Consider the following 72,089-nt stretch of genomic DNA (forward strand, 5'->3'; position numbering starts at 1 on the left):
TACAGGACTCCCAGGATCTAGATACTTTGGGCAGATGACTTGTCCTAACATAAGGTCAGACAGTTGTCCTAAGACATTGATGGTTGAAGCATCTCTCTTTCGCCTGCCTGGGTGTTTAAAACACTTTTCCTTAACCAGTTTGTTGTATATTGGCACATCCTTGATGGCTTGGAGAAGTGGTATTTTCACACACAACTGCTTGAGCTCTCCCAGAAGCTCATCCTCCTCTGGGTTGGGTTGTGTGGTGGCTGTTAGTCTCTCAGGAAAGGGTGGAATAGCCTTTGGTTCACTTTCCTGTTTGTCCTCCTCGTCCTCTCGGGGAGGAGGTTGGTGATCCGGAAGAGTCTTTTCAGATCGAAGATTGATCTCCTGGATCTCCACAACATAGGTAGGACATGATGTTTCCCCAGTGTATACCTGCTGGGCCTGTCTATTGTTGGGGTTCGGGTTCGATTGAGCAGGCATTTGAGGTTGCCTTGGAGGAGCAGGAGGTAATGGTTGAGGTTGAACTGGTGGTGGAGGCAAAATGGCGGGAGGAGTGTTGTACTGGGGCCTCCACCCCGACTGAGGTGCATTCCACTGAGGCTGTGGCTGGGCATGTGAATGATATGAATGAGTAGTGGGTTGAGTAGGGTACTGAGGTGGATAAGACCATGGAGGAGGCATAGACCAGGAAGGATGAGCAGGGGGACCCCAGGAAGGCATAGGAGTCGATTGGTTGGGGCTGTAATAAGCTTGAGGTGCCCCTTGCATCCCCTGCTGGTAAGGTCTAGGTCCTTGTGGCCTCCTTTGGTTGAGGAAATAGAGAGGTTCAGTGGGAGCTTCTGTCCCTTGGTACATAGCTTTAAGTCCAGGTAAGGTTGGGCATTGATTTGTGGGATGGTCCTCCTCACAAACGAAGCACACTTCGACCGAATGCAATGGGCATTCATTCTTAGGGTGTCTCCTTGTACATCTAGGGCAGAAGATAGCCAAGGCCCTCTCAGCTTCTTCCTTCTTATGCTGGATCCTGAATGTGTCCAGTTGCATGGCGATGGTCTGTCTCACCTCACTCTTAAGATCTTCTAATTGATTTGCAAACTCATGCTTGGAGAAAGGAATACCAGCTGAGAGAAGGTTTCCTCTACCTTGTTTCCGGGCTGCCCTAGAGTGGTTTCTGAACACAGTCTTGATGTCCTCATAAGGCAGATGGTAAATATCTCCCCCAGCTAACATGTGAAGGGTATCTAAAAGGTCTTCAGGGACTCCTCAGAGCAGGACCAACTTGAGGGATTCAGGGTCAAGTGTGCACCTGGCCCGCTTATAGCTAAGTTGGAACCTCTCCTCATAATCCTCTAAGGACTCATCATTTCCCATGGTCATCCGAAAGATTTCTCCCTTGGTTTCCTTGGACCTACAGTAGTCCCGGTACTTGGTATTGAAAACTTGCTGCATCTAAGCCCAAGTGGTGATACTATTCCCAGGTAAGCCCATGAACCAGCATAATGCTGCATCCTTAAGAGTTGAAGGGAAGAGTTTCAGCTTCTGCTCATCTTCAGTATAGTCATAGGTTCTACAAAGGACAGCAAACTCAAACAGGAAGGTATCAGGGTCTTCAGTAGTCAGTCCATGGAATTGAGGCAGAGCAGAGGGGCTAATGTTTTTCATTTTCATGTCTCCATTGGTTTCTCGGATGGGGAAGGCACCTTCTATTCTCTCATCTTCTCCTCTATTGTCAGCCATAGCTTCAGATGGGATGGTTTCTAATTCTTCTTCTACTATAGGATCTTCGTATATCTCAGGAGGTTCACCTATAGGTTCTTCTGGATCACTGTCACCGAAGAAGAGAGAAGGGTGACTCAGTGATGTGGTGGGGGTGTTGGGTAGGAATTTGCCTGTTTTATCTCGATTCCTATGAGGCATGAAATGGAAAGACTTTTTGATTGCTTTTGTTTTTTTCTTTGGTACCTGCAAAACTGAAATAGATTGATCTACAACTAACTATCTTGCTGGAATAAAAATGCAGAATTGAAATGAAAGCAGGAAAGGACTAATCTACTTTGCTCGAATGGAATTGCGGGAATGGAAATGCTAGTCTACGCTTGTAGAATTGAAATGCTAATCTATGCTTGCAAAATTGAAATTGCGGAATTGAAATGCTAATCTATGAAAGCAGGAAATGTCTATGCTACTTTTGCAGAATGGAAATGAAATAAACTACTTGGCAGAAGGCAAGAGTAAGAAAATAGAAGAAAAGCAACAATTACTAATACTCTGACGCTTCCCCAACAACAGCGCCAAAATGATGGTGGGCTCCAGTATTGTAGCAATAATGCTACAACTCCGGGAGCTTCCTTCTCTAATTTTATCAACCCGGTAGTTCGTAACAAACTTGGAAGCGACGGTGCTGTATGCACAAGTACTAGCTCTTGTCGCAGCTGTCACTTGGTCAGCTGGCACAAGTCCGCTAGGGCTCAAGCCAACTTCTATATGTTCTCAGAAGAAGCTTTCTAAACGATGAACGAAGGCTATCTCAAAGGAAATTAACCTACTTTGCAAGAATGAACTGAAAGCCAACCAAACATGGAAACCCTAGTAAACCCTAATCTGACTAGCTTAATCTCTATGATGCAATGGTGGGAATGCAACTTCTAGAAATGTTGCCATTACTTCTAGTGAGATGAGATGCATGAATTTAAACTACTTTCATTGAAGAGAACACGTTTTTGTATTTTTGCTCAAGTGGGTGGAGTCATTGTGATTGTGCTTCTTACTGGGTCTTGACTGCGCAGGGGTAGTTCAAAGGGAGGAAGGCTTGGGAAAGGTCAGGAGGACTCTGAGAGGTTCCAGGGGATCCCTCACATCATTCCACAAAAGTCCACAATGTTCAGGTGCTTGGCAACCGTGTTTGCAGGCTTCTACAGGATGTCTGCAGGGGATCCTACAGGAAACTCGGGATTTCTACAGGAAGTCTGCTAACTTCTACAGGATGTTCTGCAGTCGGAGTTTTGGCTGATGGAGGAGTGAAGGAGCTGTATGGATGGATGGGTAAGATGAAAGAGGAGCTTGAGATGACCTATGGACAGAGAGATGAGATGGAGAGAGAGTGGATAGAGCTGGTTGGTCGATAGAAGGGTAGAGGCAATGGAAGGTCAAAAAGATTGAGAAACGTGGACAGTAGAAGGGTTGGAAGGCAAATGAGCGGAACAAAGGATGAGTAGGTGGCTTAGGCACGGTTCAGAAGGATAAGAACACGATGAAGTGGTGCTGCACAGTGTAAATGAAACAAATCACCCTTATCTTGCATGTAAACGAAAGTTCACCAACCTATTCTAACTGTTTTATTAGGAATCAATGAACAACAATGTAAGTTGAAGGGAAACCGTGCATGATGCTGAACCAAAGAGTCATTACTCAAGATATAATCGTATGAACAATTCTCCAATCGAAAACATTACATCAATACTTGCATGCATATGTTAAAACAGTGTTTTTGGCAGTTGGCACGGTCTACACTTCCGGTCCCCAAACAGAGGTGAAAGTGAGCATGCATTCAACCTTTTTGAACTCAACGTAACTTCAATCTCCCTACGCTAGTTCTGAACTACTGAAACAACTGCATTCATGAAACTAACCTACATAACCAAACCGAAACAGTCAACTCAGCAAACTGTATTTTTCAAGTGCATGTAAAGGAAAGAAATGCAATGATAAAAGAAAGACAAGTAACAATACAAAAAGAAGGAGGTCTATTGCTCTCAGGTTGGGCCCTAACCTGAGAGCTATAGCTCCTCTAAGAACTCAGAATTGAATCCAAATCTGACTGCCTTTATTAAAAGATCATAATCATGAGTCTAACAACATGCCAAAATTGGCTTACAAAGAGCAAAAACAGAGCTACAGCTCGTAATCCAAAATCTACAACAAAAGTTCAAGAGTCTCATCGAAGGCTACAACCTTAATATTTATACATGATGAGGGCCAAGCTGGCCTCCTCAATTAGTGGGGCTTGGCTGTCCAACTAAAAGTAAACTGCTGTTCCTGTAGAATCCGTTGGCTGCCTTCTAGCTCGGTGGTGATAGCTGTTGGAGCTCGGAGTTGGGGTGGAGATCACGAGGGAGGTCATTCAAGGCTGTGGACAACCTCCCTATAAACCCGCAATTCCACCTTGGCTGTCTCCTTGTCTCCATTTGCGTGGTCTTTGCTCCATTTAATGTCAAAAAACCTGAAATCATCATGTATTAGCCACATATGCATAATGACTGCCCTTCTTCCTACAAATAACACGAATATACTAAGAAATGATGCATAAGTGATAAAAAATGAAGGGTTGAGCAAGGTAAGTAGGCCAAATGAGCCCAAATTGTTACCAAAATTTGGGGCTCATCAGAATCCACCACATCTTGTATCCTCTTGTCTTGGCGTGTCTTCTGCACATATTTTTATGTTCTATCTACATTTAATGTCAATGTATTTTAAGTGAATGTGATTGTTGCTGAATAGAATTGGAAATTGTCATTGGGCTGCTAAAGGAACATTGAAGTAAATTGTGCTAAAGCATAGAACATACCATTGTAATATAAAATTAACAAGGTATTATTGATTTTTGTTTGTTTGTTTAATAATATCTCTACTTATTTATAGTATTTAAGGAAAAAATATTTAAAATATGCAAATTCTACAACTTCTATTAAATATCAAAGATATTTACATATCTGTATCTTACCGTCGCGGTTTGCCACTTGGGAAACTAGACCAATGGCAAATGAGTGGACCAAATTTTGATTAAAAAACAACATTGGCTATATCAACTATATCTGAGTATGCTAGCATCTTTAACATTGATGACATAAACATAGGTTCTCATAGAAATAGTAAACTAAAGATTAAAAATCTAAACATAGAAAACATATTATCTCGAGAATGGGAGATCAAACCATAGCTTTTCCAAGTGTCTTGAAATCTATCTTTTGGCTCCATTGTGCTCTAAGTGCACTTTTCTAAGTAGGGACTTAATATCCCATAATAGTTCAATAATGAAAAGGTATTGGTTTTGGTGTCCCTAGGTGTGCCTCTTATCGGGGATCCATTCTACCATTGAAGCTAGTACATTTCCATCTAAGAATTCATTTATGCCTGCATGGTACTAGAAGCATCAACATAAATAAGAGGACCTTTTTTGTATGCATAAATTTGATCTTATAAAGGCAACTCAACTTGGTTGTGCAACAAAAGAGGATGAGGGTTATCCTATTGTTAATGACAAAAGGGATTACTGCTATAGGTCATAATCATTATATGGTTGTTAAAAAAGAGTATCCTCCCTAAGTGTAAATCTGGAGTTAAATTAGCATAGATCTTCCGCTATAATTATTTTTCAAGGGTCGTATACATGTTATTTAGACTGAGGTAAAAAACATTTAGATGAAGGGTTTGAGGTTGATGAATTAGATTCCTAGAAAAGAAGATGAATATAGTTTTTTTTTTTTTTCCTTATATGTGACATTTTGGGGTTTCCCTTTTCCTTAGCCTTCCTGTCATATGCATAAACCTTTTTATTAGAACCAATTACCTTTTACTTTATAGCTTTAATATGACTCCTTGCTTTTCTAGCTAAAATAATGGCTTTCTCCAACAAAACCAAGTCCCTACATTATTATCTTAGTCCAATTTTGTTATCATATATTTAAGATGCAGGTATTTTGAACAATATAAGTAAAGAGTTTAGACTTAACTTAAAATTTCATTGTATTCTTACACCAACATGTGGTTTTGAAATATGTACATAATTGAACATTCTACAATTAATCATAGTTATAATATTCTCTATAAGTTAATACATTTACAAAATCACTAAAGTCCCCTCTAAGATTTTTATTGTAGAAATCCATCTCTTATTCCAAGTATGGGTAACCCCTTCTAACTGTTGTATAAAAAATATTATAATATCATTCATAAGCCATTGTTGTCATTTTTATTTGCAATGTCATATTCATTATATATGAAAGCATCAACAAAATCATTCAACTCTCGGACGTTACTGAAGAATCATATATTTTCACATGTGATGAAAATACCTCACTCAATGAACAATTGCACAATACAAGAATACCATACTACCATCACATGACACTCAAATAATTGCAATGCTTAGGCAATGATTTGACACATAATTTGAACACCTCACTAGCTACTAATTGATCATATGGATACCTTCTTCTTTGACCAGTCTTAGGTAAGGGGGTTGCATTTTAGGATATCAATACATGTTGGAAGACCACTAGATATTTGTGTAGTGATCTAATAAGTCCATCAACATCTTGGTCTCTCGCACAAGATTCTGTTTTCATACTCTTGTCCTAGATTTCACCTTACCCAAGTATAATCTCGTAACCACTTGAACATACCATTTTATCTGCTTAAATTGACATAAGTTTTTATAAAAAATTCTAGCAACAACCTACGTGCAAGATATCATGTCCTTACCATACCACATTAACTCATACATAGCAACATATCAACATATGCACTCAAAATACATATCTAAACACACATGCATACTCATTTTCATTGCACATGCATTCTAATATATATTCTCTTGTACACATTATGTTCATGTGTCTTAATTGTTCACAAATATGTAACATTATCAACTAGAAACATGTCAATAACATTGTGAAACATTATAAGAGATTGGGTAAGGAGTTCTCCCACCCAATTTTGATGCATGGAAATAATTTTTCAAAGTTTTCTACTTGGTGGATGTGACCTCGAAAACATTTTTATGTTCTCAAAGGATCTTGGAGCAAAATGTGGATGGAGACTTTTATCCACTCACAACCTATGGACTATGGTATTATTTCATAAGTATATTCACCCTTTCTCACTAGAACACTAGATTGGCTAAGAGATAAGTCATGTTTCAATATCTTTATCATTTGGCGAGTAGTTTTCAACTCCTTTGATCTTATTCTCTTAGGTCTAGCGTGGAAGGTGGGAAATGGTCTGAAGGTGAGTCGGGTCAGGATCCTTGGCTAAGTAGTAGTTAAAGTCATCGCCTACCTCAAGATCTTATTGATCAACTCAGATATAGAGGTATCTCTTGGATTGCCCAAATTGATAACCTAGCTCACACTTCTATCTAGCGTCAAGGATGGTTATCAGCTGAAGCCTTGCAAATTGATCAAGAATATCGTGAAATATGGAAGGGTTTCTTAGATTCCCTTGTGACAGGTCACATTAGACTCTCCCAATATTAGGATGAGTTAGTATAGGCTCATTCCCTAGTGGGATTATATACTTCTAAGATGGGGTATCTTATTCTGATTATGGTTTCTATTGAAGAGGAGGGGGAGTGGTGGTGGAAAGGTGAATGGAAGATAAAGAGATCAACCAAATCCTTCCTTTTTATGTGGTTTTTACTTGATAAGAAAGTTCCTACTTGGGAAAACTTGCAGAAGTGTCATAAGATTGGATTTGGCTAGTGTCTGTTGGGTTGAGGGGGCCTGACCTAGGTTCAGAGTTATTTAGCCAAACAAATCCCTGTACTACTGGCCCTTTCGGCAACAGCCTGCGGAGCGCGGACTAAGGTCTCACTCAAAGCAGTATGGGGGGGATGTTGGAACCAAGTTTCTGCACCCTTGAGATATCTGAGGGGTTGATTTAGTACAACTGTGAATACTTATTTTTAGGTCACTTCGTGCACTTTCCTGACCTGCGACGTCTTCGTGCCCTATTATACTCGACTTTGCGCATCCCTAACCAGGGGCTGAGAAGCTTTTGCGTTGCTAAAGCAACGATCTGCGTTATTTCCCCAAGTTACACCGCAGATCTTACTTATCTTCTTATAAAAATTAGTTATCTTCGCGTAAACAGATAATTTATATTATATTCACTTATTCAACACATTCATATAAGTTCGTGTAACAAATAAACAGTAAACTTGCAATTCATACCCAATATAATTCAATGCATAAAACAGGAAAAGATACACATAAATATTGTCAAACTTTTCTTTATTAATGCTTCAATCGGTTACAGCCTCAACCTGCCCTACGCACTCAGTTGCAAGGGTCTGCGCACTCAGCTGCGGACTACTAGACCTTTGCGCATTCAGTTGCAAAGCCTTCTCCTACTCTATGACCCAAAGACACGACTTTACACTTTAGACTCAATGCTTCCTCATTAGATCTTCTCTCTTCGATTCCTTCCATTCCTCTTTACACTTAGAGCCTCGCTCTATTTATACAATCCCATGGTCCGCGGACCATGGATAGAACTTTCAAGCCGACATTACATTACAAAAGTAAGGGTGGACAACCCTATGACTTAATTACAACTGCGCGCTCCGCGCCCACAAATCGTGGAGTCTTTACATCAGACTTAGTCAAAACTTGGGCTTTAAGCCCCAAAAATTGCCTTGGGTGATCCCGCGCTCAACAGGCCCCTAACAAAAACATCGTGACTTGCCCTCAAGTCACTCCGTCAGTACGGAGATCTTCGCGTGGAGACCTCCCAACTCTGCTCAGACTACTGCAAGGTCAGCAACGCACTTAGCGGCTGCCTGTTGTATCTCCTAGATGCGATGTTCGAAGATCGTGGTATCTAAACTACTTCCCTGTATCTGCTCTTGCATCCCTTTCATCTTTTTATAGTCCCACACCTCCTTTCAGCTACCTGGAGTGCTAAGATTGTGCTTCTGTCGGCTAGTCAAATATCTGGGCCACCCGTGTATGGCTTCAACCAACTACCATTCACTTTACCTGGAAAAAATCTGCCTTTTAACTTTACTGTCTGCGTCATGCACTTCACCATCTGTATCGCGCCACCATCGATGATCCCTCTAGTAATATACGTTTCAATCCAAGGCATCAAGCTGATCAACTCTTGGCGGTAGTCCCCAAATTTGTCAATGTAATCGTGCACACCCTGTTTTATCACCACAATTTTCTTATTGAGAAAATCCTTCTTTATTTCTTCCTCAAGCTTCTTGACTTCCGCTTTCATCAAAGTGCTTTTCTCCCTTAACCGCACTCTTTCTTTCATGAGTTCTTGGAGCATAAGATCACCTTGATGGATCTCTTCATTAGGTTCCAAACATTTTTCTTCATTCAACTGCGCAATCCCTTCTTCCAAGGCTCCGCGACTAGGCATAATATACTCCATTGGTATTAAAATGTTCGCTCCATAGGCCAACCTAGAAGGATTTTGTCCTATTAGTTTCTTGTACATTTTCCTATAAGCCCATAATGCTGCAGGTACGTGCAGGTCCCAATCACTTCGTTGCGAATTATATACCCTGTTCAGTGCTTCGCACACTTCGTTAAATGCTTTTTCATGGGTAACCTTCTGCATAGTTGTTCTTTCCACACTCTGTCGTTCCAACTGGAGGGATTGTTCGCGCAATTTCCTCCCTAGAACATGCTTATTGACTAGGTTCCCCAACGCGAAGTCCATGTGCATCCGTGCAGGTTGTTTACCATATGCCTATACCCACCTAGACAGATGCATGTGTGGACCATACCGTACATTGCATTTATCTGTTAGTTGCATCTAAGGCTTCCAAAAATGCATGTGTATCATTCTCTTGCATTCGCGCCAATCCTCAAATATTCCTTGGTGTGTACCGCACCACCTCACGGGCGTAGCATGCAGTACCCACTTCAAATCCTGGAAATGTTGCTTTTTTGGCACCTCCCTTTCAAATTTGTCTAAGAAAGAATCTACCTCACCTAATCCATCATAAGTAGGCAATTCTCTCACTTCTATTGATACATAGCGCAACGATCTTGTCTTCATGTTACAGTGTAGCGTGGTTACCTCGCGTAACTGGTTTTTCCATCGCGCTATCTATTCATCTGAATCTGACGTGCAGGAGCTTTCGCGCTCCCATGAGATTCATCCATCCACAGTGGGATTTACCTAGTCTTGCTCTCACATGGTTATTTTTTAGATGCAGTCCAAATCATCGTCGCTTTCATAGTCACGCACCCACTCTGTGTAGCGTGCTCCTTCCGCAGGGTCCAAAGGTACAACTACACACAGAGACTTTTTCTCAAAAATCATCTCACGCTTCTTTAGATTAATCACCCTTTTCATGTTAGTGGCCCAATCGATTCCTAAGAGCGCGGGGTAGGGATTGTTGTCATCAACAATCTCTATCACTTCAAAGTCTACTACCGCGCTTGCCCCTTCAATATCCATGGTGATTCCTTGCAATATCCCCATAGGTATTATCTTTTTCTGGTTCTCCATTCGTAGCTAGATAGGATACCACTGCAGTGTAGGCCTTCCCATGTGCTCCCATGTCTGCTTTGGCAGAATGTTCACGTTCGATCCTAAATCCAGAATTACCCGGTCCATCTCATATTCTCCAATCTGTGCGGTCAACCTCATTTCTCTTCTCGTCCTCGTCACATGCTTTCCAATCTTCCGGACTACGCACGGCTCCCCTGGTGTGGTCCCAACGCATCTGTTAATGAGTTCCTGTAATCCCTTTACAGCCTTACTGTCACACAGTCGCTTCATGCATGTTTCTAGGAATGACGTAAGCATAGATGGGTCCATTTCTGGCTCTGATCTATCTTTGCTTCTTGAAGTGGAGGCATCAACGAAGCTCTTCTTAACTTCCATGAAGGTTTCCTTAGCATGCTCCAAATCAAACTCTGCTTCTTTCGTTGAAGCCTTGCGAACCCAAGTACTATCTTGTGGATGTTTGCCTTTATCATCTCCCATCGTAATTCCACTTCAGAGCATAATGTTCACATTTGGATCTTCCTCACGTAGCTCAGACCTCATCATCTACAGGTTCTGAGTCGGGGGAGGTTGGAGCGCTCCCTTGTCATGCAACCTAGCTATCAAGGTAGGACAATTCTCCGTCTCATGATCAAACAAGGTACAATACAAACATGATGGATGCATTTGATTCATACAATCACGAGCATAATGTCTTGGCCCTCCGCAATTGTAACATATCAACTATCCGCGACCTCTTCCAGGTCCTCCTCCACCTTGGCCTTGTCTGCGCCCCTAAAATCCAGTTCACGCCACTATTGAATTCTAGTGAAGGGGTCACGTTTCGGCCTAAACCCTGTAGGTGGGAGTTCTATCCATCATCAGCTCATAGCTTCTACAAGTGCGCTCATTGTGTCCAATTGATCTGCAAAAATTACAGAACATCTGTTGAAAATTTTGTGTGTACTTCTGTAACAAATGGCAGTTATTCATAGCATGCTTTCCTCTTATTTAACAAATCACGAACAACAAAGCAGGCACCATGCTAGGTCCTGCTTGTGTCTCCGTCTTAACGGCATCGGCCCTCCTCTCACGAGGTAATTTGCAAACACATGGCAATGTTCCTTATCATGACCCCGACCCTTGCATTTTATGCACCATACTTCTTCTCGCACTTCCAGGCGAGCTGTCCTGTCTTGTTTCAAATTCTGCATCTCAAGGCATAATTTTTTCAACTACGCTTGGATTTGTTGAACTCCCAGGTTAGGATCTTGTATCAGGGTCTCATGCAGCCTCATCGCGATATCCAAGGCCTTTGCTTGGGTTGTTAACCTCTGTTGCGATAGCGCGTTCTTCAAATGCGGCGTTAGTGATGTTACAAACCATTCGCGGTGTTGCTCATCCGTCGAAGTCATATTAGCTTCGTGAATTGTGCACTTCAGTCTCTAATCCAATTCCCAATGCGTCTTGCCTGGTAGCATTCTGATCTCTTTGAATCCAATGATCAACTGCGCCTCTGGCTTCGGCCTGCTAAATTACTTGTTCAGTGCAATTTGGATATCCGTGATCCTCGCATTTAGATTGTCATTAGAATTCTTAATATACCATGTCAGCGCACGATCCTGCAGAGTGCTGACCAGCATCACTTTTTTTATATTATCATCTGTAACTCCCTGCGCTTCCCATACGGCTCTTATCACGAACCAAAACTAGTTCGGATCTTCATTTCTTACTCCCTTGAACACAGGCAACTTTATCGCGCTTGCCATATCAACTCGTGGTGGTGGAGGAGGTGGTACGGGCGAAGATGGAGGTGAAGGCGTGAAGCTGCTAGTGGTGTGGGTGGGGGTGGTATGCATGGAATCCTTTGCCTTATCAAATTGATCACACTTCGTGGCGAGACCTTCGCGAGCTCTTCCTCGTCCCCTCGCAGAGGTGAAATCAAAGGTCTATTCTCTGGTCCCTTACTTCCTTCATTTCTGTAGGTTTTTCCACTTCACGTGGCTCCGAACATCAAGGTAATCACATAACCCTCTTTTCACACAATAACATTTTAATCCATGTATTCAAAGACTTTACGTACTTACCTCACGGTCCTTTGAGAAAGCGTCGCTCAGCCTCGCTATAGCTAACTGAAGTATCTACCGCGAACTTAGTAATGAATCCTCCTATAATCTGATCGAGCTAGTGATCAACAGTGCGCATGATCTTATCCTCTGATGCTTACAATATGCACACCAACTCTGGGGTCAACACAATAGGATTATCGAGCTTCCACCTTCCTTGTCAATCTGCTAGCTTCGCGATCCACGCGTATAGCTAAGTAGGGAAATATGCGAATAAAATTTTGTGGATATTTGTGTGCAGGTAGTAGTCTAACCACTCTTCTTTTTATAGTCGCGGATTCCTGTTCTCCTACGCCGCGAACTAGTGAATTTTCCTATCCAACCAACCTTCAATTTCCTTCTTAGTTGGATTCTAGTGATACGACTTTAGACATCTCTATGCAGATTCTGGTCCTGAAAATGGAACCATTTTTTGGCTTGAGGGGCCTAACCCAGGTTCAAAGTTATTTAGCCAAACAAATCCCTGTACTACTACCCCTTTCGGCAAAAACCCGCAAATCACGGATTGAGGTCTCACCCGAAGCAGTATGGGGGGGATGCTGGAACCAAGTTTCCACACCCTTGAGATGTCTGAGGGGTTGATTTAGTCCAACTGTGAATACCTACGTGCATGTTACTTCGTGCAGTTTCCTGACCCGTGAGGCCTTCACGCCTTGTTATACTCAACTTTGCGTAGCCCTAACCAGGGGCTTAGGAGCTTTCGCGCCGCAAAAGCAGCGATCCGTGCTATTTCCCAAAGTTACATTGCGGATCTTACTTATCTTCTTATAACAGTTAGTTATCTTCACGTAAACAGATATTTTTTATTATATTCACTTATTTAGCACATTCATATAAGTTCGCGCAACAAATAAACAATAAAATTGCAATTCATACCCAATATACTTCAATGCATAAAACAGGAAAAGATACACATAAATATTTTCAAACTTCTCTTTATTAATGCTTCAATCGGTTACAACCTCAACCTACCCTATGCACTTAGCTGCAGGGGCCTGTGCACTCAGCTGCGGACTACTAGGCCTCTGTGCACTCAGCTGCAAAACCTTCTCCTACTCTATGACCCAAAGACACAACTTTACACTTTAGACTCAATGCTTCCTCATTAGATCTTCTATCTTCGATTCCTTCCATTCCTCTTTACACTTAGAGCCTCGCTCTATTTATACAATCCCATGGTCCGTAGACCATGGGTAGAACTCTCAAGCCGACACTACATCACAAAAGTAAGGGTGGACAACCCTATGATGTAATTACAACTTCGTGCTCCACACCCACAAATCATGGAGTCTTTACCTCAGACTTAGTCAAAACTTGGGTTTTAAGCCCCAAAACTTGCCTTGGGGGGATCCTGCGCCCAACAATGTCTGTTATGCCAATCAAATGATGAATCCATTGAGCATTTTTTTTTATTATCAAATGCCCTTTATTTTGCCGATACTAGTATATGTGTAGCTTTGTTCTTGACCGAGATTGTGTGTGGCAAGGGCCTAACTTGGAGGAGAGGTGGAGATTTTGTATACAAAATAAGAATACCAAACCATTTTGGCCTCTATCCCTACTCACATGTTGGGGTGTCTACTTGACACAAAATAAAGAAATATTTCAAAATAAGCCTTATTTTCTAGATAAAGTGGTTTCTAAAGTATTGGCTATTTTGTCTCATTTTCCTTAGCCCAAGTTTTCTCCCCATAATATACTTGTGATTCCAGAACAACCTGACAAATCCTACCCTTGAGGTTACTTTGATGGGGCTAAAAAGGGGGATGATCACTTGTGGAGGTGGTTTTATATTACATCTAATTGAATGACATTGTTACAAAATCAACATGGGGATTAGGAGGGGAACAAACAATTTGGCTGAAATATTATCTTGTTGTTCTTTATTGGCTTTTGCTAGAGAAAAGGGATGAGATCAACTTCAAGTGTTTGAAGATTCTTTATTGGTCATTAATTAGGTTAATGAGATTCAACAATGTCATAGTACATACCTAGCTCATATTATGGTGGATTTGTAGAGGATCGAGCATACTTATGTTTCTTTTTTGCATTCACATCTACAAGGAACAAAAGAGGAAGCAAATAGGCTTTATAAGGAGGGCCTCCAACTGGATCGAGGGATATGGCACATCGAGGAAGCCATAAATGATGAACACTTCAGATTTTATCACAAACCTTACATGGATGAAAATAATTTTCAATTTTAATCACATGTTTTTTACAGTTATTTATTTTTCGTAGATAATGTTATCAGACATATTATGATACTCTTTTTGGAGTCTTTTAGGTTGTTTCTCTTGGATTTTTACTTTATCCATATATTTTATGGACTATTGTAGAGTCTCGTGGTCAAATAGTATACAATTGTTTGTTTATTGGTCAATTTTGCTCTCTTTAGCCATTGAATGGTTATGGACAGATCCTGTAGAATACACAACTAGTTGCGTATATGCAAAATGTAATTTTGTTTACCATATAAATGAAATTACAGTTTTTTCCTTGAAAAGGAAAACAATAAAATAAAAATTAAATACATATATACATATGTGTGTGTGAGAGAGATTTGCGTATATTGTTAATCACATAAAATCATCAACTATAAAATTCTTGTTTGAGAAATAATTATGCAAAATGTAATTTTGTTTACTACATAAATGAAATTATAGTGTTTTTCTTGGAAAGGAAAACAATAAAATAAAATAAAATCATACATACATACATACATATGTGTATGTACGTATGTATAAATTGTTAATCACATAAAATCATCAACTATAAAATTATTGTTTGAGAAGTATATATATATATATATATATATATATATATATATATATATATATATATATATATATATATATATATATATATATATCCAAAAGCAAGACGTAGAGGTGAAACAACTCTCCAATTTTACAACTACATGGATGTCATATCGAGCATCTAACATTACACTTGTATCCAATAATTTGTAGCTTAATTCTTCTCATGTTTCTTTTAGATTCTACCTAAGCATGATAACTTTTCATTTCCAAGCAAATACACCCTTTCTACTTCCATTTTGGAAACAATGTGTTTGAATTATCAATGGAAAATACTATGTTCTACTTTGACTTGCTGCCCTTCTAGATACATAAAATACACTTAATGCTATCTATCTTCATATTCTACTAAAAATACACATTTACTACAAAATTCATATTCTTAGTGCTATAATATACTTAATTGGAAAATTATCATATGAAATCTCACACCCTTCCTTTACTTTAAGACTTAAGAATATACATTCTACTTATTTACATGAGAGTGCAGCCCTTTATCCATTTGATGGTATTTTTTGTGTAACTTCAAAATTTTAAATTAAACATAAACATAAAATACATGTAGGCGAGTCAGAGCCAATTTGCTTAAATGGAGATTAGATTGGCTTTGCGCCCTTGGAAAGTTTATCCACATGGAATTCAAATGATACAAATGTGTTGTTATATTGACAAGGCTTTCCGAGTGGGAAACCAAGCCTTGCTTAGCCCAAAATATAATGAACTTTCTATGAAAATCCCCAAAATTTGTTTTACTAATCTTGAAGATTGAATTGTACTTATCACAAATATCATAAATTAATTTATTACATGCCAAGACATTAAGAGCTATACTGCAGAGCATCCAATACCTGACCATTTGAGACTATATGTGCTCACGATGGATGAGAATCTTGTTCAGTTAGTGTTTTGCAGTCATTGGGTAGAGAGGTATCAGTGTTCCTGTCTAGGAGATGCTAAGGTTATTATAAGGTCCTTTTGTGCCATGATTTGCTAGTTTGTCCACCACTCTATTTGCAATTCTTTTGACATGAGAATTTAAGACAATTGAAATCTTTCCCGGTAGGCTTGGTAACCTATTCAAATAAGTAGTTAATCTCCATTGCTTAAAGAATTTGGTAGGATGTACCTTGGATTATCTCCTGGCATAATGAGAGGATGATGAAAGAGTCTCCTTTGATCACAATTCTTGCTAATCCCGAGCTTGCTCTGAGCATGAGGCCTTAAATTAAGCATGATAGTTCTGCTCCATTGTTGGTGATCTAAATTTGAAACTGCTTGAAATTTGTTTGCAAGGTATTCAATTTAGAATTAAACATGTTTAAAAGATTTCCATGTCTTGCAAAAAGAAAACACATGAAATTTTCAGCTGTTCATGACCCATTTAAGCATAGCAGAGTTATTTCCTTTTACTGTTTAACACATTAAAACGAATTTTTTCTGCAAAATAAATCAACCACAAATGCAAAAGAAGTTGATAAAGCAGTTCACCCCCTCCAGGGCTACGTCTGCTGGGTCCAAAGCTCCCAAATGGGCTTGTCCTTGTTTCAATTAAATGCTCAAATTGAATATACAGCTAAATAGAAGCATCTACGGGTGAAATAGATGGTAAAAATGGATTTAGAACACTTGAATCCTTCAGGATTGACTATTGGATCACCTCCAATGGATACCTGCAACCCTATACAGTCTTCACAAAATTGGGCCCTAGTGGCTCTTAGAACTTTCACGGCTCCAAAACCTATGAAAATGACCTCAGATGGCTATAATACCTGCACCAATGGCTTTAGAAGGTCGAAAATACCCAAAATAAAAAAAAAAATTCGTCCAAAACCGCCTTTCCTAGCCAAAGTTATGGCCATTTAATGATCTCCTCCAGTTTTGCCTAAAAGAACTCCAGCTAACTTTAGTTAATGTCCAGTTAGCTCCGCCAATTATGGCGGGTCTGCCAAATTCGCCATGTCCGCCAAAATTTCTGCCAAATCCTTCAGTTACATTTAATGTTGTGGGTTGCCTCAGATTTCGTGCTGGCAGTTTGGCTGGCGGTTGGGGCTTAAGCCCCTGGTTCCTGGGTCGTGGTCATATGAAAGGGGGGCTGGCCCCCTTTGGTTTCCGCCCCATGCAATTTTAAAGCTTTTAAATACATTAATCCACCTCATAACCAACAGCGCCTCCATAGCCTAATGGTAAGGCAGAGGGTTTGTGGCAGGCAGGTCTCGAGTTCAAACCTTGCCCATGCCAACCAAAATTTTTTAACAACGCGCCCAATGCTTGCTGACGTCATCTGGGGGCCACGTGGCGGCCTCCGAGCCTGCCATGTGGTGGCCTGTGATTGGATGCCAAAAAGGGAATATTCCTTGGAATATTCCAAGGAATATTCTGCGGAATATTCTTTTTTAATTTTTTTTTGAAAAATTAAAATTTCTAATGTTATGGACAAATTCTTCTTTTTGCCATAACTTCTTCATACGACGACCGTTTTTTGAACCGTTTGTGGTGCCGGAATTGGGAAGACGAGAAATTTCCAGTCGTTCAACTTTGAACCAGTTCTGAGCACTTTAAATTTTGAGCATTTTACGACACTTAGGACATGAGCACCTGATCACGCCTCCCCATTGGGAAGCTTTTGGACCCCAAAAGCCTTCAACTACCTGTTAAAGAGGTGAGGGTACAACTCCCTCACTCTATCCACCTCCATCCACTTTTCCTTGTTCGGTTTGCTGCCTTTGAAACCAACCCGAACATAATCTACATTGCCCCTTCTTGAAGTGCGTGTCCTTCTGTCAAGGATTGTATCTTCTTTCAGCTCATCTAAGAATTCTGGCGAGAAATCTTCTATAGATGGAAGCTGAACAACACTTTCATGATCAGCAATCAAAGGAGGTTCATACAAACGTAAGTTCTCCACATTGACAACAGAATACATTTGCATGTAGGAAGGCAAATCTAATTGAAAAGCATTATTTCCAACCTTCTTGAGGATTTTGAATGGACCATAACGAATAGGCTTCAGCTTTTTACCTTCTCCTTGCATCCTTTCCTTACTAATGTACAGCCATACCTCATCCCCTTCTTGAAACTTGTGATCGACTCTATGCTTGTCGTGTCTTTCCTTGTACTTGCCTTGACTCTTCTCAAGCTGTTCTTGAATTTGTTGATGTATTTGCTGAATTCTTTCAATGAATGAACGAGCTTTGTCAATATCACTATGTCCCTCAATGGCGACATCTTTCTCAAGAATGAAATCAAGAGTTGATTTTGGCAAGTAACCAAAACAAGCTTCAAACGGTGAGGTGTTTGTGGAAGAGTGCTTGGCACGATTGTAAGCATGCTGTATGTAGTGAAAATGTTCATCCCAAAGCTTGGGATGCTTGCTGCAATAACCTCTCAAGAGGTGCACAATGGTTCTGTTCACAACTTCGGTTTGTCCATCTGTTTGCGGATGGAAAGCAGTACTTTTCTTCAACTTTGTGTCCATCATCTCCCATAGGTTGGACCAAAAATTCCCCACAAATCTGGAATCCCTGTCACTAATAATGGAAGTAGGCAAACCAAAGTGAATCCATACATGATTAAAAAATAATTCAGCAGTTTGTTCAGCAGTTATAGTTTTCTTACAAGGCATAAGTATACACATTTTGCTGAAACGATCAACTACTACATATAAATAATCATGCTGCTTTCGAGATTTAGGAAAACCTCCTACAAAATCCATAGAGATGCTCTCCCATGGTCTAGAAGGTACCGGTAAAGGAGTATACAAACCAAGCTTCCTATTGCTAGGCTTTCTTGTAGCACATAATGAACAACCTCTTATGAACCTTGAAACAGAATCTACCATGCGAGGCCAATAGCAATACCTCTGTAGATGTGCAACTGTTTTGCTCACACCAAAATGGCCAGCAATAAGAGAAGAATGAGCTTCTTTTATGACATTTATCCTATCCCCCTATGGTATACACAACTTGCCCAAATGAAACAGCAAATTGTTATGCATGTGATAGTCATTTTCCTCTACATGATTCCCTTTACTCAAGTTAGCATACACATCTTTAAAGTCATCATCAGATGCATATTGTTCTATGTAACTATCATGTACAATGGAAGCATTCTTAAGTAAAGTAACAACACCAATAATAGGCCTTGAAAGCATATCAACAACCTTATTCAAAGTACCTTTCTTGTACCTTATTACCAAATGGAACTGTTGCAAGAAGCCCATCCATCTGAAGTGTCGTGACTGTTGTAACTTTCTTTGTGATTGCAAGTACTGTAAGGGCTGATGGTCGTTATGTATAACAGTTTCTTTGCCCATCAAGTAGTGTTTCCACTTTTTGACGCTTTGTACCAACGCATACAACTCCTTATCATATGTAGGATAATTTACAACAACACCATTAAAAGTTCAGAATGAAAAGCAATAGGCTTACCATGTTGTAGAAGAACTGCACCCATAGCATAATCACTAGCATCAGTTTGTATCTCAAATGGTTGTCTCAAATCCAGTAATGCAAGGACAGGGGCTGAACTAATCTTCTCTTTCAAAGATTCGAAAGCTTTTTGCTGCTTGCCTCCCCATTGGAAAACATGCTTCACACTTGTCACTGCATGCATAGGAGCTGCTATAGAAGAGAAGTTAGAGATGAACTTCCTCCAATATTGAGCTGCACCCAGAAAACTTCTTACCTCTGTTATGGATTTGGGAGTAGGCCACTTCTCAATAGCATCAATCTTAGCAGGATCGATTCTCAAAGCACCTCCTCCTACTATGTGTCTCAAATAAACCAAAGAAGTCTTTCCAAATTCACACTTTGACATTTTAAGAAATAACTGATTCTTCTTCAAAACATCAAGTACTTTCCTAACATGCATGACATGATCTTCTCTAGACTTGCTGAAAATTAAGATGTCATCTAAGTAGACAATAATGAAATCATCAAGAAAAGGACGCAAGACATCATCCATTACCCGCATGAAAGTTGCAGGTGCATTGCACAAACCAAACGGCATCACAAGCCACTCAAAGAGTCCTTGTTTGGTTTTAAAGGATGTCTTCCAAATGTCACTTTCTTCAATTCTTACTTGATGATATCCACTGCGCAAGTCTAGCTTAGTGAAATATCGAGCATCTTTCAGCTGGTCTAGCAAATCATCTATCTTTGGGAGTGGGTAACGATTCTTTACCGTTACCTTGTTCAAGGCCCTGAAATCAACACACATACGCCAAGTGCCATCTTTCTTTGGAATCAATCCAATCGGTGACCCACATGGCGAAGTACTTGGCCTTATGAAACCCTTGTCCAACAAGTCCTTGATTTGCTTCTTTATTTCAACATTCTCCATAATAGACATGCGGTACATGCCTATGTTTGGAAGAGGACAATCTGGATGCAAATGGATTTCATGCTGAATCTCCCTCTTAGGAGGCAAACATGTTGGCTCCTGAAACATCTCATGATATGCATCAACTACATCATACAAATCTGATTTAAGTTTTGGATCACAATTGTCAAATGACTCATGATTCACATCAACCTTGGGCTTAATCATAAGAAGAACAAAATTCTTACTTGAATTGACCAGCCTTTTTGCCTGTCCTGTATTCACTATCGCTATATTTGTCTTCTTGCGATGAGCTCTAACAATGAACTCCTTGCCATCTTTGAAAATATGATATTTGCTTTCATGGCGATGAAAGATAGCTTTCCTGTCAAACAAGTAAGGAATTCCAAAAACAATTCCTGCTATATCAAAAGGTACCACATCAAGTTCAACTGTGTCAATAAAATGTGCAGTAATTGCAAAGCGCAATGTGCACTTTCTTGAAACTTGTAAATTTGCATCCTTGCAAATCCATCCAAGTGGATATGGCTTCGAATGTGGAACGGTCTCAAGTTTAAGCTGCTTGACCAAGTCCTCTAATATAAGGTTTGCTTGTGACCCACTGTCAAAAAGTGTGTCAATTTTAGTATGTTTTGAAATCACCCTCACATGAAACAGTTCATTTCTTTCTTCCTCATTAGGAGCTTGTACATGGCAGTTTGAGGTACTAGTGCTGGCTTGAGTTTCAATTTCTTTTCCCTTCAAGTTTTTCAAACCCATGGCTGCAATTTTGGTTTCATCACCTGATTCATTCCCTAAATCCTGTGGTGTAGATGTAGTAGCAGCAGTTTTCTGTTTCCCTTTGGATTTGTTAGATTGAGGTCTTTTTTCAGGATGTAATTTCCAAAAGTTTTTCTCCTCATGGCCTGGTTTAGAACAGTGTTTACAGATCACTTTCTCACTCTCTTGTTTGAAATATGCATTCTTTTTGCTCTTTCCCTTGGAGGTGTTCTCTTTGTTTTTCCCCTTGGGGGGCTTGTTTCTACCCTCTTCAAATGTGTTTTTCCCCCTTGCCTCTAAATGGGTAGCTTGGACACAAACCTCATCCAGGCTAGTAGGGTTAAACATCAAGATGGTGTGTCTAAGGTAGCTATGTAAGCCACCGATGTATTTCAGCAAGGTTTCTTGGGTCTGTAAATCTACCCCTAACAAGAGAGCTCTTCTCTTGAATTCTTGGGTGTAGTATTGGACACTCTGACCCTTAAGTTGTCTGAAATTTTGCCAATTCATAATGGCTTTCTGCATGTGAGCAAGAGGATAAAACTGTTTTTTAATGGCTAACAGAAATTCAGGCCATGTTAAGGTAACCTTACCAAATTTCTTGATCTCCTCTTTAGTCTTGGCCTCCCACCAGACCAATGCTGCTCCATCCATTCTCAAAGAAGCCAACTGAATCTTTGTGGCATCATCATGCATATTTTGGATCCTCAAGTAAACTTCCAACTGCCTAATCCAGTTGTCAATCTTTTATGCATTCACTTCACCATTAAACATAGGTAATTCGAATTTTACATCAAGCTTCAAAAAAGGAATTTTTCCAGAGGATCTATGCTTATGAACAGAAGAAGACGAGGATGAAGAGGAAGAAGGTGAAGATGGGGGTGGTGGATCACCATTTCCTCCATGTCCTTTCTTGGAATGATCATCATCCTTCTTACCTCCTGAAGAGCCCTCTCCTTCATGTGGATGTTTGGACCCTTCTCCAGCCAATTTCTCATTTCTTTCTTGGTACAATATCGTCACCATTTCAGTGAGGTCTAATAAAACCTTTCTGAAGACTCTTTCTTCTTCTCTTGGATCTGTCTCTGTAGGAATTTCTCCTTCATGTTCAGACATCCTTGAAGCTTCTGCTGAGACTCTTGAGGGTGAAATTGAAGGTAGAGGTGATGGCTCTCTAGCCTTCCTTGACTGAGGATTCTCTCGTTCTCTAGTCAACTGTCCTTCCCCTCTTTTAAGTTTCAACCTGGTAAGCATCAATACTTTGCAAGACAGTTAAAAGATCTTTGCACAAAAACCCTGAGCTCTGATACCAACTTGATCTGAATTTGAAACTACTTGAAATTTGTTTGCAAGGTATTCAATTCAGAATTAAACATGTTTAAAAGATTTCCATGTCTTGCAGAAAGAAAACACATGAAATTTTCAGCTATTCATGACCCATTTAAGCATAGCAGAGTTATTTCCTTTTACTGTTTAACACATTAAAATGAATTTGTTCTGCAAAATAAATCAACCACAAATGCAAAAGAAGTTGATAAAGCAGTTCACCCCCTCCAGGGCTACGTCTGCTGGGTCCAAAGCTCCCAAATGGGCTTGTCCTTGTTTCAATTAAATGCTAAAATTGAATATACAGCTGAATAGAAGCATCTACAGGTGAAATAGATGGTAAAAATGGATTCAGAACACTTGAATCCTTCAGGATTGACTATTGGATCACCTCCAATGGATACCTGCAACCCTATACAGTCTTCACAAAACTGGGCCCTCGTGGCTCTTAGAACTTTCACGGATCCAAAACCTCTACGACCTCAGATGGCTGTAAGAGCTACACCAATGGCTTCAGAAGGTCGAAAATACCCAAAATCAAAAAAAAAATTGTCCAAAACTGCCTTTCCTAGCCAAAGTTATGGTCATTTAATGATCTCCTCCAGTTTTGCCTAAAAGAACTCCAGCTAACTTTAGTTAATGTGCAGTTAGCTCCGCCAATTATGGCAGGTCCGCCAAATTCGCCATGTCCACCAAAATTTCTTCCAAATCCTGCAGTTACATTTAATGTTGTGGGTTGCCTCGGATTTCGTGCTGGCAGTTTGGCTGGCGGTTGGGGCTTAAGCCCTTGGTTCCTGGGTCGTGGTCATATGAAAGGGGGGCTAGCCCTTAGGGGTTGGCCCCCTTTGGTTTCCGCCCCATGCAATTTTAAAGCTTTTAAATACATTAATCTGCCTCATAAGCAATAGCGCCTCCATAGCCTAATGGTAAGGCAGAGGGTTTGTGGCAGGTAGGTCTCGAGTTCAAACCTTGCCCATGCCAACCAAAACTTTTTAACAACGCGCCCAATGCTTGCTGACGTCATCTGGGGGCCACGTGGCAGCCTCCGGGCCTACCACATGGCAGCCTGTGATTGGCTGTCAAAAAGGGAATATTCCTTGGAATATTTTGCGGAATATTTTTTTTTTTTTTTTTAATTTTTTTTGAAAAATTAAAATTTCTAATGTTATGGACAAATTCTTCTTTTTGCCATAACTTCCTCATACGGCGACCGTTTTTCGAACCGTTTGTGGCGCCGGAATCGGGAAGACAAGCACTTTCTAGTCGTTCAACTTTGAACCAGTTCTGAGCACTTTAAATTTTGAGCATTTTACGACACTTAGGACATGAGCACTTGATCAGTTGGTGTAGTAACCAGAATAGTATATAAAATTATGAAGAACATGGCCTTTATAATTTCTAAAAACTCCTCCATATCTTGCTTGACCTAGATTTATTTTAGAGGCTTTGCCGAAATACATTTTGTGAAAACGTTTTTGTGGTGGAGACCAAATCGTGGGGTTGTTGTTGAACATGGGTTTGGTTTTATGAGGACATGGAGCAGGGGTGAGATTTAAGTTCCAGTTTTGAAGGATGAGGAGTTCAAAGGTCAGGCCTTTAAAATCATTATCAATCCAATCTTGGAGATTCAGTTTCATGTATGTGGCTTCCAATTTTAGACCAAAGGACTTAGGAGTTTATGATATTTCCTTGAAAAATACCTTTTTTTTGTTCTTTCTAGACCTCCCATAGAATAAATCCTAGAGTTAATTGCCAAATTCTATTAAGAATTACATTTGTGAATTGATTGGTGCACCACCTCTTGATTGTATCAATAAAATGCAAAGACCTTCTAGAGGAGGTTATAACAAAGATTTTTACTGTTATAAAATAGGAAAAAAATGTCAAAAAAATACCCGCTGAAACATATGTTTGTGGGGACGGATACGTTAGCGAAGCTTATAATGAAACTTCATCACAACTGAAAGAAAAATTGGGTGGACGAAGGTTTTTTTTTTGTGCGCTTTATGGAATAAGAAGCATTGTGCACTACTTATAGACACGCATCGGGCTTCATACATAATTAAAAGCACCGAGGAGTTTAAATGAAAGAGCATTGGAATCCGAAATGTATACCACTCCAGTGCTTATAACAAAAAAAATCCGGTGTGTTTTTTTTCTTCTGTTTGTTTGTTTTGTTTTGTTTTTTGTTTTTTTGGTTTTTTTTTTTGTTTTTTGTTTTGTTTTTTGTTTGTTTGTTTCTTTTTTGTTTGTTTGTTTTTGTTTTTGTTTATTATTAATTTTTTTCATAGTGCACTTTATGGAATAAGAAGCACCGTGCACTATTTGTTTGTTTGTTTTTGTTTGTTTTGTTTGTTTTGTTTTTTGTTTGTTTGTTTGTTTTGGTTTTTTTTTTCAATGCACTTTATGGAATAAGAAGCACCGTGCACTACTTATAGGCACGCACTAAGGTTCATACATAATTAAAAGCATCGAAGCATTTAAATGAAAGGGCATCGGAACCCGAATTGTATACCACCTTGGTGCTTATAACAAAAAAAATCTGATGCGTTCAACTTAAAGAGCACCAGACCTTGAAAAGTATACTGTGTCGGTGCTTATATATAAAAAAAACTCTAGTCATTATTTGATGAAGGAACGACTCCGGGGCATGCAAAAAATAATTACAATTCGAGTGCTTTCTTTTCAAAATGCAACACCAGAACATCTTGTTTACATAAATGCCCCAGTGCGTTTGTTATATAGAGGGTCTGGTGTTGTTAATTCTAATAGTGCATCGGGAATGGAAATAATATTTTGTAGAATTGGGGGTGTTAGTTCTATGAAATCACAGACATGTTAAGAGTTATAATGCATTGGGGAATTAATTAAAAATAATATCGGTGCTTGTAGATCTAAAAGCCCCAGTGCTTTCGTTTTCCAAAAAGGTGTCGGTTATTATAAACGATGACATCACAATGCTTTTATTTAAAGTAAATCACAATGCATTTTTATTTTATGGACGCACCAACGTTTTTGTATGAGATTCTCTTTTTGGGAGACATCGACCTATGACAGTGCAATTATTGTAATTTTTAAAATTTGTGATTCATTGATAAACCGACATATATCTGATAACAATATTAATGTAAATTAATATTTGATTATTGCATTTGTATATGATGTTTGGATTAATTTTTAATATTATCATATTTTACATCTCTTCATTATAATATTAAATTATCCATATATTTAATCAGTGGTGTAACATTTTACAGCGACATTGGATAGCACAATAAAATAAATTAAAATGTATTTTATTATATATCAATAAAAGACTTTTTTCATACAAAATGGGATTGTTATTGGTAACCCCTTGTCTTTCAATTGGGACACTATGTCCATGATTACATTAAATAAAATGTCTGATTTTCACAAACATTTATTTCAAAAAATACAATAGGTTGCATTGATATCCAAATAGATCATCATTCCTCATTAGAACTGTTGTTAGTACTCGAGCTACTTCCATGAGTTGGGTTATTTGGAGGAATGTTTTGTTGATTGCAACGATTGTTTTCCTCTTCTTGATCTTGTTCCATCTGCAAACATAAAAATAAAGTGTAATGAGTGTATCTACTTTAGTGAGAATAATGAAAATTGAAATAAATAATATATATCAATGTAAATTGAGAAACAATGTACTATAGTAAGAAGTGACTCGTGAATTATACACATTATTTCAAAACCAAATCTCATGCCTTCTTTCAAAAACTATTCTGTTGGCGTAGTTCCATATTTGGTTTCCTGCAAATTTTATACCCCATAATAAATCATATATTTAATATAAAAGATTTTTTTGTTCTATTAATTATAAACTCAGAGAAGTAAAACAACATAGATACTTACAAATTCTATAATTATGAGTATATGCCAACATATACTCATAACCGTTATTTAATCCAATGCCAATCAATTCTTCTGATGACTCTTCTTTGTATGTTAGCACCTATGTGAAGACATTCAAGGATGGTTGTTTTAAAACAACTTCAAAATATACAAAAATGAAACCTTGAGTTTTTATAAGGAAATATTAACAAATGCTCACAAACTTTGAAATCAACCATTTTCTTCCTTGTCACCTTGTTTTATCTGCTGAATGAGTTCCATCTTGTTTTCTTTTATGCAAGAAAATACTTGAAAATTAATATTTAAAGATAAATTATTTTTTATATATACAAAGTCAATCATGATTACATACATTTGAAGCACGTTGTTGTTGAGATGGCTCCTCCTGTAATGCAATTATGTCCATATCTTTGACCATCTCCTTATACACTTTTTTGGACATTCCTACTAGCATGTTTCGTATATCAGCGCATTGATTATTTGAGATTTTCATAATCTTCCTAAAAAAAGTAATAAACTATTTTTATAAAGATATATGAAAACTAAATATACAAAAAACGATATAATAAATTAATGGTTTGTAGTAATATATACATATAATTCTAGAAAATCATTTTATACAATTAGGGATATTACCTTTCGAATTATTCTTTTTTGGTGTTGTATGTTTTTACTATTGCAAGTCCGGCATGTCTCATTGACCATTTCTTTGGAAACACTTTTTGTAGTTTAGCTGTAATTTTGTTCTTAGAGTCATTACATTGATTTTTGTATTGCAAGTGGAAAGTACATCTCTATACGTTCATTCCTCTAGATCCCTCATAGTTTTGTAAAAAAATTCCCCCCCCCCCTTTCATTAACATCCAACACCACTCCAGATGAGCTAAGGACCAATTCATCGTCACTTACATGTTCCATAAATTTTTTTTTCTTAGAACAACATTGATCCCGTCCTTCGTTATTGCTCCCTATAAAACATTAAACATATATGAGTTAATGGATTGTTTGAAACATGTTATATAATATTCTTGAGTATATTATTAATGAAAATTCAAAAAAAAAAAACTCTTATTGAATATTATTTTTTCATTCACTTGATTCATCATTCTACAAATTTTCTATTAGGCTTTTACACTCTTCTGCACTTAAATTAGAAATAATATTATCGACCTTCTTCATTTTGTGGCTCTGCATGACACGCACCAACTAATACATATTAGTTAAACCTACATATAGTTCAAACATATTTTGTAGAGAATTTACAAAGAACTTGCCTTCTCTGATTTTTTTGATGTGTTGTCATTGTGTCAATCAATATTTTTGTTACTTGAGACCTCCTGAAACATTTTTTAATCAATATACAACCTATACTATTCAATACAGAAGGCATTAGATATATTTTACAAATAAATCAAATAATTCTCAACAAAAAAAACTCTGGTAACCGGTGCATTTTTTGAATAAACGCACTAATGCATCTATAAGATTAAACGCGCCGAGATTTTATTTTTTCAGCACCGTCATGGAAAAATAATTTTAAATTATGACAGTGTGATTTGTAAGGATAAATTTACCACATTGATTTAACGGTGATATTATGAAAAAATGCGTTGGTGCATTATATTACACCAGGAGCAACGATGAACAGACTCAGGTAGCCCCGGTACGTTATATTACAGATGGTGCACTGCACAATATATAGTTGTTTAAAAAAAAGAAGAGAGTTGATAGTGCAATTTGTAAGGCTAAACATAGTGGAATGATTTAATGGAGTTATTAGGAACATGCGAGGTAGTGCGTTATATTACACTGGGAGCAACAATGAAAATACTGAACATAATCCAAAGTGTTATAATATATCAGTGCTTTGTGTTACTCAGGTACTCCTGGTGTGTTATGTTACATAAGGCACACAACGAAACATATTGTCATTTTTAAAAAATCGGAGAGGGTCGACAATGTGGTTTGTAAGGCTTAATGCACCGCAATGATTTAACAGTTCTATTAGGAACAAGTGCGTCGGTGCGTTATATTACACTGGGAGCAATGATGAACATACTAGACAATTGAAAGTGTTATAATTTTTTGGTGCATTGTATTATTCAGGTAGCATTGATGTGTTATGTTACAAATGGTGCACCACGGAACATATAATCATTTTAAAAAAAGGAGAGGGCCAACGAGGCTTGGATCTAATTCAATAAGTGATTCCCCTACTTTATATGTCAAACACCTTATATATAATAAGTACACAAACCCATTAAATCTAAAATGTCTAAAGTGAAAAACCCTAATTATGGAGTGGTAGAGAAAGTTAAGCTCTAATGTGAAATTTTGCAGGAAGAAGCAAGGGTTTAAGGTAAGTATTGAATATATGTATATGTATATGTATATTCTGAATTTTAATTAAATTTAAATAGGAACAAAGATCATAAAAAAAATTACTAGTAAAATACATAGTAATTTTTTTATTATACAGGGTTTTCAATTTTTTAGTTTTTAATTTTTTGAATTGTGAATAAATCTAATTAAAATTGTAAAATATTTTAACAGTAAAATTTAAGATTCTTGTTATCCAGGATTTTGTGTGAATCACCATACCTTTCAACTTTTAATCTTTTGGTGGACCCAAGATATTTTGTAGCTCTGATATGATCTTCTCTTGTAAATAATCTCTATTTTAATTAAACCTTACCAGAAATTGTAAATTTTTTATTAGTAAAATAAACAATAAAATTTAAAACTTACTTTGTAGGTTTTTGAATGAATAACCATAACTTTTAGCTTCTGATCTTCTGAATAGTTATGTTGCTCCAAAGTATTATGGTGTTGCTGCACAATGCTCCTGGTATATCTTTCTTGCAAATTACTCGAAATTTTGGGTAAAATAATGAAATGGTGAATAAATTTTTACTATTTAAAAGACTTTATGAAATTAGATTTCGAAAAATAAATTGCAGCACATTTTTTAAATTTAAAAAAAGAAAGAAAAAGAATCATGTTTTTTTAATTCAATTTCTTTGCACATCTATGCGTTCGATAGTCAAGCGCACCAGTGTGTTTATATAAAAAATGCACTGACATTTTCGGGGTGCCATATTTTTTCAATGCATCGACATGATTAATTTTTTTCATTTTTGAAATCCTGAAACGATGCGATTGTTTTTTTTAACACAATGCGGTATATATTTAAAAGAGCACCGAGACGATTGAATTCATTTTTATTTCCCAAATTTGGGAAGCAATTCTATACTGGTGCGTTTTTATGTGAAAGAGCACTGATATGATAACTTATTTTTTATTTTTTCGAAATGTCGAAATCCTATATGGGTATAATTTTAACGCATCGATGTGCTTATTATTTAAACAAACCAGTGCAGTTTATTCTGATTAGTGCACCGGAGGGGTTTAAAAGCTAACTGAAATTTTATTTTCACATAAAATAACATATTAATCTCAAATTATCCTTTAGGATGCATCCACGTGAATTACAATAGTTCATAGTATACGTTTTTTGCTTAAAGTTGCTTTGTTTTGTTCTTGAAAAAAGGTTTCAAAACTATATTGAAATTCATATTATGGTTATATGGTTTTCGAGATTAATTTTAGATATTCACACAATATTTTATTTTTGTTTTTTTCTCAAATACAAGGACAAAATCTCAATAATATCAAATGGCCAATTCTTCAAATTCCAGCTCATTCCATATTGTTGATCAAAGTCCTTCGTGGAGTTCTCCCTTTCCATCTCGAGTAAGTTCAAATTTTATTTATATTTCGATTATCTAATTGATTTTTTTTCAATCCATGTCAATTTGAATAAAATGTATGCAAATTATTTGCAGGATCCAGATTCAGAATTAAGTTCAGATGCAGAAAATATTACTCCATATTATTTTCAAAAACGTCAGAAACTCTTATCAGGAGCAACATATCGCAAGCAATTGGTAGATGAAAATGGACAACCTCTTCACCTTTCCAATTGGAACATGGCATCTTCTAGCCGCAATCTTGGATCAACGATGGTAATAATTGTTTGGTATACTAAAATTTCAACAAACCAATTTCATTTTTGTCCTTACTAATATCATTTATATTGTACTAATTCCATTCAATATTTTTTGAAATTAAGCTTTTAGTGATGATGAGCACCCACCTACCATCTTCAAGTGCACCGAACTACAACGTCAAATCAAGAGAAAGTTACATTAAGAGAAAGCCTCAGAGAGGAAGCATACAAAGAATAGTTGAATCAACCACCTATTCAATTCCCACTACGTCCAGATTCACTAATTAGGAATGACTAAAACAATAGTATTTCTTCATCACAAGTTGGAAATGGAGGCAATCAAATGGGGGTTGGTATGGATGATTACTTACGAGATACTACTACCATGGAGGTAACATTGTTAGATGAATTCCAAAATGATGAACTAGGGGATGATGCTTATATCAGTGCTACCTTATTCAAAATCTTGAAATCTTCTTCCACCACCCCTCTCTTTGGACCTGGCAGAAAGTCAAAGTCTACTCAGTTGGGGACAACAATGTTGTTGTACAACGTGAAAGAACAGTTTGGCATGTTGAATGCATGTTTCTCGACAATATTGAGGTGATTAACTTGCACGATTGATCAAGTTCCTTATATTTGGTCACACAATCAAATTTAAAAATGGTCGATTTTATGCATGTTAAATATTGACATTATACAATTATATTGCCCACCAATTGCAGGATTTTTAAATATAAGGTTCTTTTGAGTGATAATGTCTTACCGGGTAGTTGTGAAGAGGCAAAGAAGTTGTTGAAAATGTTGGGTGTTGAGTACATATCATATCATGCATGTCTGAATGATTGTATTCTATATAGAGAAGAATATGCAGACAAAGAGATATGTCTGAAATGTGGGCATGACAGGTACTATAATTAAAAAAAAAAAGGGTAAATCACATGGTCCTCCTCGTAATATATTGAGGCACATGCGTATAATCCCAAGGATTCAACAACTCTTTCATTGCAAAGAATTAGCTATGTTGCATGGATACCATGCCTCACACAGAAGTGATTTAGGAGTTATGTGAATCTCAACAAATTCAATGGCCATGAAGCATATAGATGATACATGGCCTAAAAAATTCAAGGATGAAGTATGAAGTTTACGAATCAACATAGCCATGGATGGAATCAGCCAATATTCCCTCCAAAACACCAAATGTTTTGTTTGGCATGTAGTAGTGATCAATACTAATATCCCCCAATGGTTGCCTGTGAAAAATGAACATCTTATGTTGGCTCTCATAGTCCCTAGTAGAAGACAAGTGAATAATATGGATGTCTACTTACAACCATTGGTAGATAAATTTAAGTAATTATGGGAAGGGATACATATGTACGATGTATCAAGGCCCATCACAACAAAGAGGAGTTTTATGTTGTATGGCATATGTTCTTACACCATACATGATTATTCATGCTTAGGAGTTTTCTCTAGTAAATTACATTCCTATTGATTTGTTTAGTAACAATATTGTTTCACATATTAATTTAATTCGTTGCAATTGTTTATATCTTCATGGTCGCTAACGTGTCAGCCTGTATACAATAATTTCACAAGTCTTATAACAAAAGGGTCTTGTGAGTATTGAAATATTTTACTAATTGAGGTAGATTAAATATCAATGAACTATCTAAGCAATAGAAACATATTTACCATAATTTTACAATCACAATTTCAACCATACTAAACTTTGTAATCTATAAAAATATCTTTGCATTTTTTTTAAAGTAATTCGTTTTACATGCAATTTCATATATAAAAATTTGATATAAATTCACTAATACATAATCTATAATAAACATTATTTCATAAAAATAAACATCATGATGATAATCATCTATCAAACATAAACATCATCTAATATACACATTCGAATTCACTACCATCATCTAATTACGCCGTAAGGCGTTCCCTCTGTAAACGACTCCCCTGTGGCATTACGTGTACATTTGTGCGCCTTTGATTTCTAATGTTAGACGATTAAAATAGTTTCAACCGTGCGATTAATTCTAATTACGACCATGCGATTAATTCCAATTAACCGTGCGATTAACACTGGTAGCGGTAGCGCTTGCTCTGGACTATCCATTGTCTGGAACACTTCTGCTACCAGAACGCTTCTGCTACCAGACCGAGGGTACAACCATGCGATTAATTCCAATTAACAGATGATCTGTGATTGATATTTAATGACAGATGATCTGCATGAAATTGAGAAGAAGGTATGGGTGTGAGAGAGTAGCTGATAGACTGGGCCACCGAGTTTTTGATAGCAACGGTGTGTGGGAAACAATAGGGAATGAAGAGGCCGTAGATTTATTGAAGGACGTGATGGATCCTGACACGGCTGCTAAACTCCTGGTTGACAGAGCTGCTGAGCAGGGAACTAGCATTCTTTGGCATAAATTCACCACGGTGGATCGAATGGCTTCACCACGGCGGGTCGAATCACTATGGTAAGTCTTCTGAACAGGCGTGAGGTTTTTGTTGTAGTTCCTAACAATTTAAAGGAATAGATTGTGTGTGGAATCCGTGAGAAATCTCACATGTGTGGTTTGTGTTGTAGATTCAAACTGGTAAATGAGTAAGTTGTGTGTGGAATCTGTGAGACGCTTGTTGCCTAGTCGTTACCAAGCGTTGCGTTGTGCAAAAGAGGTAACAAAGGAACTATATTGTTTGTATTGCCACCAGGGCTTTAAATTTCGCCTTTAAATCAGTGTTTAAGTGACGTCTATTTTGTAGGCGTTTAAATCTTTGTGACAAAGCGAATATCCTTGTGTCAAAGCACCTGTTTTTTTCTTGAAGCATAGTTGGATCTCCATTCAGAGTTACGCCCAGCTCAAGAATGGCTCCGAGGAGAATGGATCTTGGCGCCCCAGGTTCGATTCTTAAAATATGCCTCAGAAATATGTCGGGCTTTTTTGGGTTTTAATGATATATTGCTAAGTTTATTTTTTAGTAGACATCTTTTGCTCTTACGGCAAATTCCTTTACAATGGGTGAATAATCTCTTTACCTTATCTTATGAACGTTTAATTTCAGGCATACGCACTTCTTGCAGAGTACGTTAGTAAGGATGAGTCAAACATTCGAATTGGGGCAATTATGGGCCTTGGGTTAGCATATGCTGGTTCTCAAAAAGAGGATGTGAGGAAACACTGTCTCCCTCGATGCAATTATATTTCCAACTATATCTACTGAGATGTTAGGAATAGTGCTCATCTTCTGACTTGCCTCTTTTCCCAATGGTTATTAATTTTAGTGCATTTTATATGTTCTTGCAGGTGCTTAAACTTCTTTCTCCTATTTTAGTAGACTGGAAGATTCCCATAGATGTAATTGCCTTCACTGCTATATCTCTTGGATTGATCTATGTTGGATCTTGCAATGATGAAGTGGCTCAGTCAATTATTATTGCCTTGATGGAGAGAAGTGATTCTGAGCTAGGAGAGCCACTTACTCGATTTCTTTGTTTAGGCCTTGGCCTCTTATATCTTGGAAAGCAGGTGAGTGGATTGATTTTGAACAGAGTCCATTAACTGCCATTATATCCTCCAGACATATATTGGTCAATGATTTGTACTTACTTTGGGAATATGCTGTAAGAAAAAGAAACATAAGATATGCTGATTTTTTTTAAAAAGAGTGAAGAAAGAGGTATATTTAAAGGAAAATTATGAAATATTTTACATGAGATCCCGTCCACACAAACTCCAGAGGAGCTGCTCAATTACCAGCTAATACAGTGATTAAAGGGAAGTGGGTAAATTAGGGATATGAAATGTCCACAAAATAATTGAAAGGAGATATGACATAGAGGTTTCTGGGAGTGATGACTGATTAGAGATTGCTGATGTTCTCAACTCCCTGGCATTCCCAGAAAAGTGTTAGAAGCTCTATTTAATGCTGTATTTGTACTAACATTGAAGGTTGTTACCGTGTTGTTTAGCCAAGAGGTCATTTTTAGGAATCTTGTTTGTTGCCATCTGTATGATTTTCTAAAGCACTCAACTATACAAACGTAGGCAGGGAATTTATAGTTTGTAACTTCTATAAAACATACCTTTTGATAGCATTTTGACAAGGAACAAGTAAAACATTCATTTATATAACATACTGTTGCGGATTCCTGGGTGCTATTTTTTCTGCTTTCTGGTATTTCAACTTTTCCAAGGTGGAAAGATCTAGCTAAGAGCATGTAGGTAATGGTTTAAGCTAAAGATTAAATGAGGGTCACCATGCCGTTTCCAATACGTTGAAGAAGATTTATTGCCAATGATGCTATAGGTATTAAAGAAGTGTTTTGCTTGATTTTTGTGAGATGTTATGGCACTAGGTAGTGATGTATGGCTTGCATAATGTCTGTGCTAACAAGAATACAGGTTTTCCTCGATTTTGCTCAAAGTCACAGGCTTTTAACTCTTCTCTTGAAATAAACAGGAAAAAGTTGATGCAACTTTGGAAGTAGCAAAGACATTCAATGAGAAAATATCAAGATATTGTCAAGTTACGCTGGAGTCCTGTGCATATGCAGGGACTGGAAATGTTCTCAAGGTGTTGCGTGTTTACTTTTAATATGTTTTGTATTTATATGGAAAATATGCAAAATATATTGCATATGGGATGCGTGTTTCACTTCTATATTTTGCATAAAATGTGCAAAATATATTGCAGATTGTGAAGGTTCTATTCTTTAAGATATTTTGACACTGACAATGTAGGAAAATGGATTTTTCATGTCATTTACAGGCAGCAACGTTGGCTCTGGGATTAATTGGTGCAGGAACGAATAATGCTCGAATAGCTGGCATGCTTCGAAATCTTTCGAGCTACTATTACAAAGATCCTAGTCTCCTTTTCTGTGTAAGTTATTTATGCATTATATTTTGAGATCTGCCTTCTCGTAAAATTTTCTTGTGCAGCAATGTGAGTTGAATGAATTTATTACAGGTTCGTATTGCTCAAGGTTTGGTGCATCTAGGAAAGGGGTTATTAACTCTGAATCCTTATCATTCAGACCGATTTCTTCTGTCACAGTAAGTTGTATAATTTTTTCTTGTGAGCAATGTATATTCAACTCTGTCCAGGATAGAGGCCCAGTCATAGAGCAAGTGATCCAGTCTTTGAGCGTGGACAACTCGAAGGAAAGTCCTGGGATATCAGGTGGAAAAGGCGTTGGAAAGAAAAAGAGGGAGGCTGTTAAGTGCAAAGCAGCTTGTCTCTGTGGAAGAGCTCCTGGTCAAACGAAAAGGTTGAAGGTAATTGTGAGTGGTACAGTGTATGTGCGAGAAATTGTGCTCCGAAATTCAAGAGTCATGGACGGAGGGCACCTGAAGCTGTCAAGAGAAGGGACTCGAACTGATATGGAGAATGATGAATAAAAGTAAAGGGACTCGAACTGATATGGAGAATGATAGAATAAAAGTAAAGTGTTAATGTACAGTGACGTGTGGTTTGACGGTAAGTCATATGGGCGAAGCCCTGCATACCGAAGTTTAAATCTCATTGAGTACAATGACCTGCTGTGGTGGCAGCGAGAGGGGCGGATTCCCCTTTCCGGTGAGTCTGCTCTTGCTAAAATCATAAGAACTTAGTATACCCGACTTGCAGGTGATCGAGATTAAATAGCCTGTAAATTCACTCTTTTATGGTGGTGTAAATCTCTTTTTACCGTAATGGGCGAGAAATTTTAAATATAATTAGTTTTTAAATTTGTTTATGAATTCTGGATAAATTGTGATTGGTTGCGCTGTTAAAGTACTTTTAGATATTAAGTTGTTGGTTGAATTTCTAATTATATTCAGATATTATTTAAAAACATGACTATAATATACTCTTACCAATGGGAACTATATAAAATGTTAACTATATTTATTAATGTGATTACAATGTGTATTAAATTCAAACTTATCTTAAATTTATATTAATTTTGTTTTATTGATGAGTTATAAAATATTTGTTATATATATCTTATTAAATTGAAATTTTAAATATTTAAAATATTACTTTTAGATAGAGTTTTTTAGTTTTTTCAGAAGGTTTTTTGATGGGTTTTTCTTGTCTAATTTTTTTTAAATTCTATAGGAATTTATTGAAATCGCAGGCTTCACAATCGAAATGTCTTATGGAGTTTTCATGGTGTTAAATCCATATATAGAATGAAAAAACTAGTTTAAATAGCACAAATCAAGATTTCACCTCCAATTTTCCGTCAGATTCTAGCACCAGAAAGTCTAAAAAGTCTTGCTAAAAACAACTCCCTCTTAGACGTTAAGTCACTAGTTGAATTCAAAGTCCTATTCAAATATTATTCTAGGACATAACCATAATATACCAATGTAGAACTATATAAAATGTCAACCATATTTATTAATTTGATTACAATGTATATTAAATTCAAACTTATCTTAAATCTATACTAATTTTGTTTTATTGATAAGTTATAAAATATTATATATATATATATATATATTAAATTGAAATTTTAAATATTTAAAATTGAATATTTTTTTTAACCGTATTTAAATGTGATGTGATAATATGGTTTAAAATTAGTCCTAAGAAATAATTTAGGTGGTCGACTTACTCTTGCTAAATACTTGCTCTATCAAAAGGAGTTACTCTATATTGAAGTGTTTAATCTCACTCATAGTCATCAAACAAAAAACATACATAGAAGTCAATATCTCTTGGAGAGTCAAAGATAAGAGGCTTTCGATTTCACTCCTCTTAGTTAATACAAGTTTTTGATGTGTCAGGTGTCGGGCCATCTCATTTGATTGTGCCTCCGAGCTCTCTTTTTCTCAACATGATGTGATGCGATATTTAGCCTTCTATTTGGCCAACCAAGATAGTACCATTCATTGTAAGAGGCTTTTCATGCCTAGCAAGGAGGATAGTATTCCCACAAAATGGCTAACACTCAAAGATCAGGCATCTAAGGCTCAATTTGTTTCAATTCATACAGGTCACTGCTGAAACTTGTTTTCTTTAACTGCCTACACATTGAATCATTTTTTGATCAATCTACTTATGTTCCAAATTTATTAAGATGTTAGATAAACATTTTTTATCAGCATAGCATACTGACTTTTACATTTCTGGGAACTGTAGGTCCAATGGAAGAGAAAAATTGGTGTCAAATAAACTTTCCTGAGGTGGAAGTATTGACTTTGTTTTCCGCTGCTAGTCATTACCGTCTTCCAACATTTTTACATACCATGCCAAAACTGAAGGTTGCTATAATATACAATTACAGTTCTAAGCGTTCAACACTTCATGGACTGCTGAGCTTCCCTGCATTTCCTCAAATAATGTCTGTACTACTTGGGAGGTTGATTGTGTCTCCTCTTTATGAGTATTGTAGATCCTGAGAGAGCTTGGAAAAGTTGTCTATATGCCTATGTGAGGGTTTGGGGAATATGACTTTATTGGATAAGGGATATAACTTTCCAAAGTCTCCAAAATTTCAAGAAATTAACTTTGACCACTGCAGTGATTTGGAGGAACTGCTTGGAAACATATGCAATTTAACTTACTTCCAGAAGTTATCTGTTACTAATTGTCATCTTATCCAAAAGTTACCCGATGAATTTGGGAGGTTAAGGTCACTTAGGGTGCTGAGATTGTTTGCATATGCCCAAGTTTGTCAATGCTTCCTCCTTCCGTTTGTGCACTTCAGCAACTCGAATTTCTTGATATTTCATTATGCAGGTCTTTGAAGGACCTTCCCATGGAATTTGATCAGCTATCAAACTTAAAGATTCTGGATATGAGGGAGTGCTCTGGACTGAAGAAGCTGCCTAAAGCATTAGCCAAACTAAGATCTCTCAGATGTGTAATCTGTGATGAGAGCACTGAATGACAGTGGCTGGCTATCAAAGCCTCTACCATGCCTAGTCTCATAGTTGAGGTCATCGAAGAACATTTTAATTTGGATTGGCTTGATGATTGAAAAAGTTCATGATGCCTCATCTTGACTGCTTCAATGCCTTTAATTCAGTAACTTATGCTGGTGAATTTCCTAAATTTGAACAGAACAGAGGATTGCTTCTAAGATTCTATTTGATGTATAGGTATTATGTTCTTACAATTTAGGGTTGTGGTAGCCGAGGATGTTCCATGCTTTCTCAATTAACTTGTTTGTACATTACTGTATATATTCATACATTTTAAGCACATGAAGTCTTTTGAGAATAAATTGGTAGTTACTGGTTTGAACTTCAATATTTTGGTGTCTTATAATAACAAACAAGTACTTAGTCTTAACAAATCAGTAACTTGTTGCCGAACTATGCTTTATTTGAAAAAGCTGATGATCTAATCTTATGAATGCAAAGGGTCATGGCCACTGTTAACTGTGATTGAACTTCTAATAATGCTACAGATTACTTATATAAAACATATTATTACATGCTACAGATCACTTATATAAAACATATTAATAGATCAGAGGTGATAAAATCCCTTCACATAACAACCAACCAGTTCTCATAATACTAATTTTCTTGTCCTTTCTATTGATAAACTTATAGAAATTATGCTACTTTCAATAAAGAGCTTGAAAGACAACATCAAGTAAATTGTCTCTCTCACTCGTGTGAAATCATAGGTCTTTGTAAGATTTCCCATACTAACAGAATTGCTTTTTTCAATATCCTGCTTCCGTCTTCAAGGTGGCTCTTTATCCAACTCTACAAAAATGAAAGTTGGGTCTCCTCATCTACCACAACAAGCCTTTAAAAGTTAAAATCACAGTTCAATATATTAGTGAAAACTCAAACATTATGACCAAGCAATGAACAAAAATGAAAGTTGGGTCTCCTCATCTACCACAACAAGCCTTTAAAAGTTAAAATCATAGTTCAATATATTAGTGAAAACTCAAACATTATGACCGAGCAATGCACACTTGTTACTATAATAATGAACTGCATGCCTATCAGATTACATGAATGAATGCAACAGTTGTTGTGACTCAATATATTAGTGAAAACTCAAACAATATGGCCAAGCAATGAACACTTCTTACTATAATAATGAATTGCATGCCTATAAGATTACATGAATGAATGCAACAACTATTGTGAATCAATCAATTTCTGTAAAAACCCATCTCGCATATAGATTGAAGTCTAGAGAATAGATCTAAGTTTGTAAGAACCTATCAATCTCAAGCTTTTAATCACTCTTGTACAATATAAACATGGGAAGAAAAGATAGAGACTTACCATATGACAAGATAGAAATGAACTGTTGCAAAATAAAGTCAAATAAAGTCCTCTGATTTGGTTATTGGTGATGAAATTTGTATTGATCTCTCTTTTGTATTCTCCATAAAAACCTTCCAAACCAGCCTTGAGAAGATGGTTTCCATCATCCATGTTTCTCATGACACCACACATGGAAGGGATCTAACATTTTCTAAAAAAAAGTCTTCCATACACTACTTGAAGAATTCAAGGGCCATTCTATTTTCCACCTATTTTTCTATACGAAAATCACTTTGCACTTGAAAAAGAAAATTCCATCAATGAATATTTAATACATTCACCACCCACCCTAAACAACATAGGAGACAATACATTTCAATATTCCTCCACACTCTATGCCTTACGGCGTTTCCTTTGCAACATTAGGTGCAAATGCTAGTTATATACACTTTTAGTAGCACATCTAAATGTCATTAGATAGAACACAAAAATAATAATATAACAGGGCATCATCATCGTGATCACATCTAACAAAACACAAATATTGTAATCTAACATCAACATGACACACATCTTCAAATTAATATAAATCTCATGTCAAATAAATGTTATCACGTACAAATCTATCTGCAAGCACATTAAATGAACATATCTAACATGACCTAACAATATACACATCAACACCAACATATGAATTAAGTATATAAACATGAACACAAAAATGCACCATATATATATATATATATATATATATATATATATATATATATATATATATATATATATATATATATATATATATATATATATATATATAAATCAAATAACTACATCATGAAGTCAAATAAGTGCAATCAAATATCTGATACAACAGACGTAGTAGTGCCTACAACCTGGTTTGTAGTAGAAGACAATGGATGGTCAACTACTGCCTGATCAAGTACATATGTTGAACTCAGCTAAGGTGGAGGACTAAGAGGTGGCTGGTCTACAGTAGAAGGACATGGTTGGTCTACAGGAGAAGGTGGTCGGTCTGCTTTGTCAGGAAAAACATATGACACATCCTTTGGCTCTGGAATCTCGACATCATCAGGCGACTAACGAGCAAGTGTACTACTAGAAGGATCACTGACACCTTGATAGCCATGATCCGATGGGGTGGCACCACTAGAATCATCGTCATCACCATCCTCATGATCATGATCATGATCATGATCATCACCCTCATCATCATCATGACCACCCTTATCATCTGATGGATGTGCTATTGCATGATTTTGTGCAACCCTCATCGGTACCAGTAAAGTACTAGCTCTTATGACATGCCGCATAAGAGGCATCAAATCTTGTGGACAGGTCTTGTAGAGATCAACGAACATCGGATCCACGTTGATATCTTGAGGTCTCACAGGGTAGACTCCCTGCCAAAACAAAACTCTAGCCAATCTATCACAATAGTCCATTCGAGATCACATAGCAGGCCTCTGCCCCCAGACGCCCACACACCCTTGAGGATGTGCCTCACCCTCACCGATCTCCTCATCTCCTCCATCTGAAGGTTGGGGAGGAGGCATGTCCCCATCATATGAGCCGATGTCTACAAAAAATATAGTACACAAAAACAATTATACAATTTCATTAAACAATTTAATAAAACAAGTTAAATAATGTGTTAGAATACATTTTATTCTAATTCTTTAAAACAAGAAAATGAAACTAGATTAATTTAAGGAAGACACTAATATTACCTCTATCATATAGAGGCTCATTTGTTGTGAAGAAGATGTTGGGACACCCTCTCTAATCAATCCCCGTGTAAGGATACCCCAACACGACAAATTCATAGTCATCCACAGTAGCTAGTAGCTCCAGTGCCTTGTTTGAAATCTTGGCCAGAAACTCTGGCATGCCCCTCTTGGGCATCATCTGCCTCCACATGTGCATCTGAGCCTCAATGATTGGCCTAGGAGGGTGATGATCAAATGTAGGCCTCGTCTCCAGAAACCTCTCAAAAAATAAACAAAAAATCTCAGAAGCAAAAAGAAATGTCTCCCTCCCTTATCTCGATGATGCACAACATCTATCTAAAGTCATGCAAAATTGCCTCAAAAAATGGCAAACCATCTAATGAAACATGGCACCTGAATCATGAATCAAGGAACAACATAACACAAAAGAGCGCAACTAATGCACTTCCCATCACCAAAATAATGTGAAATGGTGTTAATTAATAATGAGAGATACCTAGCCTCCTTTGTAGTAAAAGAATAAATTTGTAGTTGTCCACCAGAAACCTAAAATTATGATGGACGAACTGCATGAGGCCTGACATATCTCAGAGTGTATGCAAGATTACTCTCAGCTACAACACCATGGGGGACATCAGGGAATTATGGAAAATCCTCCCCTCTCTTGGATAGGTCAATGATAAAGTATATATCCTCCTCAATGGTCCTATACCAAAACTCAGGATTGACATGGAAAGCTTCTTGTTGGACATTCCATCAACAGATTAGATGTCTCAATAAGGCTGAGTGTGCCTATAGGGATGTACCCTCCTCCTAATACTTGAGGAGGCCTGCATTCCTCAAGAGCACTCGAGTCGCTGCAGTAATAGGGCAAGGGTATAAATCTCTCTCCCTCTCTCTATCCTGCCATGGTTAGACCATATTGTATGGGTCCACCTCTTGCTCCTGCTCATGTTTTTCTCCCTCTGTTGACGTCTCTGCTACATGATTGACATATAAAATATATTAGCCTCATACATAAAATACAATTTTTTTTATTAAATGTAACATGTATTTATAACTATGGAAACATAAATTTCAATCTAAAAAAAAAAATGATAATGCACTCAAAACATAGTCATGCACCGGTGTCGGTGCGCTTTCAACTATAACCACACTGATAATGGTGTGCACATATGTATGAAGCACCGCGGGTGTTCAAGAAATTTAACTTTTCATAGCAGTGTGACATACTCATGCACCGTTTCGCATGTATAACTTGTTGACATCGGTACGATACGTTCAGGTTATCAAACACACTAAGCTATAAGAATATTTTTGAATATTTGTTTTCAGTGCATTTGGTAAATATAAATGCACCGGGAATGATGCACCAACACAAAATCTGTCGCATCTTTCCTTGTGTATTTATATTTACAAAACACACTACTAAAATGGCGGTGAGTTATGTTCATGCATCGAAACGCGATGCACCCTGTAAAATTACAGGGTGCATCGCTGCCAGTGCGAGTCGAATATATCAGGCACACTGCGAGTCCATTTTTTTTGTTTGATGCAAAAACAATGATGAATTCAACCTAATTTCCAATTCTAATCTGCTAAAAACTTAAATTAGAAAGAAACGTAGAGATTACCTAGATATTTGGTTGTTGGGGAGGCATTGTGGACACGTAATGGAGAAAAACAAATTTTCGCACCGTTTGAAAAAATTGGAAACTCAATTTAGTGAGAATAGTATTGAAAGGTGGTGAGAAAGAGAAGCACTGATGCCAGGGCACTTGCATGTGGAAAGAGTGGCACCGGTGCTTCAGAGCTCTCTCGCACTGTAGATGGTGAAAATGAAAATTATGGTTGTGAGGGTTATTTTTATTTAACCCTCCTCTCATGTGTTTCACAAAACACATCCGGGTGGGCTATATCTAAAAGAATTGTGTTTTTTTTTTAAATTTAAAATTATCACAATGATTTATCAAGACGCACTGGGGCTTTATGTTACTGATAACACACCGGTGTTGTGGCTTTAAAATAGAACATGTCTTTTTTTAGAAATTAGAAATCGTTTATCAGTATGCTTTATATGATGCCTCGGGGCATTGTTATACGTTTACCACACCAGGGCGTCATTGTCGAATAGCATCAGTACATTTTACTATATGAAGGAGTCTGGTGCTAATGAATATTCAAGCATCAATACATTTGGGTATTTAGTGCACTGTGGTTTATTATTTTTCAAAAACAAAAAATCTACGGTACACCATGTTGTATGCAGCTCTAGTGCATGTATGGATAAGAAAGAACCTATGTGCTTGAGTAATTTAGACGCACTATCAAAGACACATCTTCTAAAACATATGTCTGCCTACCTCCACTAGTGACCTCCACTACAAACAAATTTTTAGGCTATTTTTATAGGGGCCTTTGCAAAAACCTCCACTATATGTTTTTTTCCTCGTAGTGTATTTTGTACACATTTTGTACAGAGTGTTGTTGAAGATCCCATTTATTGAATAGAAATTTTCTTTGATTCCAAATTTGTTTACTATATGGACATCCTCCCAAAATATGTTCCATCCTTTTCATTTGTTGTTGGCATAAAGATAAAATTGAAGGTTTGAAGTAACCACGCTTCGTGAGATTGTCCCAGGTTATAATTTTTCCATGCATTACTTACAATTGGAATAATGCAATTTTCGATCAGTGCTTCAAGTGCTAGATCTCGTGCCAAACTTCTTCCTTCTAAAGGCTTTTATGTCTTGCTACAATGTTGCAGGCCTTCTTAAGAGTGAAGGATCCCAGTGTAGAGTATCCCCAACAAAGGATTTCTAGTCCTGCTTGTTGTTTAATTTGATGTTTTTGCAGTTCCTCCTATAGAGGAGTAATGTCCACTTAAAGACTCTTGTCTAGATCAATTGAATCAAAGATCCATTTGTGCCACTAACTATGGGAGCTATGATTGTCTTTCCAAAATTATGCCACATGCAATAGAGAGGTTTTGTGGAGTTGCATGTTGTATTCAACCAACTGTTGAAGTGAAAATATCTTTGGGAATTGATGTTGAGAGTCTATCCAAAACCAAACTTCCAGACCATTCCATACTTGCCAAAAGCAATGATCTTGGATTAGGCTTTTTTGCTTCCATAATGCGTTCCAAAGAGTAGAACCCTAAATTGATTTTGTAACATGGATTGATAGTTTTTGCTCAATTCCTATCATATTTGAATATCCTGAAGCAAGCCCAAATATCTTTATAATTTTTTAGCCACCTCCAACAAATCTTTTCTTTTAAAACCTCTGCTAAAGTTTATGGATTTCTCATTCCAAGGCCTCCATTTCATTTGGGGAGACACAAAGTGTCCCATGCAATAAGAGCCCATTTTCTTTCCTTGTTTATGCATTGCCATAAAAAAATACTTTGGATACCTTTGATTATTTTTAAGATCATCTTGTGAGAAGAAAGGGCAGAAAACAAATAGATTGGATTGGCTTGCGAGAAGGATTTTAAGAGGATCACTCTTGCCACCAAATTGAGGGATCTGAATGTCCAAGAGGAGAGACAATTTTCCAGTCTTACAAGAAGATTATGCCAAGTATCTTGACTTAAAGTATTTTGTGTAAGAGGAATGCCCATATATTTATATGGTAGGGGGCTTCTTTTGAAATCTAGAATTTGGGCGATGCTCATTTGAATTCTAATGGGAGTGTTGAAAAAGAATATTTGTGACTTAGCTTCATTAATGGAAGTTACCAAGACATCCATAAAGTCCTATAACACTTCTTTTATAACTTTGGCTTCTTTGGTAGTTGGATTTTCCATTATCATGTTGTCATCAATAAATTGATTATGAGAGAGAAGGGGGTCCGATTGGTGAAGGGATAAACTATTCAAACATTGGGCTTGAATAGTTGTAGAGATGTGGCTTCCAAGGTCTTTTTCTATGATAATAAAAAAGAAGCGAGATAGGGGGGCTCCTAGGAGAATTCCTCTAGAAGACTTTAAAATAGCAAAGGATGAGCCATTTATTAGGATAGAAAAGAAGGTTGAATATGTAAGAGAGACAATCCAATAAAACTAGGTGGGGTGAAAGCCAAAGGCTATAAGGATTTTCTTCATATATTGCCAACTGATCTTATCAAATAACTTTGACATGTCTAGTTTGATGAAAATCCCTGTGGTTTTTGAGGACTGGAGAGAGTGAATGGCTTTCTGGGTTAGGATGATGTTGTATAGAATCTGCTTGCCTTCCACATAACCAGTCTATTTTGAGGAGACAATGAGAGGAAGGATTGGTTTAGTTTTGTTGGTCAGGATTTTGGTGATAAGCTTATATATGACATTTCAAAGGGCTATCTGCCAGAACTTATGGGGATCATTGGTGTAAGATTCTTTAGGGACTAAAGTGAGGAATGTTGCATTAAGAGCTAGAATGACTCTTAAGGATTTGTCAATTCTTCGATTAGCTTCCATACCTTGTCCTTGATAAAGCTACAAAAATAACGAAAAAGCCCAATAGTAAAAACATGGATCTTTACCTTCTTGAGTTTCAATCATTGCGACTTCCACTCCATGTAAGGAGACTGGTTGCATAAGAGCTTCATTGTGTTCATTCTTTACTAACCAAGGGATATTGGTAGTTATTTTATTGATTGCAATTGATTTGTCAAGTTGAGGTTATGTAAGCAGGTTCCAAAAGAAATTAATGAACTCAAATTCCATGTCTTCATGATTTTGCAATTCCAATCCTTGAGATTTCTTAATGGATGCAATGTGATTGGCTTTCCTACACTGGATCATGGAGTGGTGGAATAATTTTGTATTATTTTCTCCTCTACAAATCCATTGAACCCTTGAGTTGTGTTGCCAAAAAAATTCTTCTTGTTTATAATGATTATCTAGTTGTGATTGAATGCTTGCTTCTTTGTTTGTAACGCCTCCTCCCACTTTACCCAACTTAACTGGCCTACCATGGTAAACATGAGACAAACAGTTACTATGACATGCCCCGACATCCAATTTCTAGTTAAGGAAGTGGGGTCCACAAACTGAAACCTTCTTGACCTTCCTCAGGGGCTACAAACCACCTAGGAGCTAAACAACCATTCCATGAACTCAATCCCTAAGTTGGATTTATTTTTCACTGACCTAGACCCACATCTACGTCCTTGACACTGCATCCATGCGGTTATGAGAATCACCAAGAAGGCCCTATTCCCTCTCTAAGTAGTTTCAATAACACTTGTTAGCACATGCATTCATTCACCATTCATATACTTATCAATTCATTAACAAAACCATAGATAATACACAACATAGAACCATGATTATAACCAACATATAACTAGAATAGAAACCATGAAAAATATGCCATAAGATCATTGAATAACTAACACATATGCTCATACATCATAATAAGGAAATAATTTGTATTAACATATGCAAAATCAAACCAAGTCAGGGACTTCGACATACCATTTGACCATAGATTGGGTTGAACCAAATATTTCTTTAAGTCAATCACCTAGTGCCATATTCCAAGCATGAATGTGGGATCTCATGGGATAAACCAAGACATAAACAGTCAAGGTCTCCAGAGGTTAAACTACCTCCACCCTCATGATATCATGGTCTGACCTAAACCGGTCCCGAGATCATAAAATCAAACCAAACTTAGATGCCTTTGAATTCCTTCACCATCCCTTGAAGAATTTTCTTGTTTCCACCCACCCATTGAGGGTTTCTCGGAGAAAACCATCTCCACCCCCAACCCTGGGGAATTTTCCTGAGAACACCTCACCCAGATAAAAATATTTTGGTAATCCAAAGCTCAACCAAGAATGAATCCCACCACACCATAGCTATCCAAGAAATGGCAAGGCAAGATTGAAACCACTGTCTAACCAGGCAAAACCCATGCCAATGCCAAAAAATGAACCAAATGAACCAAATGAACAAATGCATGCACCATGCATTCATACTTCAACTATGAAATCACACATGCAACCTGTTATTTGCAAATACTCTTGTTGAAGTTGATTGATCTAACCTTCCTTACTTGTCCTTTACTTTCCTTGTCCTTCCTTTGCTTTCCTTTATCCTATGCTAGAGTGCTCCAAGAATGCTCTAAGTGTGCAAGAGTATGAGAAAGCCAAACTAGAACTGAAAAAAAGAAGAAGAAGAGAAGATAAACCATCAAAAGCTCAATTGTCAAAAGCTATGAAGTGATCAAGCCATTTTATCATCTATGCCTCTATTTTCTTCATTTTCCTTCATTTTTCCTCAAATTTTCTCCTCATGCAAATTTGTGTCTCTTCATCTCCCTTTTCTCCTATTTTCGCTTATTTTCATAATTAAATTCCAATTAATGCCTCAAATTTCTATTTTTCAATGCCTTTTCCAATTTCCTTAGCCATAATAAACAACAAGTGATGCCCACTATAGAGTTTTTCCAGCATTCAACTTGGAATATGTCTCCCATGACCTTGGTCTTATTATTTTTGTCTTTATTATCCTTTATTACATGAAACTTTAACCTGGGGCTGTTACAAACCCCTCCCCCTTGAGGAACACCGTCCTTGGTGTTCTATGACACCTATGACCAATAAAACTGCTGAAAACCAAAACATATTTCCCATGGAGCTTTATAACCTAGCTCATTGAAATATTTACAGTAACATCCTACTGAAAAGAAAAACAAACATCTCGCTTATTAGAGCTTTATAACACAACTCATTGCGGTATTTACAATAATAACCATACATAGATATGTACATATACCAAAAAATCATTTGCTTCAACCAAAAAATAATGAATGATACAAAGCCCGCATCTGATCAACCGTCTCCCATGTAGCTTCATCGAGCCCAAAGTGCTTCCACCGCACTTCAACTTGCTTGATTTCTCAGTTCCAGAGCATGAGTTGTTTCTGCTGCAATATGCATTAAGGTTTCGGTTGGAATTATCCTTCTGGTTCAACTCACAATACAAACTAGTCAATCCCATGATCAACATCCTTAACATATTTCTTAAGCAATGAAACATGGAAAACACCATGGAATTTCACTATTGGCGACAATGCAATTCTTTAGGCCACTAGTCCAATCCTCTCAAGGATATCAAAAGGCTTGCAATACCGAGGTGCAAACTTGGAATGTGATCCAATCCTCAAGGATCTCCTCTTGAGCTTCATGTGAAAATATAGATGCTCCCCAACTTAAAACTCATTTAATGCCCTATGTTGATCTACATAAATCTTCAACCTCTCCTGTTCTGCCTTCAAATTCCTCTTGATAACCTGCATTTCATGTCCCATCTCTGCCAACATGCCTGTTCCAATCAACGCCATGTTCACTAGATCACTCTAGCTGATGGGAGTATTACAACTTCACCCATAGAAAGCCTCAAATGGAATCATCCTTAATGACTCTTGACACCCATTATTATAAGTAAACTCTACCAGTGGAATCTACTCCTCCCACTTCCTCTACTGATGCATGACATACATTCTCAGCATATATCCTCCAGAATCTTGTTGACCCTTTATGTCTACCCATCTATCTGCGAATGATAAGTTGTACAGAAAGCCAACTTTATCCCCAAGCATGCAAACAACTCCTTCCAAAACTTGGAAGTGAACTTGACATCTCTATCTGATACAATCTTCTTGGGAACACCATGCAACCTTACTATCTCCCTAATGAAAATATGAGCTATGTCACTAGCTAAATTAGTAGACTTTACCGCAATGAAGAGATCTACCTTGCTTAGCCTATCAAACACAATCATGATGGAATCATGTTGCTTCTATGTCCTTGACAAACCTATAATGATGTCCATGGAGATGACCTCCCATTTCCACTCTAGAATCAGAATTAACCGTAGTAAACTAGCTAGATGCTTACACTCAGCCTTCACCTACTGACAATCCAAACATCTAGCAACAAACTCGGCGACCTATTTTTTCAAATTCAGCTAATGATAAAATTCCTTAACTGTTGTCAATGTCTTCTGATATCCTGGGTATTCTGAATACGGTTTGACATTAAACTACCTCAATATAATCTTATTTAACTCACTGTCATCTGGAACATAGATATCGTTCCTATATCTAACCAAACCATCTGCCATGAGGTGATATCCCTCATCCCTATCACCTTCACCCTGCTGCTGCAACCTGTGCTTTAGCTGCTGATACCTGTCATCCTGATGCCTTTCCTGCAAGATCCGAACCTACAAAATTGTCCCATAAGAACTCACAATTGCAATATGATTTACCAACACTCTTCTACTAAGAGCATCTGCAACCATGTTCTCTTTGCCTTTGATGTATTTGATCTCAAAATCAAACTCACTAAGGGAATGTAATAGCCCCGGGTTAAAAATCCATGTAATAAAGTTAATAAGGGAAAAACAATAACCAAGGTCACGGGACACGTATTCCAAGTTGAATGTTGGGAAAAAAATAGTGATGGGGATCACTTGTGATTAATTAATGGCTATGGAAATTGGCAAAGGAAATGGAAATGGCTTTGCAAAGGCATGAGGCATTAATTAGCATTTTATTTATGAAAATAAAGGAAATAGGAGAAAAAGAAGGTGAAAGGTCATAAGTTGCATGTGAGGAGGAAAATGAAGGAAAAATAATGGAAAATGTCTAAATAGAGGCCTCATTGATAAAAAGGATTCTGAGGATCAATTCATAGTTTTTTGTCAATTTTAGCTTAGAGCTCTCTCTCTCTTCTATTCTCTCTCACATTTTTGGACACTTAGAGTTTTCTTGGATCACTCTTGGAGGAGTATGGCATACTTGGGATTTGGAGCAAGAAGGAAAAGGAAAAGCAGGAAAGCACAAGAGGACAACAGGATCAGCAACTACATAGGGTTTTGCTTGCAGGTACTGAATTTCATGTATGATTTCCTTGCTAGTTTTGGCATGCATGGCACATGCATGTGGTTTCTTGGTTATGATTTGTCATTGGCATGGAGGATTGCCTATATTGATAGTGGTTTTGTCTAGCCTTTCCATTTCCTGGATATCCATGGTGTTGTGGGATTTATCTTTATTTTCTGGTTGGTGCTCATGTTCCTTTGGTTGTGGGTTGAGTTACTAGTTTCTGGAGCCTTAGTTGGATAAATGCTCTAGAAGACCTGTAACATCTTGGGTTGAGTTACTTGTCTTCGAAGCCTTGGTTTGAAAAAATCCCTAGAGCCCTTGGTGGGTTGAGTTACTAGTCTTGGAAGCATTGATTGGACAAACGATCTGGAGCTCGACGACAGTTGTGAGTTGAGTTATTAGTCCTAGAAGCCTGGTTGGAACAAATTCTCTAGAGACCTGGATAGCTTGGATGGAGACTGATCTGGTGATGTTCAATCGTGAGGTGGAATCACTAGTTGAGGGTTGAGGTGGTTTGGCCTTTGGAAGCCCTGGTTTGGTTTTCTTGGTTTATTCCAGGAGATCCCACCTTCATGCTTGGAATATTTCATGAGGTTGATTGGCGGAAAGAAAGATTTGGTTCAACCCAATCTATGATTGGGTGGCATGTGGAAGTCCCCGACTTGATTGCATTTTGCATATGTTAATAAGATTTATTTTCCTCTGTGTATTATTTGTAAATGTGCTTGTTATTATGTGATTATAATGGTTTTTCTATCATTGTTGATTTGTTGTTTATATGTTAGTTATAAGCATGGCTTATGATAGACTTGAGTTATGGCTCTCATCATGTTTTTATTAGTAAATAAATGAATAATGAATGTATGACCTAAATAAATGATAATGCAACTATTATATGATAGCATCCGACATCCTTGACAATCTTCAAAAAGTATGAGATCCCTACGTTTAGATTTGTTGTTATTACCTGTAGAATACATGTTCATGATGTGTTTGATAGAATGCATGTCATGGTTAGGCCTTGTTGGGTTAGGTTCTTGTCTAAGTTTTGTATGGAAGGCTTTGTCTATGTGTTATTTATCATTTTCTAGAGTTTCATCAATTCCTGGGCAGAGGCCTTGTTAGGTCCCTATAATACTAGTGATTACCCCATTACTATTGTAGTTGTATCCCTTATTAATATTGTTGTGTACCCATTGTCCCCATATTATTATTACTGTGCCCCATAGAATCCCTCTATTGTTATTTTTGTGCCTTTATATTATTATTGTTAGGTCGGTTGGGTTATATTGTGACTCCTTAGACTCCTATATATAGAAAGGAGGTTTTGTCATTTGAATCATGAGAGAATTGTTCATTTACGTAATGTAAAGGAGGTTTCCCCCTCGAAGAGGCTGAATTCTAAGTCATTCATCTATCTTTTCTATCTTTTGGTGAGCTGGTTTCATAACATTTGGTATCAGATCTTTGGATTCTAGGGTTTTGCTGCTCCAAATAGGTCATCGTGGAATTTTCACTATAACTTTTTTTCTACGATGTTTTAGAAGCGAAAAAAAAAACCCATTTGAGAAGAAATCATGCTGAACCTTGGGTCCAAATTTTAGAGCTTTTCATGCTACATTTGCGGAGATATGATTTGAGGAAGTTGGTCTTTTTGTAGACTCCTGAATTACATTCCAAATAGGTGACCTGGGTAAAATCGTCATAACTTTCTCTCTGAGCATCGAATTGAAATTTTGTAAGAAGGTACAAAAAGAGGATGGACTTTAGTTTCTTGTATATATTTTTCAGAGCCAAAGGTCGAAACAGTGACACGTGGCATGTCGTACAAGTTCGCTCTACTGAACTAGTTTATAATCAGGTCACTGTGGGAGATTTGGCATAACTCTTCCCTGGAGAATTCAATTTGGATCAGACTGGTGGCATTGGAAAGAGGACGCAGAGGGCTACTGCAAATCGCAATTTCATAACTGGATGATCCAAAATTACAGAGATACATCAGATTCAATATCAAGCTCCTACAAAGTGAAAAAAGGTGTGTAGTTTTTTTTTTAAATTTTTGCATAAGCTTGGTTTGAAAAATTAGTTTGAAGGAATTCAAAGGGCATAGTAAAGCATTATTATCAGTAATTGATGCCCCGAGGAAAGAAAATGCAAACACCTAGTAAGCAACCTGAAAGCTCTAACATGACTCATGAAGAAGAGGAAGAAATGCAACATGATATATCAAAATTACGAGACCAAGTGTAACAAGTGTCACTTGCACAAAAAGTAACAGAATCTAAGATGGATGGTTTAAAGAAAGATGTAGAAGCTAAGATGGATGGTTTAAAGAAAGGTGTAGAAGCTAAGATGGATTGTTTAAAGAAAGGCATAGAAGCTAAGATGAATGACGTGGAAGCTAAGATGGACAATTTGAAGACAGATTTGAAGACCAGCATGGAAGATTTGAAGACAAATTTGAAGATAGATTTGACAAAGTTTCTACAAGAAATTCTTACTAATGGTGAAAGGGTAGTAAAGGAAACTCATGATGAGAACAAAAGAAATGTTAATCATGATTTCATAGACTCTAATGTTGGATCAAAGACCCACCATATTCCAAAAATCGATATGAGGAAGTTTGATGGCAAGGATCACGCAACATGGATATTACAGATGGAGCAATTTTTCAATCTCAATAATGTGCAAAACACACAAAAGGTACGTATTGCAACTTTATATTTGGAACCAAATCAGTTTGTATGGTGTCAATGGCTTTGCTCTCGTAAACAAATTATCACTTGGGCAATTTTTACGGAAGAATTAACAACACATTATGAGGATACAAAAAGCAACACTTTTTTTAGCCAATTGATAAGTCTCAAACAAAAGGGTTCAATAATGGAGCACATTGAGGAGTTCCAAAAATTGAACATAAGGGTAAAAAATATTCCAGAGGAACATAGGATTGATGTGTTCATAGGGACTTTAAAGGATAATATCCAACATGATGTTCGCCTTTGGGAACCTGATTCATTAGAGAAGGCATTCAGGTTAGCAAGAAAAATGGAAAGCAAAATTATGGCAACCAGGAAGCATACAACTCACAACTATAAAGATGGAAGTGTTGTTGCCCCTAGCCTTCCACAACCTATAAGGTTGACACCATAACAATTGGAAGAAAAAAGAGCAGAAGGGCTTTGTTACAGTTGTGATAGCAAATACACTAAAGGTCATAAGTGTGCTGAGAAGAAATTATTCTACATAGATTGTGAAGAGGAAGAAGAAAAGGAGCAAGAAAGGTCAAAAGAAGAGGATATACTCCAGGAACAAAGCCTAGATAAAGAAGAAATGAATCCGACCATATCTTGTAATGCATGGGTTGGAATTACCACTCCTCAAACCATCAAGATAGAAGGATAAATCAAGAAGAAAAAGGTAATAGTGTTGATTGATTCAGGAAGTACCCACAATTTTATTCATTGTAAGATAGCAAAAGAATTGAATTGCTTCCTATATCCAGCACCAGAGTGTCAAGTGATGATTGCAAATGGAGGAATGATAAATTGCTCTAGAAAGTGCCATAATATCAAGTTATCCATGGGAGAATATGTATTGACTAGCCCAATGCTTTCCATTCCAATGGGAGGTGTTGATGTTGTACTAGGAGTCCAATGGCTACAATCCTTGGGTACAATAGCTTTTAATTTTCAAGAACTTTTCATGAAATTTTTTGCGGAAAGAAAGGAAGTTGAATTAAGGGGTATTGCAGGCAAACTGGGAAAGATAATAAGCTCTAACGGTATGACAAAGCTTCTAAAAAAGGAACAAAGAGGTGTAATTGCACAATTATGTTCGCTAGATGTTTCCACATCAAAATCACCTATTTCTCCAGATCTCCAAAAAGTCTTGGACAATCATTCTAAGGTATTTGAGACTCCCAAAGGTCTCCCACCTATTCATGATCATGATCATGCTATTCATCTGATTCCAGGAAGTGTTCCTCCAAACATCAGGCCGTACAGATATCCCTATGGCCAAAAGAGTGAAATTGAACGTATGGTTGCAGAAATGCTAGAGGCTGGTATAATTCAACATAGTCAAAGTTCTTTCTCTGCTCTAGTAGTATTGGTGCACAAGAAGGATGGATCATGGCGCATGTGTTTGGATTATAGGGAGCTCAACAAGCTCACTATTAAAGATAAGTTCCCCATTCTTGTCATTGATGAATTATTGGATGAATTGCATGGATCAATTTACTTCACCAAGTTGGATCTTTGTTCAGGATATCATCAAATCAGAATGAAGATTGAAGACATTTCGAAAAAAACATTTAGAATTCATGAGGGTCATTATGAATTTTTGGTCATGCCTTTTGGCCTTACCAATGCACCTTCTACATTTCAAAGTTTGATGAATTCCATTTTCAAACCCTTCCTTAGAAAATTTGTGTTAGTATTTTTTGATGATATACTAATCTACAACAAGTCTTGGAAGGATCATGTTGAACATGTTGACAGGGTGCTACAACTATTGGAGGAGAAACAATTATATGCAAAAAGATCCAAATGTTTCTTTGGAGTACAAGAGGTGGAATATCTGGGTCATATTGTATCTCATGAAGGAGTTAAGGTAGACCCTAGCAAAATTAAAGCCATTAAGGAATGGAAAATCCCCACATCCATAAAGCATCTGCGAGGATTTCTCGGGTTGACAGGGTATTATCGCAAGTTTGTTAAGAATTATGGGAGAATAGTAGCACCTCTAACAACATTATTGAAGAAAGATGCATTTTCATGGACTCCAGAAGCAACAAAGGCCTTCGAACATCTTAAAGAGGCAATGTGCCAAGCACCGGTCTTAGCTACACCGGACTTCACAAAAACCTTTATTGTGGAATGTGATGCTTCAGGAAATGGAATTGGTGCTGTTTTAAAGCAAGATGAAAGACCCATTACTTTTGAAAGTCGTCCAATCAAGGGAAAGTTTTTACACAAAGCTATTTATGAGAAGGAAATGTTGGCAATACTACATACACTTAAGAAATGGTGACCCTACCTAATGGGAAGACACTTCAAGGTAAAAATGGATCATGATAGCCTTAAATACTTTTTAGAAAAAATATTATCCTCTAAAGAGCAACAAAAGTAGGTCACAAAGATGTTGGGTTATGACTTTGAAATCATCTACAAAAAAGGGAAGCAAAATGTGGTGGCAGATGCACTCTCAAGAAAGGATGAGGATGTGGAAGCATTGTTGTGTGCCATTTCTATTATCCAACCAGATTGGATAAATGAAGCAAGGGAGGAATGGAAGAATGATGAAGAAGTGTGGGCACTTATTCGAAAGTTACAACAAGATTCCAGTACATCTGATACATTTAGCTGGCAAAATGATTCATTATGGTACAAAGATCGCTTATACCTCTGTAAGAATTCCCAACTCAAACAAAAGATTCTTATGGAATTGCACACTTCTCCCTTAGGAGGGCACTCAGGATTTTTAAAAACTTACCACAGGGTTAAGAAGGAATTTTTTTGGGATGGCCTTAAATCAGATATTCAAAATTTTGTGGCGGAATGTTTGGTTTGCCAACAAAATAAAGTTGAAACAATTAAGACCCCGAGTCTATTACAACCTTTATCCATTCCAAGCCAACGTTGGGAGGAGGTTTCAATGGATTTTATCACAGGTTTACCCAAGTCTGAGGGAAAGAGTGTCATCATGGTGGTAGTTGACAGACTTACCAAGTATGCACACTTTTGTGCATTATCACATCAATTTAAATCCAGTATAGTTTCTACTGCATTTATGGAAATAATTCAAAAGCTACATGGAAACCCAAAGATTATTGTAAGTGACAGATATTCCATTTTCACTGGAAATTTTTGGACATAATTATTTTCTTGTCTTGTACTCATTTAGCTCATAGCTCATCTTATCATCCTCAATTTGATGGGAAAACTGAGATAGTAAACAAATGTTTGGAAGGATATCTTCGTTGCTTTGTATATGATAAATAGACACAATGGGTCAAATGGTTGCCTCTGGCTGAATGGTGGTATAACACTTCCTTCCATACAACAACAAAGATGACCCCATTTATGGCACTTTATGGATATCAGCCACCATCCATCACATCATATTTAAGAGAAAATTCTAAGGTTCAAGTAGTGGAACATCACATCGAGCATCAACAACAAGTCCTCCAACTCTTAAAAGATAACCTCGTGTTGGCGCAGAATAGAATGAAACAACAGGCAGATCAACATCGCAACGAAAGAAGTTTTGATGTAGGTGATTGGGTATTCCTACGGCAACAACCATATAAACAAATGTCCCTCAAGCAAGCTAAGAAGGATAATAAATTATCACCAAAGTATTATGGTCTGTACAAGGTGTTGCAAAAGATTGGTACTATGGCATACAAATTAGAGCTTCCTGTAGCTTCTTGAGTGCACCCAGTTTTCCATGTTTCATGTTTAAAGAAGGTTATAGGCGAAAAGCTCCCAGTTCAAACAATATTGCCAGAACTTGATGAGGAAGGAAAAATTATATTAGAACTGGAAGCAGTCACAGAAACAAGAACTCGAAAGCTACGAAATCGATCAATTTCGGAGTATCTCATCAAGTGGAAGAACTTATCCGCTGAAGATTCCACATGGGAGGATGAGAATTTTATACAGAAGCATCTAGAACTACTCAAGCGTTGAGGACAACACTTTTTTGAAGGAGAGGGGCATGTTAGGTCCCTATAATACTAGTGATTACCCCATTACTATTGTAGTTGTATCCCTTATTAATATTGTTGTGCCCCTATAGTCCCCATATTGTTATTATTGTGCCCCATAGAATCCATCTATTGTTATTTTTGTGCCTTTATATTATTATTGTTAGGTTGGTTGGGTTATATTGTGACTCCTTAGACTCCTATATATAGAAAGGAGGTTTTGTCATTTGAATCATGAGAGAATTGTTCATTTATGTAATGTAAAGGAGGTTGCCCATTCTAAGAGGCTGAATTCTAAGGCATTCATCTATCTTTTCTATCTTTTTGTGAGCTGGTTTCATAATAGGCCTGAGTCCTGTCCCTAAAAAAGTGACTCAGAATTTGAGGCTGTTGGCACAAAACTGCATGGAAAAGTATGCAGTCACATGGATTCCCTTTTTGTGGGAGTGACTGGAGGGTAACAGTCGCATGGAGGCCTTGTTGTTCATGCGACTGGGGTTCTAGCTCAGTTAAAAGCATGATAATTCAAAGGTTGGACACCTCGAGTGGTTGGTTAACCCCTAGGGGTCCAGTAGCTCCTGAGGATGTTCAGTTTGGTTTTGGTTTGTCTATTCCACTTCCTTAATTGTACCCGGGGATTTGAATCATACCATAGTAACTCTTTGTCACATGTTTACCCTGGTGGACATGTTACCTTGGGTAAATGTGGGAGGAGGGTGTTACGCTGTGGTATTATAGCATGGTTAAACCCTTGGACTGGATGGGCAGAATGTGTTTGTCATGCATGCATGTAGGTTTTATATGTTCTTGTAATGTATACATGATGATGGTCATTGTTACAATTATGTTTCCATGTGGAAGTTGATTTTGTTTATGTTGGAATGAGTTTGTAATGAATGTGTGTCGGTTGTATGTGTACTTGTTATGCATGTCAGTGTCTATGTGTTTTTGTGTATGTATTTTTATGGTCATGGTTGTCAGGCATAAGGTCATGTTATGCAACTGGTATTGTCATGCATGGTAACTAGATGATGATTGAGGTGATGTTTATATATTGCTATGATTATATTTATACATGTATTGTGCTAATCTGGTTTATCTTTCAGACGAGATATCCTCCACTGAACTATACTAAGGTATGTTGGTTATGTTTATGTTTTGGTTTTGCTGACATGATATACTTGCAGGAAGAAGATAAAAGATGACTAGAAAAATAATAAACTACAGTTCAAGAAATTCTCCCTATAGATCAGATGAGCAGCACGGTGATGAGTACTACCCTCACATAGCAGATACATTGAGGAGTTTGAAGGCACAAATAAGGAGTTGCAAAGCAGATAATGGAATAATCATTCAATCATAAGAGATACTTGCCAGGGCATAAGAGAAACAAGAAGAGGTTAATGCAGTCATCCTTCAGAGTTTGTCAGACTTGCAGATGCATGGACCACTTAGGATTAGTCATGGATAGGAGGAAAAGACTAATGGAGCATATGGCAGTAGGTCTCATGGTGGGCATAGATCGGACAAAGTTGACACAGTCAGAGATGGCAGATTCTTGGATACACTTGATATGAGAGGTAGTGGACATTGTCTTTACTCTAGTTCTAGTTTGGATATGTATCACAGTCAGCATCTCTATCATCCTTACGTGAGGAGTGACGAGGGATATTTGTCGGATGAGTTCAAGAAATCAAAGCCACCTATGTTTGATGGAGAAATCAAGAAGTCACAAGATGCAGAAGCATGGTTACTTGGAATGAATAAGTTCTTTAGATTGCATGATTACTTAGAGAACATGAAGGCGATAATAGCTACATTCAGTCTTAAAGGTAAAGCAGATATTTAGTGGGAAGACTGAAGTGTAGGAGACTATTTCTACATTTAGAAATAGTCACACGTGCAAGGAGAAGGAGGACATATTGCAGATATAACATTAGTAACATTTCAGTGGAATATTCATTGGTGTTTGAGCTAGATAATATGCCTACAAGGCGTCCCAAGTCAAGCAAAGAAGTCTCTCTCTCTAGCGAAGGTGAACGGACCCTAATTCACTAAGGGTACCCTCCACATGTGAGAAGCTTAGGGCAGCAAAATAGCAGTACAGTCATACACCCATATCTCAAGAAGTATTTTGTTTGGTCAACAAAAGAATAAGTCTACTTGAGCAAAGGATAGAAGAGGAACATCTCATTTAGAAGGCTCACTCAAGGAAGGTTTATCTCTAGAAAGAAACAAAGAAGGTGGATGAAGTGCTAGGGTGCAAAGTGCCAGAAGGAGGAAGTCTATGTGTTGGGGAACAAAGTGCAGAAAAGAGGAGAGGACTTGACTTGTGCTTGGAGGACATCCTACTAGAAAATTATATATTACAGAGGAATGGAACACATAAAATATATTGCAGAAATATAAACACAGAAAAGGCATAAAACAAGAGAGACACATATATACGTGGTTCACCCAATTTGGGCTATGTCCATGAAGAAATAGCCAGTCCTTCCTTTTATATTATCCAACAAAATGAAGAGATACAACCTACAACAGATACGTTGTAATTCCCTCTTCTCTCTCACACAATCTCCTCTCTCTTTCTCGCTCAGAATACCGATGTACATAGACGCAATACAATTTCCTCATATATAGCAAGGGGTTGCCTTCTAGGTCAAAAAACCCTAAATTAAACATAACTTATGCCGTCAGATCTCCGCTTAATGAACGACCTAGATTGACTATGAAATTACAACATTTTACAAGGCAATTTTACGTCTATTTTTAGCTTCGAGGGCGCTGGGGTTCCTAATGATCATTGTCGCCCCCCCTGGACCCCCCTTGCAATGCAAATATTATAGACGGCTTTGCTGCAACATTGCGAACTAGGGTCCAATGCAGTGATACCTATGAATAAAGAAGATAATCAGGCTCTACACCCAACAATCTCCCACTTGGAGACTGTTAAGATTTGGTATGTTCTATGCTAGAGCAATTTATTTAAATTTTCATTGTTAGCAATCACATCAGCATTAAGATAAACTGCAGATAGAACATAAATATAAATCGTAGAAGACAAGCCAAGGCAAGAGGACACAAGATATGGCGCAAGCCAGGGACAAACCCCGTCAAATCTTCTTTTATCTTCAAAGTTCAGTAGAGAGAGAGAGAGAGAGAGAGAGAGTACAATTACAATAGAAGTCAACACTTTGACTTTTGATATTTGAAGACATATTGCTTCAACTATCCTTATGCTGCTCGTACATCATGCTGCCCTGATCATCAGTATGCTGCTCCTTACTTAATGTGCCCATTATGCTGCTTCTTTCATCATTATGATCTGAGATTGTTTATCCTTATCATTCTTATTATGTTGAGACTGTGTCCTTTTACTGGCATGCGAAGGATCTCTTGACCATCATCGAAACCTATTTCGATATCAGAGTTATGTAACTACTAACATAATCTTCATTGAGCCAAGAGAATAGATCTATCACTGCTGTTCATTGTGTTTGGGTTGCTACAGGTATGCCACCGAGGTTTATATACCAAGAAAATATGGTACCCTCGTCCGAGATCTTCTCTACTTCAAGTCATAGGTATGCTGAGAGTGTATTTGGTCCAGAACTTCAGTCAACACTGTGTCCTCATCACACCTCCTAGATCTAGTACTCCATGTTTGTATTGTCATAAGGATTTCACTAAGATCTGTATATATATAGACTGTTGTGCGAGATATCAACACGGTCTTCGAGAACCTTACAAGTATGTTGAGGCCATTGGTTATTCTATTGAGATATGCCTGTACAGATCCGAATGTAGTTATATATATATAGACTGTTGTGCGAGATATCAACACAGTCTTCAAGATCCTTACAAGTATGTCGAGGCCATTGGTTATTCTATTGAGATATGCCTGTACAGATCCGAATGTAGTTATAGACTGTTGTGCGAGTATGCCTGTAAAGATCCGAATGTAGTTATAGACTGTTGTGCGAGATATCAACACAGTCTTCGAGATCCTTACAAGTATGTCGAGGATGTATACCGAGACTGCTACAGGAATATCATATGCCAAAGATATGTCGAGACCAAAGTTATGCTACAGCTGCTCCTTGTCATTATAAGGATTAGGTTTATGTTGAGAATGTATATAGCTCATACCATATGCCAATAAAGTATTCTTATCCGAGATCTGTCTCATCGATCCGAGTTTTGTGCCTTCAATTCATAGGTATCCCAAGGTGAGATCTCTGCTCCAGAACTTAGATCAATTTTGTGTCATTATTAATGCATCAAGATCTGGCCATGACTATGCCGAGAGTATCTATCCCAAAACGCATGTCAATACTGCATCTATATCTGCAGGTTTCTCTGCTCTATCCATTTGATAACTTCACCTTCAAATCACAGGTATGCCGAGTGTAGATTAGCTTGACTGCGGCCTTACACGTGATTGAAGCCTTCCATGCTTGACTGCGGCCTTACGTGCTTGACTGCAGCCTTTAAATGTATCACTGCGGATTACTACGGCTACCATCTATGCCTACGTATAAATGTATTCAATAACAGCGTTAGAGGACTGCGTTTTGGCTGCTACAGGCAATGTATAAACTGTGCGTATATAGTCTCCATGCATATAGAATGACGTGTATATAGTTTCCATAGCCAACAGATTAGGGATCACATAACTATTTCCATTGTTGTGCATATAGTTGCTCCATTGCCAACGGATTAGGGCATCATACTGCAGCTAGGGCTCCTTCTTAGGCCAGCGTATTCTTTTGGTTCTCTCCTTCTCCAAAAACCCAGACGTGGAGAGGAGATCACCTCAAGAATACGTGTGTGCAAATGATATCAAATCCTCATCTATTTATACCAAAATGAGGATGATGAATAGACACGTCGGTTGGGCTTCTAGAGCCTACATAAGAGCTGGTCGGCTTGACTATAATTACATAAACAAAATAAATTCATATCTCCATAAATACTTATCGGAATCGGATGATCTTTGGATCAATCCTACACCTCTCAACGAGAGGGATCCAATAAAATTATCAGCTGCCATAAATAAGCTGACCCACATGGAGTTTTGCCCTAGTTTCCAATTTAACACTCCCTCTCAACTAGGGGAAAATCCATCTGCTGATCCATATGTTCGATTGTACTATCTCTGCCATCAATGCCCTGCACTGCTCTGCCCATCTTTGCCTAGCTCTGCTGGCTCTACTCTACTCTACTCAGCTCTGTTGGCTTTGCTAGCTCTGCTCTGCTTTGCTCAGCTCTGTTGGCTCTGCTCTACTCTGCTCGGCTCTGCTGAACTATGAAGAAGAAGAAGAATTGATCGAGAATGTCTCATACCATTCTCCACTGACCCAAAGTCAGACTCAGAGTGTGTAACACTAGTCCCAGACTAGTGTCAACCGACCCAAAGTCAACATCATAGTAGGTACGACTCTCACTGGTCCCAGACTAGTCCTGCACTGACACGAAGTCAGTCTCGGAGTATGTACCACCGGTCCCAGACCAGTCTCAGCCGACCCGAAGTCAGCGTCATAGTATGTACAACTCCTACCACTGGTCCCATACCAGTATCATTGATCCCAGATCAATAGAGTACATCCTAGCGTAGGGAGTACGGTAGATACAACGATGCATCCATCGGTACTACTATGGTCCCTAACTTCATTTTCCTACGCATTGATCAGATGAGAGGTACTTCCCATGAGTCCCAGACTGCATGGGTAGGATGCCTCGACAAGAGAACTTAATCAATCCTGTCCTCACAGGAGAACACATCAATCCTTCTATAATCGCCATGGAGAACACATCAATCCAGGCTGCCATGGAGAACACATCAATCCAGGCCTCACAGGAGAACACATCAATCCTGCTACAATCGCCATGGAGAACACATCAATCCAGGCCTCACAGGAGAACACATCAATCCTGCTACAATCGCCATGGAGAACACGTCAATCCAAGCCTCACAGGAGAACACATCAATCCTACTACATAAGAGAGCGAATCATCTTGTCCCACAAGAGAGCGAATCATCTTGTTCCAGCACGCACCACCAGGGGAGGGTGAGTCACCATGTGGTCGGTTGTTGCTCTAATAGAACTGCAAGCCCCCCAAAGCTCCTAGAGCTCAATGTATGCAGCATGCAGGACCCTTTTACAAAGGTCTTTCGACGACTCCAAGTAGTTCGGGAAAATCACAAATTTGATCTTTCCTCAGAGCTCTGTCATGTACATCATCTTAGTGTGATGGAGCCTCCTTGATCATTGACTTACCATATCCCAGATAAGGCAGTAATTGATGTCTATCTGCTGGAGCAATTGTCAAATACGGGATTCCTCAATAATCGAATCCCATCTCTGGTTGTCACAGAGATTCACAGTGGTATTCATCATGTGTACAAACAGCTCACTGAAGAGCTTCAGCAACCAGACTGCCTCACAGAAGGCCATACTATCAGCAATGTATTCTGCCTTGGTGGTGCTCAGAGTCATGGAATTCTGCTTCCTGCTCATCCAGGATATCAAGGCAGATTCCAAACAACACTGAGAAGTGCTCTAGTGATCCTCCATACTTCCTGCCCACTCATCATTCGAATAATCATGTGGTTTCATATTTCCGGCAGTGTATCTCAATTCATGAGAGATTGTGCCCTGAAGATATCTTAGAAGATTCTAGGCACCAATCTAGTGAGGCTCAACCAAATATGAGCTCACCATGCTATCTGCAACACAGATGTCCGGACGGAGGTTCTCCAAGAACATCAACGCGAATGAGTTTATGAAACTCAGAGGCATTTCCCAAATCTGGTCCGACATCATTACCATATAACTTCTGAAAGTTAAGATCCTCGAGGCAGTCACAAGCTTGCATCTTATCTTCCCACATTCAGAATCCAACTCCCTCTGTCTCCTATAAATGAGAGGGTCTGCACCTATCAGACATAGGTGCCGGTACGAGAGGTTTATCATCCACAACCTTCGAGTAATGGTTTGGATCGGTTTCACTCCTAGTGAATCTCAACTGCATTAGACAACTATCAATCCTCTCATATTATGCCTGAGGTGTTTTTCTTCAAGCCATAGAGGGCTTTCTTCCACCTGAATACATGAGATTCCTTGATCATGATTCTCAGACTCCTCGGGTTGTTCCAAACCTGTGAACTTGCTGCATGAGGGGAATGGTACCCTTATAATATTTTCCTTTGGTGCATTTCAGACATGTACCTTCATGCTTCCTTTTGAATTCAGGCATCCTAGTCACCATTTGACTCACAGACCTCTAGAGCTGAGTTAATGGACATGGTCCCCAGTGGACTTCCTGCAACTTGATACAACCCTGAACTCAAAAACATCTTTAAAAAAATCTATTTTCAAACACGTACCTTTCCATCGATAAGTGCCACCTTGTAACCTTTGACTTCCATTTCTGAGATGGACATCAGGTTCAATTAGGTACATAAAAGAGATTTTGGGGTTCCTTGCTTTCCTGAAAGAGTCGACCATTTCCTTGATGACCTGCATTACCAGTCATTCTTTTGATCATTGAAGATGTCCCAAGAATGATTGTTATCTTCATCAAGAGATGTGTCTTGGCCATTCGAACAATCCTTCGCATAACGGCCGAACTTATTTCAACAAGGCATCCGCCTTTCCTTCCACCCTTAGATCCGAACTTCCCAATGAAGTGATCTTAAGATGGACCATCATAATCTTCCGCTGCGCCATTCTGATAACATTCTCTACTTTGACTTCACCCTAGGTGAATTATGAGGAACCCATTGATCCTTCTGTCTTGTCCCAACTGTCTTCAGTGATTGCTCTTTCACTCTTGCTTGGGCATTGTCTTCACCTTAGCTCTGATACCATGTTAAGATTTGGTATGTTCTATGCTAGAGCAATTTATTTAAATTTTCACTGTTAGCAATTACATCAGCATTAAGATAAACTGCAGATAGAACATAAATATAAATTGCAGAAGACAAGCCAAGGCAAGAGGACACAAGATATGGCGCAAGCCAGGGACAAACCCCACAATGTGTGGGGAAACCCTTTGATCAAATCTTCTTTTATCTTCAAAGTTCAGTAGAGAGAGAGAGAGAGAGTACAATTACAATAGAAGTCAACACTTTGACTTTTGATATTTGATGACATATTGCTTCAACTATCCTTATGCTGCTCGTACATCATGCTGCCCTGATCATCAGTATGCTACTCCTTACTTAATGTTCCCATTATGCTGCTTCTTTCATCATTATGATCTGAGATTGTTTATCCTTATCATTCTTATTATGTTGAGACCGTGTCCTTTTACTGGCATGCAAAGGATCTCTTGACCATCATCGAAACCTATTTCGATATCAGAGTTATGTAACTACTAACATAATCTTCATTGAGCCAAGAGAATAGATCTATCACTGCTGTTCATTTTGTTTGGGCTGCTACAGGTATGCCACCGAGGTTTATTTACCAAGACAATATGGTACCCTCGTCCGAGATCTTCTCTACTTCAAGTCATAGGTATGTTGAGAGTGTATTTGGTCCAGAACTTCAGTCAACACTGCATCCTCATCACACCTCCTAGATCTAGTACTCCATGTTTGTATTGTCATAAGGATTTCACTAAGATCTGTATATATATAGATATCAACACGGTCTTCGAGAACCTTACAAGTATGTCGAGGCCATTGGTTATTCTATTGAGATATGCCTGTACAGATCCAAATGTAGTTATATATATATATATATAGACTGTTGTGCGAGATATCAACATAGTCTTCGAAATCCTTACAAGTATTTCGAGGCTATTGGTTATTCTATTGAGATATGCCTGTACAGATCCGAATGTAGTTATAGACTGTTGTGCGAGTATGCATGTACAGATCCGAATGTAGTTATAGACTGTTGTGCGAGATATCAACACAGTCTTCGAGATCCTTACAAGTATGTCGAGGATGTATACCGAGACTGCTACAGGAATATCATATGCCAAAGATATGTCGAGACCAAAGTTATGTTACGGCTGCTCCTTGTCATTATAAGGATTAGGTTTATGTTGAGAATGTATATAGCTCATACCATATGCCAATACAATATTCTTATCCGAGATCTGTCTCATCGATCCAAGTTTTGTGCCTTCAATTCATAGGTATCCCAAGGTGAGATCTCTGCTCCAGAACTTAGATCAATTTTGTCATTATTAATGCATCAAGATCTGGCCATGACTATGCTGAGAGTATCTATCCCAAAACGCATGTCAATACTGCATCTATATCTGCAGGTTTCTCTGCTCTATCCATTTGATAACTTCACCTTCAAATCACAGGTATGCCGAGTGTAGATTAGCTTGACTACGGCCTTACGCGTGATTGCGGCCTTCCATGCTTGAATGCGGCCTTACGTGCTTGACTGCAACCTTTAAATTTATCACTGTGGATTACTACGGCTACCATCTATGCCTGCGTATAAATGTATTCAATAACAGCGTTAGAGGACTGCGTTTTGGCTGCTACAGGCAGTGTATATACTGTGCGTATATAGTCTCCATGCGTATAGAATGACGTGTATATAGTTTCCATAGCCAACAGATTAGGGATCACATAACTATTTCCATTGCTGTGCGTATAGTTGCTCCATTGCCAACGGATTAGGGCATCGTACTGCAGCTAGGGCTCCTTCTTAGGCCAGCGTATTCTTTTGGTTCTCTCCTTCTCCAAAAACCCAGACGTGGAGAGGAGATCACCTCAAGAATACGTGTGTGCAAATGATATCAAATCCTCATCTATTTATACCAAAATGAGGATGATGAATAGACACGTCGGTTGGGCTTCTAGAGCCTACATAAGAGCTGGTCGGCTTGACTATAATTACATAAACAAAATAAATTCATATCTCCATAAATACTTATCAGAATCGGATGATCTTTGGATCAATCCTACACCTCTCGACGAGAGGGATCCAATAAAATTATCAGCTGCCATAAATAAGCTGACCCACATGGAGTTTTGCCCTAGTTGCCAATTTAACACTCCCTCTCAACTAGGGGAAACTCCATCTGCTGATCCGTATGTTCGACTGTACTATCTCTGTCATCAGTGCCCTGCACTGCTCTGCCCATGTTTGCCCAGCTCTGTTGGCTCTGCTCTACTCTACTCAGCTCTGCTGGCTTTGCTAGCTCTGCTTTGCTTTGCTCAGCTCTGCTGGCTCTGTTGAACTATGAAGAAGAAGAAGAATTGATCGAGAATTTCCCATACCATTCTCCACTGACCCGAAATCAGACTCAGAGTGCGTAACATTGGTCCCAGACCAGTCTCAACCGACCCAAAGTCAGCATCATAGTAGGTACGACTTTCACTGGTCCCAGACCAGTCCTGCACTGACACGAAGTCAGTCTTGGAGTATGTACCACCGGTCCTAGACCAGTCTCAGCCGACCCGAAGTCAGCGTCATAGTATGTACAACTCCTACCACTGGTCCCAGACCAGTATCATTGATCCCAGATCAATAGAGTACATCCTAGCGTAGGGAGTACAGTAGATACAACGATGCATCCATCGGTACGACTATGGTCCCTAACTTCATTTCCCTGCTCATTGATCATATGAGAGGTACTTCCCATGAGTCCCAGACTGCATGGGTAGGATGCCTTGACAGGAGAACTTAATCAATCTTGTCCTCACAGGAGAACACATCAATCTTGCTACAATCGCCATGGAGAACACATCAATCCAGGCTGCCATGGAGAACACATCAATCCAGGCCTCACAGGAGAACACATCAATCCTCCTACAATCTCCATGGAGAACACATCAATCTAGGCCTCACAGGAGAACACATCAATCCTGCTACAATCACCATGGAGAACACATCAATCCAGGTCTCACAGGAGAACACATCAATCCTGCTACACAAGAGAGCGAATCATCTTGTTCCAGCCCGCACCACCAGGGGAGGGTGAGTCACCCTGTGGTCGGTTGTTGCTCCAATAGAACTGCAAGCCCCCCAAAGCTCCTAGAGCTCAATGTATGCAGCATGCAGGACCATTTTACAAAGGTCTTTCGACGACTCCAAGTCGTTCGGGAAAATCACAAATTTGATCTTTCCTCAGGGCTCTGTCCTGTACATCATCTCAGTGTGATGGAGCCTCCTTGATCATCGATTTACCATATCCCAGATAAGGCAGTAATTGATGTCTATCTGCTGGAGCAATTGTCAAATACGGGATTCCTCAATAATCGAATCCCATATCTGGTTGTCACAGAGATTCACAGTGGTATTCATCATGTGTACAAACAGCTCACTGAAGAGCTTCAGCAACCAGACTGCCTCACATAAGGCCATACTATCAGCAATGTATTCTACCTTGGTGGTGCTCAGAGTCACGGACTTCTGCTTCCTGCTCATCCAGGATATCAAGGCAGATTCCAAACAGCACTGAGAAGTGCTCTAGTGATCCTCCATACTTCCAGCCAACTCATCATTCAAATAATCATGTGGTTTCATATTTCCGGCAGTGTATCTCAATTCATGAGAGATTGTGCCCTGAAGATATCTTAGAAGATTCTAGGCACCAATCTAGTGAGGCTCAACCAAATATGAGCTCACCATGCTATCTGCAACACAGATGTCTGGACGGAGGTTCTCCAAGAACATCAACGCGAATGAGTTTATGAAACTCAAAGGCATTTCCCAAATCTGGTCCGACATCATTACCATATAACTTCTGAAAGTTAAGATCCTCGAGGAAGTCACAAGCTTGCATCTTATCTTCCCACATTCAGAATCCAAATCCCTCTGTCTCCTATAAATGAGAGGGTCTGCACCTGTCAGACATAGGTGCCGGTACGAGAGGTTTATCATCCACAACCTTCGAGTAATGGTTTGGATCGGTTTCACTCCTAGTGAATCTCAGCTGCATTAGACAGCTATCAATCCTCTCATATTATGCCTGAGGTGTTTTTCTTCAAGCCATAGAGGGCTTTCTTCCACCTGAATACATGAATTCCTTGATCATGATTCTCAGACTCCTCGGGTTGTTCCAAACCTGTGAACCTGCTGCATGAGGGGAATGGTACCCTTAAAATATTTTCCTTTGGTGCATTTCAGACATGTACCTTCATGCTTCCTTTTGAATTCAGGCATCCTAGTCACCATTTGACTCACAGACCTCTAGAGCTGAGTCAATGGACATGGTCCCCAGTGGACTTCCTGCAACTTGATACAACCCTGAACTCAAAAACATCTTAAAAAAATCTATTTTCAAACACGTAACTTTCCATCGATAAGTGCCACCTTGTAACCTTTGACTTCCATTTCCGAGATGGACATCAGGTTCAATCAGGTACATAAAAGAGATTTTGGGGTTCCTTTCTTTCTTGGAAGAGTCGACCATTTCCTTGATGACCTGCATTACCAGTCATTCTTTTGATCATTGAAGATGTCCCAAGAATGATTGTTATCTTCATCAAGAGATGTGTCTTGGCCATTCGAACACTCCTTCGCATAATGGCCGAACTTATTTCAACAAGGCATCCGCCTTTCCTTCCACCCTTAGATCCGAACTTCCCAATGAAGTGATCTTAAGATGGACCATCATAATCTTCCGCTGCGCCATTCTGATAACATTCTCTGCTTTGACTTCACCCTAGGTGAATTATGAGGAACCCATTGATCCTTCTGTCTTGTACCAACTATCTTCGGTGATTGCTCTTTCACTCTTGCTTGGGCATTGTCTTCACCTCAGCTCTGATACCATGTTAAGATTTGGTATGTTCTATGCTAGAGCAATTTATTTAAATTTTCAATGTTAGCAATCACATCAGCATTAAGATAAACTGCAGATAGAACATAAATATAAATCGCAGAAGACAAGCCAAGGCAAGAGGACACAAGATATGGCGCAAGCCAGGGACAAACCCCACAATGTGTGGGGAAACCCTTTGATCAAATCTTCTTTTATCTTCAAATTTCAGCAGAGAGAGAGAGAGAGTACAATTACAATAGAAGTCAACACTTTGACTTTTGATATTTGAAGACATATTGCTTCAACTATCCTTATGCTGCTCGTACATAATGCTGCCTTGATCATTAGTATGCTGCTTCTTTCATCATTATGATATGAGATTGTTTATCCTTATCATTCTTATTATGTTGAGACTGTGTCCTTTTACTCGCATGCGAAGGATCTCTTGACCATCATCGAAACCTATTTCGATATCAGAGTTATGTAACTACTAACATAATCTTCATTGAGCCAAGAGAATAGATCTATCACTGCTGTTCATTGTGTTTGGGTTGCTACAGGTATGCCACCGAGGTTTATATACCAAGACAATATGGTACCCTCGTCCGAGATCTTCTCTACTTCAAGTCATAGGTATGCCGAGAGTGTATTTGTTCCAGAACTTCAGTCAACACTGCATCCTCATCACACCTCTTAGATCTATTACTCCATGTTTGTATTGTCATAAGGATTTCACTAAGATCTGTATATATATAGACTGTTGTGCGAGATATCAACACACTCTTTGAGAACCTTACAAGTATGTTGAGGCCATTGGTTATTCTATTGAGATATGCCTGTACAGATCCGAATGTAGTTATATATATATATATATATATATATATATAGACTGTTGTGCGAGATATCAACACAGTCTTCGAGATCCTTACAAGTATGTCGAGGCCATTGGTTATTCTATTGAGATATGCCTGTACAGATCCGAATGTAGTTATAGATTTTTGTGCGAGTATGCCTGTACAGATACGAATGTAGTTATAGACTGTTGTGCAAGATATCAACACAGTCATCGAGATCCTTACAAGTATGTCAAGGATGTATACCGAGACTGCTACAGGAATATCATATGCCAAAGATATGTCGAGACCAAAGTTATGCTACGGCTACTCCTTTTCATTATAAGGATTAGGTTTATGTTGAGAATGTATATAGCTCATACCATATGCCAATACAATATTCTTATCTGAGATCTGTCTCATCGATCCGAGTTTTGTGCCTTCAATTCATAGGTATCCCAAGGTGAGATCTCTACTCCAAAACTTAGATCAATTTTGCGTCATTATTAATGCATCAAGATCTGGCCATGACTATGCTGAGAGTATCTATCCCAAAACGCATGTCAATACTGCATCTATATCCGCAGGTTTCTCTGCTCTATCCATTTGATAACTTCACCTTCAAATCACAGGTATGCCGAGTGTAGATTAGCTTGACTGCGGCCTTACGCGTGATTGCGACCTTCCATGCTTGACTGCGGCCTTACATGCTTGACTGCAGCCTTTAACTTTATCACTGCGGAGTACTACGGCTACCATCTATGCCTGCGTATAAATGTATTCAATAACAACGTTAGAGGACTGCGTTTTGGCTGCTACAGGCAGTGTGTAGACTGTGCGTATATAGTCTCCATGCGCATAGAATGACGTGTATATAGTTTCCATAGCCAACAGATTAGGGATCACATAACTATTTCCATTGCTGTGCATATAGTTGCTCCATTGCCAATGGATTAGGGCATCGTACTGCAGCTAGGGCTCCTTCTTAGGCCAGCGTATTCTTTTGGTTCTCTCCTTCTCCAAAAACCCAGACGTGGAGAGGAGATCACCTCAAGAATACGTGTGTGCAAATGATATCAAATCCTCATCTATTTATACCAAAATGAGGATGATGAATAGACACATCGGTTGGGCTTCTAGAGCCTACATAAGAGCTGGTCGGCTGACTATAATTACATAAACAAAATAAATTAATATCTCCATAAATCAGAATTGAATGATCTTTGGATCAATCCTACACCTCTCGACGAGAGGGATCCAATAAAATTATCAGCTGCCATAAATAAGTTGACCCACATGGAGTTTTGCCCTAGTTGCCAATTTAACAGAGACTGATTATAACAACTCTACCGTTGCATCATTTGTTGGACAATGACTCCACTTTGGACCTGGCTGTTTCTCATCTTCTTCATCTTACTTGAA

At 38.1% G+C, this 72,089-nt stretch overlaps 1 protein-coding gene and 1 long non-coding RNA gene across 2 annotated transcripts; both read left to right on the forward strand.

The window, feature by feature from the left end:
* The first annotated feature begins 32,444 nt into the window (after positions 1-32,444).
* Positions 32,445-36,238, forward strand: LOC149194686 (26S proteasome non-ATPase regulatory subunit 2 homolog B-like). The gene is made up of 8 exons (XM_089405129.1): positions 32,445-32,983; positions 33,094-33,182; positions 33,338-33,406; positions 33,570-33,674; positions 33,812-34,033; positions 34,968-35,081; positions 35,277-35,390; positions 35,478-36,238. Exons 2-8 carry the CDS (start codon positions 33,108-33,110, stop codon positions 35,565-35,567), a joined length of 789 nt encoding a protein of 262 aa, XP_089261255.1. The 5' UTR covers positions 32,445-32,983; positions 33,094-33,107; the 3' UTR covers positions 35,568-36,238.
* A 991-nt stretch (positions 36,239-37,229) lies between these two features.
* LOC149194687 (uncharacterized) lies at positions 37,230-38,361 on the forward strand. Its single transcript, XR_016255105.1, has 2 exons — positions 37,230-37,494; positions 37,641-38,361. It is a non-coding gene; the product is annotated as an uncharacterized LOC149194687 (long non-coding RNA).
* The last annotated feature ends 33,728 nt before the right edge of the window (positions 38,362-72,089 follow it).

The sequence above is a fragment of the Pinus tabuliformis genome, chromosome 2_2, assembly GCF_031772625.1.
Source record: "Pinus tabuliformis cultivar Carrire ecotype Pingquan chromosome 2_2, CPIR1, whole genome shotgun sequence".
Taxonomy (NCBI): Eukaryota; Viridiplantae; Streptophyta; class Pinopsida; order Pinales; family Pinaceae; genus Pinus; species Pinus tabuliformis.

What these genes read in the sequence shown, in the direction of transcription:
- LOC149194686 (XM_089405129.1), top strand. Translation starts at nt 33,108, where the DNA reads ATGAGTAAGTTGTGTGTGGAATCTGTGAGACGCTTGTTGCCTAGTCGT. An exon ending in AATGGATCTTGGCGCCCCAG is followed by an intron (nt 33,407 to 33,569) that starts GTTCGATTCTTA and finishes GTTTAATTTCAG; the next exon opens with GCATACGCACTTCTTGCAGA. An exon ending in CTGGTTCTCAAAAAGAGGAT is followed by an intron (nt 33,675 to 33,811) that starts GTGAGGAAACAC and finishes ATGTTCTTGCAG; the next exon opens with GTGCTTAAACTTCTTTCTCC.